This window comes from Nicotiana tabacum, chromosome 11, assembly GCF_000715075.1.
Source record: "Nicotiana tabacum cultivar K326 chromosome 11, ASM71507v2, whole genome shotgun sequence".
NCBI classification, from domain to species: Eukaryota; Viridiplantae; Streptophyta; class Magnoliopsida; order Solanales; family Solanaceae; genus Nicotiana; species Nicotiana tabacum.
This window is the reverse complement of record NC_134090.1, coordinates 135,068,144-135,140,232: the sequence shown is the minus strand read 5'-3', so window position 1 is coordinate 135,140,232 and position 72,089 is coordinate 135,068,144. Positions and strand designations below refer to the sequence as shown.

The 72,089-nt window shown below is 38.2% G+C and overlaps 3 protein-coding genes and 1 long non-coding RNA gene across 4 annotated transcripts in view; 3 read left to right on the top strand and 1 right to left on the bottom strand.

The window, feature by feature from the left end:
* The first annotated feature begins 35,617 nt into the window (after window positions 1–35,617).
* On the top strand, window positions 35,618–36,951 carry LOC107771760 (mitogen-activated protein kinase kinase kinase 18-like). The gene has a single exon (XM_016591207.2). It carries the CDS (start codon window positions 35,790–35,792, stop codon window positions 36,945–36,947), a length of 1,158 nt encoding a protein of 385 aa, XP_016446693.1. The 5' UTR covers window positions 35,618–35,789; the 3' UTR covers window positions 36,948–36,951.
* A 16,184-nt stretch (window positions 36,952–53,135) lies between these two features.
* Window positions 53,136–56,782, top strand: LOC142166565 (mitogen-activated protein kinase kinase kinase 17-like). The gene is given in 3 exon segments (XM_075225935.1): window positions 53,136–53,645; window positions 53,647–53,782; window positions 56,025–56,782. Coding segments are annotated over 3 exon segments (978 nt in total). The 5' UTR covers window positions 53,136–53,495; the 3' UTR covers window positions 56,717–56,782.
* Window positions 56,783–57,406: 624 nt separating this feature from the next.
* On the top strand, window positions 57,407–59,803 carry LOC107771759 (uncharacterized). Its single transcript, XM_016591206.1, has 4 exons — window positions 57,407–57,475; window positions 58,289–58,653; window positions 59,149–59,560; window positions 59,603–59,803. The coding sequence occupies exons 1-4, from the start codon at window positions 57,407–57,409 to the stop codon at window positions 59,801–59,803; spliced, it is 1,047 nt and encodes a 348-aa protein (XP_016446692.1).
* Window positions 59,804–70,897: 11,094 nt separating this feature from the next.
* The window catches only part of LOC142166564 (uncharacterized), a 1,732-nt gene continuing 540 nt past the window's right edge, over window positions 70,898–72,089 (bottom strand). Inside the window, exons 2-3 of the long non-coding RNA XR_012696977.1 lie at window positions 72,021–72,077; window positions 70,898–71,172 (exon numbers count right to left, since the gene is read on the bottom strand). This is a non-coding gene — a long non-coding RNA (uncharacterized LOC142166564). The remainder of the gene's footprint in view (window positions 71,173–72,020; window positions 72,078–72,089) is intronic.

Sequence of the window (72,089 nt, the reverse complement as noted above, 5' to 3'; positions counted from 1 at the left end):
ATCTATCACTGATAGATATAAAAACAAAGGCCTACCAGGTTCAGGTGGGACCAGTACAGGGGGTTTTGACAGATAATCTTTGATCCAAGGCTTTTTGGCAATCGTCCGTCCACTTGATAGCGGCATCCTTTTTTAGCAACTTAAAGATGGGCTCGTCTGTGGTTGTAAGATGAGAAATGAACCTACTGATGTAGTTTAACCTCCCGAGTAAACTTATGACTTCCTTTTTATTCTTCGGAGGTGGCAAATCTCGAATGGATTTTATCTTATATGGATCCAGTTCAATGCCTCTTCGGCTGACTATAAAACCGAGGAGTTTCCCAGATGGAACCCCAAATGCACACTTGGCTGGATTAAGCTTAAGGTCATACCTTCGAAGCCGTTCGAAGAACTTTTTCAAATCGCACATGTGGTCAGCCTGTGTCTTTGATTTTATGATGACATCATCGACATATACTTCAATCTCTTTATGCATCATGCCGTGAAAAATGGTGGTCATGGCCCTCATGTAAATTGCCCCTGCATTCTTTAAACCGAATGGAATGACCCTGTAACAATAAGTACCCCCTGGAGTGGTAAAAGCGGTTTTTTCTGCATCATCTTCATCCATTAGAATTTTGTGGTACCCAGCATAGCAATCCACGAATGATTGTATCTCATGCTTTGCGCAATTATCTACAAGAATGTGGATATTTGGCAAAGGAAAAGTTCAGGTCCCTGTAGTCAACACAGACTCTGGTGTTTCCATCCTTCTTTGGCACAGGCACAACATTCGCCACCCAGGTGGTGTATCGGATAGCTCTGATCACATTGGCATTCAGTTGCTTCATTATTTCCTCTTTGATTTTGTCACTCATATTTGTTTTAAATTTTCGTTGCTTTTGTTGGACTGGTGGAAAATTAGGATACGTAGGAAGCTCATGAACCACTAGATCGACACTTAAACCCGGCATATCATCGTAAGACCAAGCAAACACATCTCTGTATTCAAATAAAAGTTAAATCAAGGCATCTCTGGTTTTCTGTTCGGTGCGAATGCTTATCTTCATTTCTCTAATTTCTTCAAGGCTTCCGATATTAATTGGCTCCGTTTCATTGAGGTTGGGCTTAGGCTTGTTTTCAAATTGTCCCAACTCTCTTTTTATTTCCTCAACAACCTCATCTTCATCATATTCCACCTCTTGATGCATTATTTCGATATTAGACAGCTTTTTAAGATCTGGGCGTGAATTCCTCATGCATGTCATGTTATTAAAGCCGGCATTAACAAAATTGAAATGGAAATAAAATGACAGGAATTAGGAAAAGGGAAAGATACAAAACTTAATACGAAATTGAACTGCATTTCATTGAATTCGAAAGGATAGAAGGGTTAACATTAAAATAAAACAATCACACTGAGATGTTTGAATTACAACCCTGAAAGTAACCCAAAAATATAAAAACGAAGCTGCAAAAGAAAACTACCAAGACTCCTTCCTTATGGGGAGAGGAGTTGCTTCCCAGTTGGTGAGCATAGTGTCTAGGTCAATTAGTTGCATATCGGCACGACTAGTGCCTTCACCGGCCTGGATCATATTCACTTCAGAAAACATCTGGCCTAGGCCATGACAAATTTCATCAATGTTTGCATGCGCCGAGGAATTTTGAACCTCTTGTAGTCGTGGCTTGACAAAAGTGTAGAAAATGTGAGGGATAGGTTGTTGCAAGACCCATCCATGCATTTTGTGGTGCTTGGATTTGTTTTTGTCTGCTTGTGTTGGCCTGAAGCCTAAACCAAAAGTACCCCAGTTATTGAACGGAGAAATAGGCTCTGACATTCCTTGCAATGATGCCCCCAAGCCTTTCCCTGGCTCATAACCTTGTCTCATCATAACTGCAGCCACCATTATAGATGTGGTGGAAAGACGAGGATGCATAATGGGCTTTCCTTCCTCAACATGGTCCACAGAAACCACTTCGAAACCTTGATAGACAATGGACTCGCACCCTTCCATGGCCTCAATGCACGGGATTAACGGGTGTTTATAAATGGATGACTCGTCTTCTCCGTGAACAATAATCTCTTGCCTATTGTGTTCGAACTTGACCATCTGATGCAATGTGGATGGTACAGCTCGAGCCATATGGATCCATGGCCTTCCAAGAAGAAAGTTATAAGAAGTGTCCATGTCCACTACTTGGAAGACAATTTCAAAGTCAACCGGCCCAATCGTCATAGTGAGGTTGATCTCCCCAATGGTATCTCTCGCTGAACCATCAAAAGCCCGGATGCGAACATTGCTGGGTCGGATTCTGTCTGTGTTGATCTTCATGCCTTGCAAAGTAGAGAGGGAGCATACATCTACACTCGAGCCTCCATCAACCATGACTCGTTTTACATAATGCCCCTCACATTTTACGACCAGGTGCAAAGCCCTATTGTGCCCGGCTCCTTCCTCGGGAAGTTCATCATCAGTAAAGGAGATTCTGTTTACTTCGAAAAATCTATTGGCCATCTTCTCCAACTCATTCACTGTGGTCTTCTCTGAGACATGTGCCTTGTTTAAGGTCTTTATTAGTACACGGGCATGCTCTTTTGAGTGTAGGAGCAGAGATAGTAGAGAGATTTGGGCAGGAGTCTTTCTTAGCTGTTCAATGATTGAGTAGTCATAAACTTTCATCTTTTTCAAAAACTCTTCTGCCTCTTCTTCCGTGACAGATTTCTTTAGTGGCAATTGTCCCTCTCTGATTTTCTTGGCGTTCCTCAACTCCTCTGGAGAGTAACACCTCCCTGATCGAGTCAAACCTCCAGTTTCCCCCACTTCTTCTATGATTTCCTTGCCTTTGTACGTCATCACAGTTTTGTTGTAGTTCCAAGGAATGGTTTTTGTATTTGTCATAGGGGGTTTCACGGCAGGTCTGATTATGATCGGCTCTGTTATACTGTTTGTACTGCCCTGTTTCTGCCTTGTCATGGGGTGGCCTCCAAGGACATACAACCTTGGGCTTGGAACATTTGAGCGAACTTCTAATCTCGTGACCTTGGGAACAAATAACGATACATTTTCTGAACTCAGGGCACCTTTCACAAACAATAGCACATCTTGGATCGGACTTACATCCCATTTGGTTCCCTCTTGAATTGTTCCCATGGTCATCTATGCCCGAATAAACGCTTGCATTCCAGATCTTGTCCAATCATTCCTACAAAATGAACATCGTTGTGTGCTTGCAATGGGTTGTTTGTAACATTGGGAGGTTCTTCGCCATTTGGTACCACAATCAACTTTTCAGTGATGAGTCTTTCTATAGCTCTTTTTAGAGTCCAACAGTCATCCGTGTTATGTCTCGGGGCACCTGAATGATATTCACATCTAGCATTTTCTTGAAATCCATGTGAATCGGGATGCATATAGTGGGGAGCGATGGGTCCAATAATGTTGAGGGTAGCTGGATTGCCCCTACTGAACTTGCACATAATGGTGTGATGCCTCTCTTTGAAACTCCCTAGATCCCGAAGCCATCATGGACCCTTCATCTCTCTTCTTTCTATTTTCCAAACCTCCCGACCCAGTTTGGATAGCTTGGGTGGTGGCTTTGATAGCAGCTTGACTTACAATTCTACCGGTCTTGAGGCCATTTTTTACCATCTCCCCTATTTTGATTGCTTCTGCAAAAGTTCTACCCATCGCGTACATCATGTTCTGAAAGTAATCAGGCTCTTGAGCTTCCAGAAAAACAGTGATCAACTCGTGGTTATCCATGGGTGGCTTAATTCTGAAAGTAATCAGGCTCTTGATTGCTTCCGCTGGTGACTCGTACTGAGGAGTCTGATTGTAGGGAGCTGAGGCCCTAAAAGCCATATTTGGGGAGTAGTATTGGCCATCATAAACCTGAGGTAGTGGCTCGTTGTTGGGTCTCGTCACAGGTGGTGGCGGTGGTATTGTATATACCGGTGCGCCAGACACAACTAGAGGGGTGTTCCTAAACGGTGCGACTGGAGGTCGCATATTAAAAGTATCGGGGACAGCATGAAGGCTGTAGTTTGGCACATACCCTGGTGGTAGAATGGGATCGCTCGTTGCATGGAGCGGTGTCTGAGTAGCCTGGGGTATGGTGGATGTTCCCTCTGAAGGACCCTGGGGTGGAGGTTGACCGGAAACCCAAGCTTGATATACATTTGACAGTTGTTGTCTCAATTTTCTTATTTCTTCCGACTCTTGCTCAACTGATTGACCCTGCGGATTGTCACTGACCAACTCGATTTCATTGTTGTTATCCATTACTACTGGTCCCTTAGATCTTGTGAAGTAATGATGTGTTTCCAGATTTACCACAAACCAACCACCTTAAACTTACTCTCTATAAGGGACAACAAACGTGCTAGGGTTAGACATTTTATAGATATGAATTACACATAACATGCCATGCTCCTAAAATCATCACCGTTTCTAAAATACATTTTGGAAGGCTTCATGTTTCATTCCGGCTTATCAAGTTGCTTCTTATTGGCGCCTTCGCCCCCTTTTTTTTTTAATCAAGTTACACTCCCCCCATTTTGATCCCAGCTTAGATTCATTGAAAAATATTTTGATCGAACCTTTTGTGGGTTGCCTACATATCATGTCGCCGCATGAATCAGATCATTGCGTAGTTCAGGGACATGACCTTTTTTATTTTTATTTTTTTTACAAAACAAACATCTTTTGGGTTCATTTTCGAATTTTTCTAAACAAAATCTTTTTCATATATATATATTTTATTTTTTATACAATATTATTTTTTATACAAGACTCAAGAAGAAGCAATTGCATAAAGATAAACAAGACCAGACTTGACTCAAACAGACTTTTTAGGATAAAAGGCAAAACAACGAGACTCAAAACACCAAAAGACTCTTACAGGATCAAGAATAACAAAGGACTGATAACTAAAAAAAGGACTTTGATCTTTGCAGTAGAAATCCACCAGCATCGCTGTAATCAAGGCGCTTTTTCCTGCGGCAGACCCCCAACATTGCGGTATATTCTTTCCAGGTCTGCAGATATATGACGAGCAACGTTCAATGATACTTCTGCAAACCACTCAGGCATCATTCCCTGACAACTCCTGCATGCTCTTGAGGTATATATGGCTACCTCGAGGATCTTTCCCTTAATGTATTCCTGAGCCACATGCAACTCTTGATTTTGCTGACCATGGGTCTCAGCTAGATCCAGCGCATCCTGCTCATGGTCCAAGGCCATATCTTTCTGGCGCCGAACTTCTAGCAACTCTACTTCTAACTGATTGATCACCTTTTGGTAGTCGTGCCTTTCTATTACAAACTCCGCGATCTGGCTCTCCTTGCATGACTCTACTTTCCCTATCTGATCCCTCAGACCTTGGATTAATGGAGCAAAACCTCTACGCTCTTGATCACGGACTACCCTGAACTGGGCTTCTTTCTCTTCTTGTTGCTGAGCGGTTGTGACTATGTTCTTCTTTCGAATTTGGGCTTTGAGTGCTCGTTTCTCTCGTGCCCATTGAGCCTTTTCCCGCTCAAAATCAACCTGTTGTACGTCCATGGCTGTCTCCAGAATGCCCTTATCTTCTTGTAAAATGTCAATACGAGATTGGAACTCTTGTGCCGCTTCCCTTCTGGTTTCTCTAACTCTGACCTCGATGTCCTTCTTCCAATCAACTGTGTGTCGTATGGATCTTTCTGTCCTTTGCTCGGGGATAGCCTGGTTGTGAAACCACTCAAGGTATGCGAGGATTACCTCCCCACGTTCACGATCAGCTACCATCTCATCTAAATCAGAAAATCGACCACCAAACCAAACCTTTTGTGCATATGATTCCCTTGGAGATTCCTCTCCCTTAAATTCCCACACGAACTGGCGCATGTCCTCAATCGGGGGCCTCTTTTTCTCTCTCCCTAACTGGCACATGACGCGTAGAGGCCCGTAGGGTTGGAAACCTCTGAAACCCATGAGTATGAAGAACGGGCGATACGTCGACATATGCATGACCCTAGCAGAAGGGAACCAATAATAGTTCCAAGTGATTCTATCAGCATTCAATGAACCAAGTAATTTCTGCCAGGCCCTCACTCCCTCTGGAAGATTACAACTTGCGATCCTGTCTGGGTGGCATCCAATGTAATTCAACCAGTTTTCATTGAAATTTATTACTATTGGATGATGATAAAGGTGCTCTATGAACCACATCTACAGCAAAATGTTGCATCCCTCGAAGTAATCTTCACCCTCTTGGCAGCGGGTCAATGCTCGAAAAATATCTCCCAAAATCATGGGAAGAATGGTATGATCCTCGCTACTTTGCCAATATGAGACCACCGCAACCAATCGAAGTCTGATGCACCTACCACGCTCTGGAAAGACCATGATCCCTAGAAATGATATCATGAACGCGAAGATTTTCAACCCTCTCCAAGCGTCATAACTCAACTGGTTGACGAATTCTATGCCCGAGAAATTTTCGAACCTTTTCTCGTCCCCAAACCTTTTATAGAGATATTCCAACGAAACCCAACCTTCGTTTAAGCAAACCATTGGAATCCGACGGAGGCATAATTTCTTTAAAAAGTTGTTCCCACCAACATTTCTCGGAGCAGCAAGCTTTTTCCCACGAAGGTCTCTCCCCAATCCAGTGAGCCCACCTAATTCTTCCAATGTGGGCGTCATTTCACAATCTTTGAACCTGAAGACATTGTTCGTGGGGTCCCAAAAACCCACTAGAGCCTCGATTAAATCTCTGCTAGGCTTAATTCCCATGATGTTTGTGAGGAACTTGAGGTGCTTAAATACTTGATTTTGTTCCCATGTATAGCCCACCAATTACAGAGACTACTCGGGGTCTTATCTCTGATCAAGAATATAGGAGGTGTCTCGTCCCATACCCTTTTTTGACTGCTTCTTTGTGGAGAACTCATGATGATCCTAAGAGTAAAATAAAAAGGGTTAGGACTTACCTAAACTATATGCAAATTATGATCATTCATTATTATTTTTTTATTTTTTTTGGCCAATTTAGGACTCGATCTATTTTTTTTAATTACAATATATATTTTGAAATTACCGGACACAAAAGTTGAGATGATAAAAGCAGAAAAATGGTTATTATTACAAAACAGCCCTTTAATACTTCCATAGAAGGCATAAAGGATGTCTCGGCAAAAAACAGCCATACACAGGAACAAAATGATAAAAATAGACAAAATAAAAAATAAAAAATAACTATTTTTACGAAAATAACCCTTTGCTACTCCTATAGGGGTTAAAAAGCTGTCTCAGCAAATATAACCAGACAAAGCTAGATAAAAATTGCTACTTTTTGCAAAAACAGTCTTTCGGTACTTCTGGAAAGGTTTAAAGTTGCTTCGACAAAAATGGCCAGTCATAAAGGAAAATGGTAAAAGGTGAACAAATATGGATAAAGTAACTACTTTTACAAAAATGGCCTTTCAGCACTTCCCAGGAAGATTTTAAGGCTGTCTTGGCAAAACAGCTGGAGCATGAGGGCAAGACAGTAAAAGGTGACAAAAATAGGGTTTTTTTTTTGAAACATGTGGGCTGAACTCGATGGAGGTTGCCTACGTATCTCACATCCGGTGAGAATCAAACCCGCGTAGTTCGGTGAAACTGGGTACTTTTCTCTTTTGATTTTTATTGAAAATTATTCTTTACACCTCGCGCCAAACTACTATATTTTCTTTTTTTTAAAAAAGGTTATTTGCGCTAAACTATGAGAAAGACTCCTTTTTTTCTTTTTTGTTTTTTTAATGATTCCGCTGCGCCAATTTTCTAAAGCCGGTCGACAATGCAAGTAAGCCTTCCAATGATGTATCAAGTAGCACATATGTGAACATGATGGTCTCAAATAGGATACCTGTCTCATACGGACCCGGCTCTTGTGCCGAGTTTTGCTAAGTCAAATGCATGTGATGCACATAGAGCGAACCTACTAGGGAAATCTGGTATGAGGTTTGTTCTTCTAGGTTTAAATCCTGGTGGAGAAGGTATCTAGACTGGCTTACTCGAGCGGACAACTCGAGCCGAGGAGGGTCAGTGTACCGGTAGCATTGCTTTCCGGCTTAACTGGTGGTGCTCCCCGCCTAAAACATGTGTGACTAAAATTCTTCACCGGGTGACAAGCACCTCGGCTATCTCAAAGAAAGCGGGTTATGTCAAGCAAATGCCCAATTTTTAATTTCAAGAAGACTCAGAGGGGGTGCGTGAGAAGCCGGTTTATATGTACAGTTCAACAATATCAAAGCAGTAAAAAGCGAACAGGCAGCACATTAGGCATAGATAAATCACAATATATACAAAATTAATAAAGCCAAATAAAAAGTCAACATGTATAAGCTCGAATTCTTAAAAGGTCCCCAGCAGAGTCGTCAGAGCTGTCACACCCCTTTTCTACCCCTCTAAAAGATAATGTGTGTTATGGATTGTGGGTTAAAGAGTTTTGTCCAATTAAGTGACAAATTTAAAATAGGGATTATTTTGTTATTCAGAGTCGCCACTTGGAATTGATTTTTGGGTGTTCCAAGTCACCTTTTATTTGATCCCTATTCAAAGGAAGGTTTGGCTCATTGATCTGCGAAAACAAAGTCCGGGTAAGGAATTCTATTAACCGGGGAGAAGGTGTAAGGCATTCCCCGAGTCCCGTGGTTCTAGCACGGTCGCTTTATTGACTATATTTGGCTTATACTATTTTTTGGATAACTTGTGTTTTATTGGTTCTCATCTTTTACCTATGTCCGCTTTATTGCTTGATTAAAATTATGAAAAAAAAGTTATCTTGAAATAAGTTACGCGTTCTAATACTTATTTTGTTACATATCACAATTATGCCACGGAGACCATACACATAGCCATGATATTTAATTATTTAAAGCGCACCTAAATAAACTAGTGCACTTGAAGTATTTTCCTAAACTAATTTAAGATTATTGTAAGGCCAAAAGTTATGGAATTGTTTGTGGAAAAAGTGTATGATTTTAGATAATTGAATAAATAAATTATCATATACCAATACCCTACATCCCAACAATTGAAGCCTAAACTTATTAGTGTCCAAATCTTCTAAACTTTTAGCAAGTTTAAATACTATATTTTCAGAAACATGATTAAACATATAACATTTAAGGATTGATTTACATTATTATTTATAAAGTTTAAAGATAAATAAATAAAAAAACATAAAATACTATAAAAAGAGAGAGAGGGAAGAATAAACCTTTTAATGCAAGATTTCCAATTAAATGAGTCTCCAAGAATATGTACAATAACTCAGACGAACGCCGAACAAGCATAAGCAAAGATGATCATCAAAGCCGGTGAACAGAGCTCCAACGGAATCCTCGACCTCGACTGTTAACACCACTCTTTGGCGTGTAAAAGGGGATGTTTTGAAGTATTTTTTGTTGGGTTTTGGGGTGTTGAATTGCTGGAAATTTTCGAAAGAAAGAGGAAGAAAGAATAACACGAGTAGAAATTGTCATAGCATAGAAGAAGAAAAAAAATTTGTTTCTCTCAATTCTCCCCTCTCTTTTCTCTCCTTTTTTTTTCCTTTTCTTCTCAGATTTTCTCTTCTATTTATAGCGAAATTTTCGAAATTTTTCAGATTTTTTTTAAAAATATTTCATTATTTTTTAAATAAAAGAAATCTCACTTACAATTTGCTTTTCTTTTTTATAAAAAGAAATCCCACCTTTATTTACTTTTATTTTTTAAATTCCAACTTTAATTACTTTTATCTTATTTAAAATCTCACTTTTTTTTTTTTACTTTTAAAAGAGGATTCCACTTATTTTACTTTTCTTAAAAAAATAATCCACTTTCTTTTGCTTTTCTTATAAAAATTCTACTTTCTTTTACTTTATTTTTTTAAATTTTCAGCTACCTTTATATTTATTTTTTAATTCTAACTTTCTTTACTTTTTATTTTTTCAAAATTTTCACAAAACTTTACTTTTAATTTTCCACTTTCTTTTACTTTTTAAAAGAGAATTCCACCCACTTTTACTTTTATTTTTTTTATTCCATACTTCCCTTTTTCTTATTTTTTATATCTCACAAAAAAAAATTAATATTTTTTCGGATTTTTTTTATTATTATTTATAAATAAAAATAAAAAATAAAATAATAGTAATAGTAATAATTCACCTTTTAAAATTTTGTATTTTTACCCTATAATAAAAAGTGTAACAAAGCTAAAAATTGTAGGTTAAAACCCCTAAAATATTTACATAGAAGAAGTGACAAAAAATTAAATATTGTCAAAAATTAGGTGCTCACAGTTTCAACATTAGTTTTAGAAGTTGGAAGTTCGTTAGGTCATTAGGCTTGAATCGATGTGGGATTCATCATTTTGGTGTTCTTTGATGTGATTTGAGGCTTTGAGCGAGTTCGAATTGTATTTTTGGATTGGTTAGTGTGTTTGGACGGGGTTCCGGGACCTCGGGCGTATTTCGAATGGGCTACGGGGCCATTTCCTCTTGTCTTGGACTGCTGTTTTGTTGGTGTCTGATGTTGTTCATCGCGATAGCAAAGATTCCTTCACATTCGCGTAAGGTAATTTTGAGGCTGGCACGATTTTTTCTTCATGATTGAGAATATGATCTTGGGATTTCAGTTCTTTCCGGTCGCGAAAAGACCTTCGCATTCGCATAGTGGGAGAGACTGGTAGGGACCAGGCATTTTAGCCTTCGCATTCGTGAGATCAAGGCCGCATTCGTGTAGGCACAGTGAGTCAAGTCATCACGTTCGCGTCTGATCATCCACGTCTACGTAGCACATTTTGGTAGCTAATGAGTTCTGTTCTTTGAGATCGCATGGGAATTTCCGCAATCACGATATATAAATACCTGGGCAGAATATAAAAGTACTCTATTTCGAGAGTTATCTTATTTTATCAATTTTTTAGTTTGAGAGCTCAGATTTGGGAGATTTTGGAAGGGATTTTCACGTTTTGGATTGGAGTAAGTATTCTTGACTCGGAGTTGCTTATATTTCATGATTCCATATTTATTTTTATTGTTAAATTATTGATTTGAATTGGAAAAATTAGGAATTTTCGTAAAAACATTCTAAAAAATAAAATGATGATTTCAAGGCTGATTTGAGGTTAGAATTGGATTATTTTTGTATGGTCAGACTCTGACTGGGTGTTCGAATTTTGTGAATTTTGTCGAGTTTCGAGGTACAGGCCCGGGGTTGACAATTTGGATTTACTTTTTAATTTTCTCTAAATATCAAACCTTTATTATCCGAAATTATTTTCTATGGCTTTTATTTATGATATTAAGTTATTTTGGCTAGATTCGAGTCGTCGGTAGATTGTTTCGCACGGGAAGGTTTTTTAGAGTATTATATTAACTTTTTGAGGTAAGTATCTTGCCGAACTTTGTGTGTGAGAAACTACCCCTTGGGAATTGAGTTGGTTGTATTATTTGAATTATCTTATAGAATGTACGCAAGATGAGTGCGTACTCGAGGTTATATGTGGTATTTGACTGGTTAGACTCCTAAGCTTCTTTCATGAAATAACTGAAGTTGCCATATAATGTTATATACTCTATGTTAAGTTTACTCTTACATGTTTTATTGAAGTTGTTAGCACATGCTCTGGCTTTTATTTATCAAAATTACTCTTATATGCTTATTTAAGTAGTTACCACTTTTGTTGTCTTGTTTCCTTTTTTATTATTGAATGATTCATATTTGAATTTGCTATTACATGATATCCCTTAGTTATCGAGCTACTCTCATGCATTTAGACGTATTTTCTATTTTATGTCATATATTTCATTGTTAGCTTATGTTATACACTAGAATTTGAAGTTGCTATTTCATGGAAAGACCCACATTATTCAATTTATTCTTAATCAATTAATTAAAGTTGAAGTTATTATTAACCTGTTTTAGTTGAAGTTATTGTTTTGTTATCATTTAATAGAGTATCTTTCATTGTTGAATTATTTTCCCGTTTCCTTTTGTTGCTACTGAGATTCTTGCACACAATTTGGTTGAGCCGTGCGATATGTATTATGGTGATATTTGGCATTGTTGTTTTTGAAAGGTTGTGGCATGTGGGAACCTATGGTATGAGTTTGTACGTCATGTTATTATGATGTTAGCACATATGGTTTCTAGGGGTGGGCGTTCGGGCAATTCAGATTGAAGAAATAAAAATTCAAATCCAATCCAAATAAGTTCGGATTTGATCGAATGTTTTAAGTTCGGTTTCAGATTAATCAGTTTGATATTACGGGTCGTCGGTTTTGAGCGTATAAGTTGAGATGTTTCTATTTTTTACAATAATGAATATCCAAATGAAGTACTCATGTTAAATTTACTGAAAAGTTCCTCATTCTTGCCGCAATTATCCAAATAACGTATTCAAGTAATGAAATTATTATTAAAAAAATACAAGAAAGACATTAATACGGCGGATAAGAAGTAGCAGTAGTAAAATCATGTCCAAATAGAAAGTATTTTGACAGTAACTTAGTGATTAATATTGAATATATGAGATAATATCAAATGGGTAGGGTATTGAACTTATTACTATTGGCATATGGATAATGGACTAAATATAAAGTATAAAAAATTTGGATTTTTGGATATTCAAAAATCCAAAGTACCAAATCCAATATCCAATCCGAAATCCAAAAAATTTAAAAATTAAATCCAGAATCCAATCCATAATCCGAAAATCTAAACAAAAATCCAAAAAATTCGAATTTCAACTTGGATTTTGGATTTGCCCAAATCATGCCCACCCCTAATAGTTTTGTTGTGTGGATTGATTGTTGCTATGCGGAGCTTAAGGGTGGCATTTTACTGTTGTTAATTGTGCAGAGTGATACAGGTAGATATTGATATATTGTCAAGGCGGGGTGACATGGGTGGCTATTGCGTTGTAGTCTGGGCGGAGTTATACGGGTGGTTATTGTGTTATTTTTCTGGTGGAGTGATTCGGGTGGCTATTATGTTAAATATCTGGGCAGAGTGATACGGTGGAGAGATAAGGCTGGCTATGTGAAGGATGAATTAGTCGGCCTGGGGGACATAATGTTGATGATATTCGTGTGATGATGAGATTTTCCTTGTATGAGTCGCGCACCTTACGTGACTTATTGTGTTGTTTCCAATGAGCTAATCTATGTATTTGATATTACTTGTTGACTTTGATTGTAATAGCACACTTGCACATGCATACACCGTAGCATGCCACTTATACCAGTTCAGGAGTATGAAACTTGACATTTCATTGATCTCGCACATGTATTCTTGTATATATGCTTTCATTGTGATGTTGAGCTTGTGACCATGCCAGGAGGATTGTGATAATGAGCCCATGACCACGCCGGGCGGATTGTGATTGTGACCATGCCATGAAACCTGTGCTAGAACCACTTGATTTAATAAGTTGTTATTTGTTTTCCTTATTTGGTTTCAATGGTACTTTCACGGTGTTCGTATTGCATTACTGTTTATGAGATGAGGTATCTTAGAGAAATTCTTTGTGAAACTTGTGATAGAACGACTTGATAATTTTGTTGTCATTTGTTTTCCTTATTTGGTTTCACTAATACTTTAACGGTGTTCTAGTTACTTTACTGTTTATATCACATGTTTATTCCTTGTTGCCATTTACTGATTCTTGCTTTCATTATTAGCTTTATACTTATATACTGCACATGTTATTATGACTAGTACGTGTCTTGACTTGCACCTCGTCACTACTCCACTGAGGTTAGTCTTGATACATACTGAGTACTCACCGTGGTGTACTTTTAATATACTTCTGCACATTTTAGTGCAAATCCAAGTGTTGGAGATGACGGACGCATGCAGAGTTAGCTTCTTGATCGCGAGGCCTTGGATTCCTTTTCCTTTTGATTGTACTATTAATTTTTTATACGAATAGTATTGTATTTTGTTTTTGAGATATGTCTATATATTCAACTAGATTTCGTGACTCTGTACTACCTAGTCTTGGGAGGATTGTTGTGATTATTGTCGCATATACTTGTATCACCTTTATTTTGGTATTTATATTAAACTATGCTTTAAAACATCATGTTTAACAGGTTTAAATATTGTAAGTAATCGACTTACGTAGTCTTAGAGACTAGGTACCATCACGACGCCTAAGGCGGGATTTTGGGTCATGACAAGTTGGTATCAGAGATCTAGGTTCATAGATTCTATGAGTTATGAGAAAGTTTAGTAGAGTCTTACGGATCGGTACGAATACATCTATACTTATCTTCGAGAGGCTATGAAACTATTAGGAAAAAAATTCCACTTCTTACATTCCTATTATACAGATTTATTTATTTTAAAGATCGAGCCTTTGTATCTTTATTCTCTCATAAATTGGGAGGACAGCACTACCGGATCAGCCGAGCAGATACTTGCGCCCCCTGCTAAAGCCGTGAGAGACTAGGGCTGAGGTAGAGGCCGAAGAGGGGCACATGTCGCAACTAGAGCACCTACCAGAGCAGTAGCTGAGGAGCCACCAGTAGCTCCGGCAGGGGTACAGGGACCGGAGGCACATGTTGCTACCCCTAGACTTTACGAGACTTTAGTGCAGATGCTGAGCATGTTTGGTACATTGGCTTAAGTAGGATTGATCCTCGTTGCACCAGCTATTTCACAGACTATTGGAGGATCTTAGACTCCAATCGCCCTTACTCCAGTGCAGCGGGCTCATGTTGGTCAGGTTCCGGTTGTTATGTTGGCACAACCTGTTATATCGGTTCATCCTGAGGTCAGGAAGGGGGCATTAGAGAAGGAGCAGAAGAGGCTTGAAAGATTCAAAAAGTATGACCCTCCTACTTATAGTGGCGCAATTACTGAGCACGTGTAAGGTTTTCTGGATAAGTGTCACCGTACTCTCGGCACCATGGGCATTGTGGAGGTGAGCGGAGTAGCCTTTACTACATTTCAGCTATTAGAGGTGGCATATAGGTGGTGACATTCTTATAAGGAGAATAGGGCATTTAATGCAGCCCCACTCACCTGGGCCTAGTTTTTATATATGTTTTGAGGGAGTTTGTTCCGCATACCCTCCGAGATGCGTAGTGCACAGAGTTTGAGCAGCTGCGTTAGGGCACTATGATGGTGTCGGAGTATGCCATCAAGTTGAGTGATTTATCTCATCATACGCCTATTTTGGTTTCTACAGTTAAAGAGCAAGTCTGAAGATTTGTCGAGGGGCTCAATTATGGTCTTAGGCTCAGTATGGCTCGGGAGTTGGAGACTAATACTTCATTTCAGCAGGTTGTGGAGATTTCCAGGAAGTTAAAGCGTATTCAGGGTGAGGAGAGGGAGGCTAAGGAGTTCGAGGTTCTGGAAGATTCAGTGGATTCTACTCTTCATCTTTGACCTATCATGGCGAAGGCTTAGTCTGTCGGCTAGTCCAGTCTGCACTTCTGACTACTCATGGTGTTCTAGCTAGTTAGGGACGTCAGGGTACTTATATGGGGCAGTAATCTTTTAGTACACCTCCTGTACAGGGTTTCTACAGCGGTTATCCAGTCACCCAGCATAGACTCATTACCAGCAGCCACGCCCGCAGAGGGGTTGTTATAAGTGTGGAGATACTAGGCACATCATGATTGACTGTCCCAGACCCGGGAGAGGTGGATTTCATTAGGGCACTCAGGCTATGGGCCCTATTTTAGTTGCAATTCCACCTGCACAGCCAGCTAGAGGAAGAGGACCAATGGATGGAGGGCAACCTAGAGGGGAGGCCAAGCCCGTTGATATGCTCTTCCTCATAGGGCCGAGGCTGCTACACCAGATGATGTCATTACATGTACGAATTTTGGTTTGTCATAGAGATGCATAGTTTTATTTTATATCGGTATGAGTTCTCCTATCTTGCTTCATATATGGGTGTGGTTTTGTAATGACTAGGCCAGTCATTTCATGTGTTACCGCTCTGTTTTTCCCATTTCTGCTACTTATTGTCTTGTTCAGCAGTATTATGTGTTATCGGGTTGGTTGGCTCGGTTTGGAAAGGTTTTGGTAAGGTTTGAGATACTTAGTCTCTTTTGAGTAAGCTTGAGTTGGAAAAGTCAACCGGATGTTACTTATGTGAAAAAGGGCTCGGATGTGAATTCCGATAGTTTGGATAGCTTGGGGAGATTATTTGGGACTTAGGAGTTTGATAGGAACGTGTTTTAAAGGTTCGTAGTAGATTTAGGCTTGAATTGGCAAAGTTGGAATTTTGGCGTTTTCGGTTGATAGGTGAGATTTTGATATAGGTGTCAAAATGGAATTCCGAGAGTTGTAGTAGGTCTGTCGTGTCTTTTGAGATGTGTGTGAAAAATTTCAAGTCATTCGGATGTGGTTTGATAGACTTTTTGATAAAAAGCGGAATTCGGAAGATTTTTGGAACCTTAGGCTTGAATCCGATGTGATTTGGTTGATTCGATGTTGCTTGAGGTGTTTTGAAGATTGGTATAAGTTTGGATGGTGGTATATGACTTGTTGGTGCTTTTGGTTGAGGTCTCGGGGGCCTCGGGGTGATTTTAGATGGTTGATGAAAACTTTTGAGTTGGGTTTTGGCAACTAAAAATTTCCTATTGCTGCCATAACCGCACCTGCGGCTAGGGAACCGTAGGTGCGGGCTCGCAGAAGCGGAGATGGAGCTGCAGATGCGGCCAAGAGGTAAGTCAGCTGGAACCGCAGAAGCGGTCACTGGAGCGCACCTGCAATAGCGCATGTGCGGGCGTGTTATCGCAGATACGGAATTGGGCCTTTAAGTGAAAACCGCAGATGTGATAGGTTGGACCATAGAAGCGGTACCGCAGAAGCGGAAATAGGACCGCAGGTGCAGAATCCCTGTGTCAGAAAGTATATAAACCCTCCTTCGCGATTTTCAGCCTTTCTTCACCATTTTTAAATCGATTTTGGAGCTTTTTGGGGGATTTTGGAGAAGGAATCAGAGGGAACTTCATTGAGGTAAGATTTTTTATCATAAAACTCGTTCTTATGGTGTTATTTCATTGATTAGGCTTGAAATTTATGGAAATTTGTGGGTAAACATTGAAGAAACTAGGGTTGAGATTGGAGACCTTTGAGTAACGGTTTGAGGGGTCATTTGTAGTTGGATTTTAGTACTTTTGATATGGTTGAACTCGTGGAAAGATAAGAAGTTTATTAATGTAATTTTTATCGGATTCTGAGACGTGGGCCCGGGGTCGGGTTTTGGTTAATTTCGGGATTTGTGTTGTAATTTAATTACTTTCGAGTGGGCTTTGTTCCCTTAGTATATTTTAATGGTTATGTACTGATTTTGGTTAGATTTGGAGCATCCAGAGGCCGATTCGAGAGGCAAAGGCATCGCAGGCTAGAGTTTGGACCGGATAGAGGTGAGTAATGATTGTAAATGTTGTCCTGAGGGTATGAAACCCCGGATTTCACATCGTTGTGCCATTTTGAGGTGACGCACATGCTAGATGATGAGCGTGGGGTCGTGCACCGTTGGGGATTGTGACTTAGTCCATCCCGTATGACTGTTTAACCGCGTAATTGATTAAAAACTGTTTGTTATCATCATGTTTTGGGCTGAATGCATATTTGGACCTCGTGCTAACTGTTTTGGACCCTTAGGGGATCTTTACTACTAATCCTCATTGTTTTAACTTTGTATTTGTACTCAGTCATGTTATATTCTACTATTTTCATAACTCAGCCATGTTTACTCTGTTTTGACATCTTAAATGATATTTTGAGCTGAGCATCATATTTTACTGTTCCCGAGTGGCTTTTAGAGATTTCTGACAGAGTAGGGCTGAGGGCCTATGTTGTGAGGTTAATATGGGATCAGGCTGCGCGTCCCAGAGATATTCTGCTGAATCAGGATTATAAGGCCGAGGGCCTGAGTTGTACGCCACAAAGTGGCTTGATATGAGGCCGAGAGCTTGTTTGATTATGCCACGAGATGGTTTGTTATTGCGCTTGGGCTATAAGGGGCCCCTCCCGGAGTCTGTACATCCCCAGTGAGAGCGGGTACCAGTGTGAGATGTGATATAGCCCGAGGGGCTAATGTTGTTCTATGTTATTGCCTGAGGGGATGATACGAGTGATTGTGAGATAGCCCGAGGGGCTGATTTTGTTGGTATTTTGCCCGAGGGGCTGATTTTATGTGTCTATCTTTTCTCACTGCTTTTCATTCACTCGTTTAACTGCTAAAAGTTATTTAAAAGAGGTTTTATCGAACTAAAGTGTTTCTACGAGCTTTTACTGTTTTATTGCATTGTTCTGGTTTTATACTACCTCTTTGTAGCATTTTGATGTGTTTTACGTGTTTTCTTATCACTAAGCTGCCTTTAATTTTATTACTAATTGAGTTGGCGTACTCACATTACTCCCTGCACCTTGTGTGCAGATTCAGGAGCCTCGGGTCCTGCTAGCGAGGGTTGATTACTTCTAGTAGATTGTTCGGAGTTCACTAGATAGTTGCTCGATGTTCGCAGCCTAGTGCTTCTCCTTCCTACCTTTATTTTCATTTGTAATGGAATTGTGGTAGACTATGTGGTTTCTTCCTACTCTTAGACGGATGTTTAGATGCTTATGACTGGTGACACCCCGATGTCGGGCTGTGTTTATTTCTGCAGTTATTTTATTTCACTTTATTTTGGGATTTATCACTTATTAATGACTTAAATTGAATTATTATAAATATTTAAAAGGATTGGGAGTTTGTGTCGGCTTGCCTTGTTTCACGATAGGCTCCATCACGACCAAGTTCGGATTTAGGGTCGTGATAGTTTTGTGATTCTTGTACTCTACTTATGTGTTTACCCTTGTTGAGAGATTCTATATTTATAGCCCATGTCGGTCATTTTGGTTTGTTCACTATTGAGAGTAGGATGAACATTTTTGTTACTAAATATAGTAGATCTTGATATGATTTTTGGATGGTTTAGGTGCCCTACAAGTATGGGAAGTCTGTTACGTATGTGATTTTTGTTTCGTGAAATAGAGTTAGTGAAAGGTTTTCGGTTGGTGTGATGTCTATTATACTTGTGATTAAGACCTGAGGATCAGATCCCCGTGTTTTCGTATGTATTGATATGTTTGGACCGGCTTGCGTGCCTTGGTGGAGTTAAATTAGGATGAGGTCCTTGTGATTAGTTCATATATTTTATTTCTCACTTGTGGAATGGATTCGTAGTATGATGCCGATGGGGATTTGTACCTGTTGGACTTGTTCGATAATTCTCTCATGTTTTTCTATTTCCACATTCTATCATTTTCAGTTATACTGCTTGTGTTTGAATTTGCGATAAATGTGCCTAGGTGGCGTTTGATGCAGCTTGTTAGTTAGGTGAGTAATTATGAGTTTCACATGTTTCTTGTATTGTCATTAGTGTTGTGAAGGTTTGGAATAAGGTCCTAGTCGATATAAGGCTATTTATCGATAGCGAGTTTGGTAACGGATAGTTATTGTAGTCAGAGTTGTTGCTATGAGCATATGGATGATGTGTTATGCCGTGTAGTTATACCTTATGGGTGTATGCATGAGTTGTTGTAGCTAGTTAAGGTTGATAGAGTGTGTTCATGTGGGAATCGGGTCTTTGGAGAATGATTAGATGTTGAAATTTGGTTCTAAGGCATATCGGCATGGGTGGCACAAACAATCTTTAGTTGAGATAGTGTTGTTGGGCTTATATGGATTGGGCGATATGGGATCACCCGAGATTATGTGTAGGTTGAGTTCATTTAGTAATTTGATGACTTCGGAAAGGTTCTTGGCACGTTCGAGGAAGAGCGTTTGTTTAAGAGAGGGAGAAAGTAATGACACATCCAGTCATTTTGAGATTCAGCATTCCGCTTGATGGTTTAAGGTCTCGAGTAGCTTTGTATTGTGTATTATAACTTGCGTGTATGGTCGGTTTTGATTTTCGTGTGTTTTGGAGTTAATATGGAAGGAGGATTCTCATTTTAGAAACATAAGTGGTAAGAGTTGGCCGGAGTTTGACTTTTGTGTAGAAGATTTTGGAATGGTATTTTGATGATTCCAATAGTTTCATATGATGATTTTGGATTTAGGCATATGTTCGAATTTTGATTTGGAGGTCCGTTGGTTGATTTGATGCATTTTGGCGAAAGTTGGAGAGTTAAAGGTTTGGAAGGTTGAGAGGTTTGATCAGGAGTTTATTTTGTTGATATCGGGTTTGGATCGTGATTCTGGTAGTTGGTATAGTTCCATTGTATCATTTGGGACTTACATGCAAAATTTGAGCTCATTCGGAATTGGTTTGATATGTTTTAGCATTAGTTTTAGAAGTTGAAAGTTTATTAGTTCGATAGGCTTGAATCGATGTGCGATTCGTTGTTTTGGTATTGTTTGATGTGATTTGAAGCTTCGAGCAAGTTTGTATTGTGTTTTGGGATTGGTTAGTGAATTTGGACGGGGTCCCGGGGACCTTGGGTATGTTTCGGATGGGCTACGGGTCATTTTCGCGCATCTTGGACTTGCTATTTTGTTGGTGCCTGATGTTGTTCATCGCGATCGCGAACATTCTTTCGCGTTCACGTAAGGTAATTTCGAGGAAGGCATAATTTGTTCTTCGCATTCGCGAATATGTGGCCATGTTCACGGAGCTTGGAAAGTCAGTTCTTCACGGTCACGAAAAGACCTTCGAATTCGCGTAGTGGAAGAAACCGACTGGGCACCAGACATTTTAGCCTTCGCATTCGCGAGATCAAGGCCGCGTTCACGTAGGCACAGTGAGTCAAGTCATTGTTTTTGTGTATGGGCTTCCGTGTTCGCATAGCACATTTTGGTAGCTGATGAGTTTTGTACATCATGATTGCGAGGGAATTTCCGCGATTGTGATATATAAATACCTGGGCAGAATATAAAAATACTATACTTCAAGGGTTATGTTATTTTATCACTTTTTGAGTAAGAGATCTCGGATTTGGGCAACTTTGGAAGGGATTTTAACGTTTTGGATTGAAGTGTTCTTGGCTCGAATTTGGTTATATTTCATGATTTCATCTTTGTTTTTATCATTGCATTAGTGATTTGAATTGGAGAAATTGAGGATTTTTGTAAAAAATTTCTAAAATGTAAAGCGATGATTTGAAGGCCGATTTGAGGTCAAAATTGGATAATTTTAGTATGGTTGGACTCATATCCAAATGGGTATTCAGATTTTATAAGTTTTGTCGGGTTCCGAGGTGCGGACTCGGAGTTCACTTTTTGGGTTGACTGTTTGGTTTTCATTCAAGATGGAAGCTTTAGTATTTGATATTATTTCTTATGGCTTTTATTCATGATATTAAGTTATCTTGGCCAGATTCGAGCTGTCCGAAGGTTGTTTCGTACGGGAAGGTCTTTTTAAGTATTGATTTAGCTTCATTGAGGAAAGTATCTTGCCTAAATTTGTGTGGGGGAAACTACCCCTTAGGAATTGGGTTGATTGTATTATTTAAATTATGTGAAAGACGTGTACACAAGGTGACGAGTGCGTACTCGGGCTTATATGTGGTATTTGATCGGTTAGACTTCTAGGCTTCTTTTATGCAATAATGAAGTTGTCATAACATGTTATATCCTCCATGTTAAGTTTACTTTTACATGCTTTATTTGAAGTTGTTAGAACATGCTCTATCTTTTATTTGTCAAGTTTACTCTTATATGCTTATTTGAAGTTGTTACCTCTTTTATTGTTGAATGATTCATATTTGACGTTGTTATTACATGATATCTCTTCGTTTTTGAGTTATTCTTGTTCATTTAAACGTAGTTTCTATTTCATGTCATATCTTTCATTGGTAGCTTAGGTTATACACTAGAATTTGAAGTTGTCATTTCATGGAAAGACCCTTATTATTGATTCTATTCTTAAACAATTAAGTGAAGTTAAAGTTATTGACTGCCATTCTATTTTAGTTGAAGTTGTTGTTTAATAGATATCTTTCATTGTTGAGTTATTTCCCGTTTCATTTTGTTGCTATTGAGATTCTTGTACTCATTGTAGTTGAGTCGTGGGCTATGTGTTGTGGTGATATTGGTCTTGTTGTTTTGGAAAGATTGTGGCATGTGGGCACCTATGGTACGAGTTGATACATCGTGTTATTGTGATGTTAGCATATGTGATTTTGTTGTATGGAGTGATTGTTTCAATGCAGAGCATAAGGGTAGCATCTCACTATTGTTAATTGTGCAGAGTGATACGGGTGGCTATTGACATATTTTCTCGACGGAGTAATACATGTGGCTATTGTATTGTTGTTTGGGCGGAGTGATATGGGTGGTTATTATGTTATTATTTGGGCGGAGTGATACGGGTAGATATTGTGTTAAATGTCTGGTCGGAGCTACATGGGTGGCTATTATGATATTGTTAATATAGAGAGATAAGGGTAGATTATTCAGGGATGATATATGCCGGCCTGGGGCATATTGTTGATGATATTCGTGTAATGGCGTGATTTTCCTTGTGTGTATTGTGCACCTTACATGACTTGTTGTGTTGTTTCTAATGAGCAACTCGATGTCTTTGATATTACTTATTGACTTGGATTGTAATAGCACACTTTCAAATGCATACGTTGTGGCATGCCACTTATACCAGTTTAGGAGTATGAAAATTGATATTTGTTGATCTCGCACATGTATTCTTGTATATCTGCTTTCATGGTGATATTGCGCCTATGACCACGCTGAGCGGATTGTGATATTGAGCATGTGACCATGCCGAGCGAATTGTGATAGTGAGCATGTGACTATGCCGAGTATATTGAGGTATTGGCACGTGAGTCATCCATGCGGTTGTGATTTATAATGCAGGCACGAGATGCCACGAGCATATGATTGGTGATTTGAGACTTGTAACTTGTGGTTATGACATGAGGTATCTCGGAGAAATTTTGTTGTGAAACTTGTGTTAGAACGGCTTGATCATTTGGTTTTTATTTTTCTTATTTGGTTTCACTAGTACTTTAACGGTATTCTGATTACTTTTTTTAAGCAAATATACCACTAGGCAGGTTGCTTAGTGGTTAATATATATATATATATATATATATATATATATATATATATATATATATATATATATATATATATATATATATATAACAATACAAAAATAAGGGTCCAAAAATTTAAAATTCTAACACCAAAACTAAAAGATGAGAAGCTACTACTAGCTAATAAGTTTATGCTAGCTATTATGAAGACTAGATGAGATAGGTTCCAATGTATGATGTTGTATGTATCCACAAGCCAAGGGAAAAACCTCAATGTAGCACCGCTAACGCTCTCACCAGGCGCCAAGTTTTGCATTCCATAGGACAAGGCAAGTGTGAATCTCCAGTCTACAACACCAACTTCAGAAGTTGTCCAAGTATCCAACATAGCAACACTTCTGAATTCCTCCTTGTATATGAAAATGTAGCAGCTAACTGACCTAAACATTGCATGAAAATCGTGTATAACACAGTAGATATCCTTATGAAGTAGCTTGAGCAGTACAACACCAATGCAACTCAACAAAGCCAAGATAGTACACCGAGGAGGTATGGAGAACAACATAGTACTATTGCCTTCATTTACCAGATCATACATTGTTACACCATCTCCAGATTGAGCATGTAACCATGCTAATGCCATTTCACAATGGTATAACAATATATAGCCACTGCCACAAGCAGATCCAAACTAGATTTCTAATAATGTACTAATTTTTGCACCCACAAAGTAGAATGTAACAGCAACTTAGTAAGCCACCCTTGAAGGCATAAACCATAAGACAGACCAAGCTTGCGCTAGCAATTTCTTGTAACCATTTGAACTTACTTGTGTTGAAGTATAATTCCTGCTTAGCTTACATGTTTCATGTTTCTTTAGGATACCACCAAAATGAGAATGTAGCCATGCTAATACCATTGGCATGTCACCTATTAACACACAAAAAATCCAGCAACAAATGGATAAGCAGGTTGTGATCTTTTATAAAGAGACATTAATCCGGAGCTTTTCTTTTTGCAATAAGGTTAGGAGTATGAGAGTTTTCAAGGTTGATTAACCTCATTCCTACACTTGGCAGTTCAGAGAATGAATCATATTGAATTGTACCTATAAAAGAAAATACAAGGTTAGTTAAATAATCAGCCATTGTATTGCCCTCCCTCAAGACATGCTGAAATAGCATATTAAAGTTCTCCTCCATTTCCTTGATCCTCTTAACTTCAGCCCCAATGCACCATGGAGGATCCTATTCTCCTTCAATAATCTTCTTCATACCCAGGGAATCTGTCTCCAAAATGAGAGAATGTAGGTCATGAGTAACACAATAAGATAGACCTTCTTCTATTGTGTTTGCCTCAGCCACAATATTAGTTGTTTTCTTCAATTATTGTTCCTTTGCATACACCAAATCACCTTCTCCATTTCTCACATAAAAGCTGATAGAACTGGGACCTTGATTGCCTCTTGATGCCCATTAGTATTGCACTTATGCCAGCCAGTATAAGGCAATTGCCATGTTACTCTTTTAGTTACAATCACTGGCCTATATGCCTCAAAGAACCTTATCATGTCTGGCCAAATATATAGAATGTGATTAAGTATGCCAACTATATTTAACATTTGCCAAGAAATATAGTGCCTTGTTGATCTCATGTATTACCTTATTCATTAACATTGACCCTCCATTCCTATTTGTCTTTCTCATCTTCCACAGCTCCCAAGTTACAACTGTTGGCAGTGCCTGGAATAATGGCTTTAGTTTTGGACAGCATGAAGCATTCCACCACGCCTTAATAACCTGATGTACTTGTATCAGTTGAATATTGATCCCTGCATCAATCATAAATGTCTTCCAAACCCTAATAGCAGTTGTACCCATCAAGAACAAATGCCCAAAGGTTTCCTCTCGTATATGTTGACAACACCAACGTCTAGAAACACATATGTAACCTTGACTTCTCCATAAGTCATCAATAGCCAGTTTTTTCCTCCATAGCCTCCAAATAAAGAATGAAATCTTGAATGGCAACCCCTTAATCCACATATGCTTTTATTTTGGATACTTTATGTCTCACTATGTGCTAAGCACTACTCACAGGATATAGTTGGTTTCCACAAAGGTTTATCCCAGTAACTAGAGTTGCCTTCAAACTGCTTTTGTATAATATGTTCATCTATGTCTTCAGGGAGAGTCTGGTCAATCATCTCCTTATTCCATCTATTTTCTTGCCTCAATTATGCTACTTTTTCCAGTTCCTCATTGATAAGAAATTCAGGTGGCACCAAGCGGTATAGTGCCCCTATACCTTTCCAGTTTTCATGCCATACATTTGTTGTACCACTCTTCATCTCCTACAATATCTCATGTTCTATATCTTCTCTTGTATTCAACATCTGCCTCCACACATGAGACCTTGCCCTAAACTATACTAATGTAGGAATCGCTTTCTTACAGTACTTGTTCCATATGAAGTTAGACAATAGTGATTTGGTTGTTCTGAATCTCCACCAAATCTTAGCAAACAAAGCTCTAGAAACATCATGAAGAGATCTGAACCCTAATCCACCCTCTTCCTTAGGCAGATATAATCTTTGCTAGGATGCCTAATGCCTTCCTCTTTTGTACTCCAAAAAAACCTTCAAAACATTTTGTGCAAGTTCTCAATAACATTATTTGGGGGATCAAGCACTGATAACATATGTAGTGTCATGATTTACAACACACTAGTGATGAGTGTTGCTTTACCTCCAAATGATAAAAACTTCCCTTTCCAAGAGTGTAGTTTAGCTTTCACCTTCTTTATGAGATTATTATAGTAATTTTTCCTTCTTCTAGTGTATAACATAGGGCACCCTAAGTAGGTAAAATGAAACTCCCCTCTAGCAAAACCTGTGGCATCTCCTACTGCCTGAAATAATGCATTGGAAACATTAGCATGCATATAGAATGAACTATTAGCTTTGTTGATCAACTGTCCAGAAATCCTCTCATAACTCCCCAATACTTTCATCACCTTCTTCAAAGATTCTGGTTGAGCTAAGGCAAAGATGATAGTGTCATCGGCATAAGCCAAATGATTCAAAGGTTGAAACCACTAAGGCATACCAAATCCTATGAAGGCTTTGTCCTCAAACAGCTCGTTCAAGGATCTAGATAGCACTTCTGCTAATAATATGAATAATGCAGGAGATAATGGATCACCTTTCTTCACCCCTCTTGTAGATTTGAAGAATCCTGAAGCTTGACCATTCACCACACTGAATTCTAATTATTTGATATCAAGTTCCACACCATGTTGATGAACTATCCATCAAACCCTATCTTCCTTAAAACATGTAGCAAATACTTCCAAGAGGCCCTATCATAGTCCTTAGCCATGTCTAGCTTAATCACCATATTAGCTGGCTTAGCTCTAAGTCTTATATATTTGACTATCTCCTGTCTAAGAAGGATGTTTTTAAAGATACTCCTACCCTTCACAAATCCAAATTGATTAGGAGATACTAAGGTAAGCAAGAGCTTCTCCAGTTTATCATGTTGCACCATGGATATCGCCCTGTTGATGAATTTTCTCAAACTTATCAGAAAATGTTTGCACCATAGGTTTCTTAGGCAACAACACTAAATCGGTGTGTGTAATGGACTTAGGCTGTGTAGCACATCCATAAAAATATAGTACAATGTTGCGTATATCAAAGCCAATAATCTCCTAGCAGTCTTGATCAAATTTTCTAGTAAATCCATCTGGACCACTGGCACTATCTCAACTCAACTCAAAAACTACACCTTTGACCTCTTCTAGTGTTGGATATCTAAACAACTCCATATTCTGCTCTACAGTCACCATGGAAGGAACATTGTCAAGCAAAGCAAAATTTGTAGGATCACCTTCTTTTGTAAATTGATTTTGAAAGTCCGCAGCACCATTAGCCAATTGAACTTGATCATTAATCCAGTTCCTATCTCCATTTTGAATCCTCTTCAATTGCAGCTTCTTCTTTTTGCAGTTCACATAATTATGAAAGAATCTAGTATTTCTATTACCCTCAGCAAACCAAGTCATCCCAGCTTTTTTCTTCCAATACTGCTCCTCAATACTCAAATACTTCTTCAATTTTGCATGGGCCTGTTGAAGCACTATTCTATTAGCTATTCTTGGTTCCTCCTCAAACAATATCTCCTTTACCTTTACAATGTCCTCTATGATTGCCAACTACTTGAAGATGTCACCAAATGTGACTTTACTCCATTTGGATAACGCGGCCTTCAAATTATTTAACTTGTGCTTGAACATAAGAAAAGGATCACTAATGAAGTCTGCTTGCCAATTCTGCTTCACCATCTCTTTAAAAGTCTCATGTTTTTTCCAAAAGTTGAGAAACCTAAATGGTTTCACATAGTTTGCAGATTGTTCTCCACAACTCATGAACAATGGGGCATGACCTAATCCATTTCTTATCAAATGTTCAATCTCAATAGTAGGAAAAAGATTCTGAAAAGGAAGATTTATCAATATCCTATCCAGTCTCTTAAAGATATATTCAGCATTAGATCTTTCATTCCACCAAGTGAATGAACTCCCTTTGTAACCTAGATCAAACAACCCACTTGAATTGATACAAAAGGCAAAGTCTTCATATTCAGGGGTACACTGGAAGACCACCAATCTTTTCATCTTCATAAAGTACCACATTAAAGTCTCCACCTACCATCCAAGTAATCTCCATGTCACTTGCCAAATAGTACTAATTATCCCACAATTTCAATCTATCAAAGGCTAAACATTTTGCATATACAAAAGTCATCATAACATATTGGACAATGACATGATGAAACACCTTAACACTAACCTGTTGTGCAATGTCCATGATCAATTCCCATTCCACATTAGCGTCAAAAAATAACCAGATCTTCTCATTAATATTTGACATAATAGATTCCTATTTAACCTTCTTTTTTACCTTTGTATGTGTCTTTGATAGAAATGGTTCTATCAATACGACCCTGCACCTACTCCAATTGGTTTCCTCGTGTGCTGCATTGTATTACTCTGTAAATTGCCAACCCTAATTTCATGTACCCTAAGGTTTACTGTAGCAATATATTCAACTATGCCTATGTGATTTCCTTGTGAGTTGCATGTTTGATCTTGTATTCTTGTACTCATATTTGCTTGTACATTGTCCTACAAAGCCTATACCTCATCACTCCATAAAGTATTAGTTTCCTTGATAGCTCTAGTTGGTTGTATTTTCCCTTGGTGACTTCTCTACAGTTTGAGAAGATATCTTCTTGCTTGAATGGTTAAGTGTAACATTGGGTGCTTCCTTTTTAGTGCTAAATCTTCTTTGAACCCAGTCAATTGTTCTATCTTTATTAACTACTTCTACAGTCCCAGTACCATGAGGATTAAGGCTTTGCTCTCTTGTTCCAGGTTCTTTCCTCCCCTCAACCCTAATCCCTATAGCACTGGGATTAGCCATTACAAGAGTCCCAACTTTCCTTGGATTTGAGCTGGAATTTTCAACATTGCTTAGCTGCTCCTTCTCTTGGACCTTTCTGGATTCATCCTCAGCCAGCCTATTGATTTTCTCATTGCTATTCCCCTCTCCCTTTCCATCAGTGATCAACAAAGTAGGTTGCTCAACTTCTTCAACTCCCAATGCGTCAAACTTGTTACTTGTGGTCACCACCTCACCATTATTCTTTCCCTTCAATTTGCCATTCTCCTACTCCTTTGCATTCTCAATAATATGACTTCGCTTGTCTCTTTGGTATTTGTTTTACCTTATTTGCATCCATTTCTGCCTAGATTGATTAGGAATAAGCTTCCCAAGGACCTTTCCACTAGACAATACCTTAGTCGTATTAGCAGTTGTTCCCAAAACTTCTTTTCCATTGACATTAAACAGCCTCCTCTAACTTCTTGTGAAGCTCAGGATAAGTGATCCAGCGCTCATGTTCGTTATGCCCTTTTTTTTTTACAATTTTTGCAATACTTAGGCATGTAATCATATTTAGTTTTAATCCACTTCGATTCCTCCAGGCTAGTTTCATCTTCTTCTTCTATAATCTTAATTCTTTATGGTAGATTAGCTAATAAGCTCACCTAAATTTTTACCTTAGCATAGCTTGGTCTTGAGCTATTTTTTGTAGCCATATCAATATGTAAGGGCTTACCCATAGCTCTAGCTAACGAGAAAACAAACTCCTTACCAAAAAAATTAGGAGGCAGATCATGAAATGAGATCCAAGCGATAGCTATGAGTGTTTCCTCTTCCGGCTTTCACCAAGGACTCCACTTAGTAAATCTCATCTGTCACATATCTCATTGAGCCTTCAAGTAGAATGCAGGTTTGGATATCAAGTGAATGTAGTCCTCCATCAAATACAACTTAATAAGGACATGTGCATCTTCAATTAAATCAATCGAGCATGAACCTTTTAATTCACATTGAATTGGAATCACATTACGCAGTTCTTGAATAACAGGCTTCCCATACAAAAATTTTCCTAGAACTGCTAATTGTAGTCCTTGTTGTACTATAGATTACTTAACTTCAGTCTTATTCCACTTGATAATTGGTTTTCTATCTAGATATTCTATCGGTTTGATAGGAACGTGGGCTAGGGTTTGCATAGGAGCATTTAATGCTTTAGGTTGTGGAAGTTGCGCATAATGTTGCAAAGAATTATGGCTTGTAGTGGTTAGGAATGACTGTAATGGAGTGTTTGACGACTGACCAACCTCGGGAGGAGGCTGGTCAGTGGTCGGAGCATCCATGGAAGCTATTCTTAGGCGTCAAGTTTAGGGTTTTTCATGAGAGAGAAGTGAGTGTTTTTTTTTTTGCCAAAACATGTCTACTCCTCGTGTTCTGATTACTTTACTGTTTATATCGCATGTTTATTCTTTGTTGCCATTTACTAATTCTTGCTTTCATTATTAGCTTTATACTTATATATTGCACAGGTTATCATGACTATTATATGCCTTGACTTGTACCTCGTCACTACTCCATCGAGGTTAGCTTTGATACTTACTGAGTACCGATCGTGGTGTACTCATACTACACTTTTGCATATTTTTGTACAGATCCAGATATTGGAGATATCATACGCAGGCAGAGATAGTTTCTTAATTGCGTGGATTCAAGGTAGGGTTTCTTGGTCGCCACAGTCCCTTAGAGTCATTTCACTTTTGATTAACTTTTAATTCATTATCCGAACAGTGTTGTATTTTATTTTTAAGATATTTCTATGTATTCATCTAGAGTTCGTGACTCTATACTACCTAGTCTTGGGAGGATTGTTGTGATTATTGTTGCATAGGCTTGTATCACATTTATTTCAGTAGCTATATTAAACTCTATTTTAAAATACCATATTTAACTGGTTTACCTGTTGTAAGTAATCGGCTTACCTAGTCTTAGAGACTAGGTGCCATCACGGCGCCTACGGTGGAATTTTGGGTCGTGACACTTGTTTAGGGGAAGAACTTTTCGGGACAAGTGTTAATGTGCCACTTGTGTTTGTCTCTTTGTGAGGTTGTTCTTCGATATTTTGTACTCTCTTTCATGTAGTAGATTGCCCATCTCCGCCTTGAATATAGGTCATATTGATAGAACCATGTTATATATTTATATCTCTTTTGGTATATTTCTCTTCTATTATCTAATTTATCGTCGTTTAAGTGTTGTTATACTAGCTACCACATGACATCTGGTTTTTTTTCTATCCTAACACTAATTACCCAGCCCAAAAAGGATCATAATTTCGCAGAATTTTATACTCTAGGATTTCTGGCCTTAAGCCTTGTTCCCTAAAAGGGGATTCGCGTTATCGATTATTATTGATATAAAAAAGCCTATGTTTTAGCATTTGGCATATGGTTGGTGGCCTAATGTTATTCTCTCTCTTCTAATGATTCAACCATCATCCTAAAAATAAGCTTTATTAAAATTGTTTTTCTTAAAAATAGTAAAAAATATTTAAAACATTCTATCTCTTCTCTCATAGCAACCATCATCCCAAAATTTAGGTTACATTTCCTTTAATAATATCCGAAAAATTTCCCAAAATTTTCTAATTATTTTATCTGTATATCCAAATATATATGACACAGTAATAATTATATTATTTGTATATGACATGTATAATATAATAATAATGTGTATATCAAAATTATATTTTTCTTCATTGTATAACACATTTCAGATTGTAAACTCAAGTTTCAAGACGACTCTATCTGTGTATCCCCCGTTGTATCTCGTGTATATTCCCATGTACATCAGTGGAATCTTATGAATATCATGTGTATTTGTGTATATCTATAAAACTTTGTGTTATACACACGATATACAATATGATATACACAGACGTCCATAAAAACATATATGTTATATACACGATATACAATATGATATACACAGGCGTCGATAAAACCTGTATGCAATATATGCTGATGTACACGATATACAAAGTGATATACACAAGTTGCAGTTAGATTTTTAGGTTTGATTTGTACCTGAAACAAGTCTAATTCACGTCTAATCTTGTTCAAATTTTATATCTAGCCTCGTCTAGGTGTTTTCAATCAATTTCAATCACACCCACTTGTTCAATCCAACCAAAAAAAGAGAAGAAAAATAAAGTTAAACTCTATTGTTTTCTATTTTCTTTCTTAGTTTTTGCTTCTAATTTTCTCTGGTGTGAGGCCAACCTTATCTTTTTATACCACTGATTTTTGTGCATAATTTGCAATAAATTTCGCTAAACCATGAGAAAGAGAAAAAGACATAGAAGCAGAAATACAAGGAGAGAAAGGGAGAGGAAAATGAAAAGATACGTAGAGATGGGTTATAGAGAGAGAATAAATAGGACGTATGTTTTTTGAGATTTGGCTATATAATGTCAATTTTTTGGGGCTGCCTTTTCCAACATAATTTAAGGCTAATAATTTGCCAATTCCTCTTATATGTTGTTTTCCGGTGTCAATTTTCCTATATATAAACATTTTTATGTCAAACAGTTTCCAAATAGGTTAATTTAAGTTGGAGTTAGTTGAAGATCCTACCTTAATCTGTTAATCATTACTCCCAAACTTAGAGCCACACTTTTGGTCAAATACATAAACAATCCCTTAAAGTTGTGACCAATTTCTACTTAGACACTTCAACTAAGATATTTACTTCTTAGACACTTTAATCTTATGTCCCAATTAAATACAGGTTACTAATATCGCACATTGTGTGTTTTACACATCTTTTAAGCACATAAATGACTGCGTGGTTCCAGATTCGTTCGTGAGTTCTTCCACACAATATAATACAACTCTCCCCATTTTTCACTTTCTTCAATTTGGATCCTTCTCATTCTTTATTCAACTACGACACAAGTAATAAACATTACTAGTAAACAAAAGATAACTAAGAACTGATATTTCAAATAATATTCATGAATATCATTGAAAATTTTATCACCATGTGAATATGTCTATTTTTAATTTCTTGAACTTGAAGAATTTTCAAATTGGAGGTTCTCTAATCAATTTTCAAAAGTAGCAGCGGCAAATGAGTCAAAATCTTTCTTCTTAAGTCAGGGAGAGAATTCTTGCTTAAACAATTTCTTTGGAGACTTTGGTGATTTTGAAGAATCAATGTATTTTGCTTTAAAGTGAAACTGTAGTGATATGGTTTCAAAGGGCTTAATCTTTCCATCAAAGAGCAAATGGCTTCTCAAAAATAAACTCTCTCTAATTATTCTCTTCATTTTTAACTGGGTCAATGTTGATCTTTTTCTCTTTTAGGCTTTCTTTCCAATTGGATCATTATTGATTTTTCTCTTATTGGAATTTTCCCCCAATTGAATTGTCATCTTCAACTGAATCAGTTTATGTATGGCTTGAAGTAACACTCATGTAAAGATGAGATAACTAGTGCCAAAGTTGAAGTCTCCCGGTGAAAGTTATATTTATCTGGCATAATACATAAACAGGCTCTCAAACATGGCCTCAAGTGGTAAGTATGTCCTTCAACTTAGGGTGTGCACAAGTAGACACCTCAATTTGTATAAAGTTGAATACGTAAATACAAATGCTAATGTGATGCTGATATGGCACATAAATTTTGGGGGTGTCTAGATTATCATTTTATAAGTTGGAGTGTTCAACTAAAGTGGAGACAAGTTGAGTTGCTTACTTATGCACATCCAAAGTTGGAGGACATACTTGTCGGCCGAGGTCAAGTTTGAGGTCATGTTTATGTATTATGCCAATGAACTAATAAGTGAATGACACGTGGCAAACAACATGAAACAAAAAGAAGGAAAGACTCATGCTCGACAAAATCCCCACCCCCATTCGTTTTCCTCTTTCCTTTTCTCTTGTCATCGATCTGCAGATGTATATTATTTTTCTCTATCCATTAGAAAAAGATTGGACATATACTGAGCATTTATTTGCCACATCAGGCATGTCTAAACCTCACGCTCTTTACTTTATTTGGGACTATCAAATTAGTGCTTAATTGGTACGGATTAGATGAGGTTAGGGTGTCTTAGAAAGATGTCTTAGTTAAAGTATCTCAGTAGAAATTAATAACAACTGCCTATGTATTTGCCCACGCTTTTTATACATGGCGGCAGGGCATGAAACATGGGAATCAAGAAGCAAATTAATTAAAATTGTTATATACCCCTGTGTTTACTTTTACTAGTCAAATATTGATTTTGCACTCCCTTAAAAATTATTTATTAAGAGATTATTTTACTGAATTATATTTATTAATTTTTATTAAAATCTTATCAGTGGAGCAATGTTTAGGAAATGTGGGTAATTAATGCTAAAGATAATATTGAAAGAAAATAATCAATCTCTCTTGATTTCTTAAAATAGATAAGTAAAATAAAAATTTTACTTTTAGTATATTGGACTAGTAAAACAGAATGGAAGCATTATTTTATGAAAATGTTTGTTAGATTTAGAGATTCTCTGACTTGTATCCTAACTAATATAATCCAACTAACTTCTAGTATTGCTTCTTTGTGAGAGGACCTTAGACTAAGTGATAAGGTAATCTTTTGATTTTTGGCTTTTACTTTACCACTAAAGCTTACCTAGTATGTTACCTATTATTCTTTATAGCTTATTATTTTACTACTCCTTCAAATCAAATTCAATAACTCCTATTTGGCGAAACTACTCATTAGCAAAAGAGATACAATTCACTACTGCAATTTCCCGAGTTTGAACTTCCCCATTTGCCTATTTGTTAAGTTATTGGAAGAAAAATCAATCCTGGCAGTCCATTGCAATGATAATTAATATATAGGAAATCAATGTAAACAGTTAGTAGTAATATTCACATTAGAATGAAATTCAGATACACTTGGTTTAATTTGGTACATGCATAGTTAATTAAAATTTTATATATAAAAAAAAAATGTAGTTGTTCTGAAACTGTCTAATCCTCTCTTTATTGTGTACATTCACCCTACATGTATTCAAGACTTTATACTTATCAATGGTTGAATTCAAAAAATTATATTCGAAAAAGTTATGCCCCATCTTATAGAAGGAAAGTTAGGGAAAACCAGAAAAGAAGGCAGCAGAAACTGAAAGTCAGCATTGGGTAGAAACTGATGTGTAAAATGAGAGGTATGATTTGGGTGCACTTTTGCTTAATACTTTGCCACATTGGAGGATTTCCAGTGTCTTGATTTACAAGTTACGAACCATTACTAACAGTCCTTTTGGTCACTGTCTTGGAATGGTTTAAATCTCAAGGTTTCCAAGTATATGATTCTTGCTTTGGCACGTTGAAAAGCAATTATCATATTATATTTTCTAGAAGGTAAGTAAAGGTGATTTTGATCTTGAAATAGCATTAAGAAAGTAATTATATGACATAATCACCAATTTATCTTGTCATTCGATGCATTCATTAATGATTAATCCTCTTACAACAACAACAATAGCATACTCAGTGTATTTACACATGTGATTGTGTATGCAGATCTTACTAAGGTAAAGATGATGTTTCCGATATACCTTCGGTCCAAGAACATTAACCCTCTTCTTAATTGAAAAGAAAAAAATGATTCCAACTTGTCCATGGTGTCCTGCTTATTCTTCTTCATAGATTTTAGTTATAAAATTATTATCTTTTGATTGACTTTCTGCTTTTCTTTTATACCAAGAAGTTTAATATTGCTGACAAATTTTCATCATGTGAAGGAGTAAAATATTAGTTCATACCTCCACTTGAATTCACTGACTACCAAAAGGTGGAATATAATTGGGAAGAAATATCAATAGCAGACATTTTTGGGTGGTTAAACCCACTCTCACACCTTCCCTAACTCCCAAATTTAATCTTCAAAAGTCGTTACACCCCCAATACTAAACAAAGCATCCAACCTAATCTACTCATTCCAAGTTTCAAACTTGTTTTAAAAATATAATAATTGAAATTAAATTACATATTTTTCGCTTTCTCATTCTAAAGTTTGCCACGTGGCAGCAACCCAATTCGCCAAGTAAGTGATGTCCTCCGGCCTACTCAAAGCTGCCTAAAGGCACACAAAGCATCTGTCCACGTTAAAGGAATCGTCAAACTTTTCAAGTCTTTAAGAGAAAAAAAGGCCCACCTAAGCGTTACCAAACTAATTTGGACATTCACTGTTATATATAAACCTCTTTGTAGTGTCCAACCAGCAAGAAAAACAGAACATGTCGAAAACTTCTTTCACTTCCTAACTTACTACTTAGCAAATTCTTCTTCAAATGGACTGGATAAGAGGCGCCACCATCGGCCACGGCTCCTCTGCTGCTGTCTCGATCGCCGTGTCACGCTGCTCGGGCGAGATATTTGCTGTCAAATCGGTGGAGCTGTCACAGTCAGAGTGTTTGCAAAAGGAGCAGAAAATTTTGTCCACTTTGAGCTCCCCTTATATAGTTGGCTACAAGGGGTACGATGTAACAGGAGAGAACAACGAGGACATGCTCAATCTTATGATGGAGTACATGCCCGGCGGAACACTCACCCATGAAATAGGGAGACAGGGAGGCAGGTTGAATGAGCAGTTGATCGGATATTTCACGAAGCAAATTATTCAAGGATTAGACTACCTACATTCGAAAGGCCTCGTGCATTGCGACATTAAGGGACGCAACATTCTGTTATGTGAAACAGGTGCCAAAATTGCAGATTTTGGTTGTGCTAGGTCAGTCGATCAGGCTAAATGGAACGGTGGCACGCCTATGTTCATGGCACCAGAAGTAGCTCGAGGCGAAGAACAAGGGTTTGCAGCTGATATATGGGCATTAGGATGCACTATTATAGAAATGGCCACTGGTGCCTCACCCTGGACAACAGTTAGCAACCCAGCTTCATTGCTTTACCATATTGCATTTTCTGGCCAAAACCCAGAAATTCCAGAATTTTTGTCTTCAAAAACAAGGGATTTTGTAAGTAAATGCTTGACCAGAGATCCAAAACAGAGATGGTCCGCTAAACAGCTCCTCAGCCATCCGTTTCTTGAAGAATCAGATTCAAACAGCAAGGTAGATGAAGAGTTCATAACAAGTTCCCCAACAAGCATTCTTGATCAACGCATTTGGAATTCAGCGGAGGAATCAGAAACCGTCAACAATTCAACACAAACAATTAGTTCAATGGATTCTCCTCTGCAAAGGGTAACAAAATTGTGTACGCAATCAGGAAAACCAGAGTGGAGATGGGATGAGAGTTGGATCACAGTCAGAAATTGCAGTGAAAATAACAGAGGAGATGGTGGCAATTTAGTTAGTAAGATGTTGGAAATAAATTGCATAGATAGCCTTTTTTGTTGTAGTACTTCTAGGATACAACATAGAGCTGTAATTAGCAGTCTCAATTTTGACAGACATATTAGAAGTTCAGTAAATAAAATTACTCATTAATTCACTGTTTATAAATTTCTCCGTTTTTTACCTTTGTTGACATAATTTTTCTTATTTTTTTAATTTCATTTCTCGTTTGCATTTTAAAGGGTCAAACAGCATGTTAAGCATAGTAGCGTATAAATTTAATTTAAAAAAATTTTAAAAAGTCAGCGTTACTTTCTTGTTGGACGGTTGTTTGAGGGCTACAGCCAAAAGGTAAGAGTCTTGATCTATACGCTGGAAAGTGGCTATGATATAAAATATCTTGCTATCATAAATTAAATTCTTTACTCGAGGTTGAAGTGGGCGAGTGTGTATACTTATTCATATCTGATGTTTACACCAAATTAAAGCACTTTAGCATGATAAAGTACTAAATGAGATAAAATGCTCATTAGTTAAACTATAGTTAGGTAATAAAAATATGAAATACAAATGTCATATTATCATTATTTTGGTGCGCGTGCCGGTAAGTTTTTACTGAGTGAAGGAAGAGGAAGAGCTAACTATAGGTATTTTAATTAATAATTGAAGAAATTTATGCAACTCTTCGAGGGTGGAGTGTGAGAACAGGTCAGTTAAGTAATCACAAGCCTTTGAAATCACGCATTTCTTCACGTATGCTAATGCGAGAAAGAGGGAATTAATCATATTTTGACAAATACTTCTATAAGACTTAAAAAAAAGTAAGACACAATACTTTTGCCCAACTAATCAAACTAACTTAAGAAAAACATATAGAATTGAGACTTCCATATAGTAATAACTAAAAGTTTGTTGGTTTGCACTTTGCGACTAAGCTCAACCTATTGGCTATTGGTGGTGGTGTTAGTAGAGTGAACTGGTGCAATTAGTTGCAGCTTCTCTAAACCAACTTTCACTTTTTCCTTTGAATTCCATTATCCAAACTTCTTCAAACCAGTTCCTTATGTTTGAATTCAACATCTTAGTATATATATTTCCCACTAATTAGAAACACTAACCAAATATTTCTATTAAATTGATAGTACCTAGTGGGTTCACATTTGTTGGGTTTTTTTTATCTAATTTAAATAAAGAGGTGTGAATGGAAAAGGAAGGAAAAGATTTGGAAGGAAACGAAAAGTTTGTAGTAGGGGTGTACAAACCGAACCGGAAAACCGCACCAAACCAAAAAGTCATACCAAACCGATTAAAAAGCCCGATTAGGTTTGGTTTGATTTGGTTTGGTATTGAATTAAAAAACTCGAACCAAACCGACATATAAATATATACATTCAAACCTCTCTATAATAACCTCGTTTGTTCCGAAATTTTTTGGTTGCTATAGTGAAGTGCTGTTATAGAAGACATATATTATAACATAATATAATATTTCGGTTCCGAGAAAAACTCGGCTTTTATAATAAATGGCTATTATATCAGTATGTTGTTATAGAGAGGTCTGACTGTAATTTTTAAATATACTTTTAAGATTTTATATAGAATTTTCTATAAAAAAATGTCTAGAAATATTTGGGATTCTCTTGCGAGATATAATATTTAATAGTATATGAAGTGTTCCATATTTATTAACCTTAAATAATGAGTTGTATGATCACTTTCTCATCAAGTGTTACTGAAATGTGTCAATCTCTATGTTCTTCCATATTCATATCATATGTTAGGATCTATTAAATTCTATTATCTTTTTCAAATGTGAAGTGATTATTATTATTTAGGTATCTTGTTAATTTTTATGTTTAATTACCAAATTCGGTTAACTTTGAAAGTGTACATCAACGAAACATTATTGTGAGACGACTTAAAAAATAACTATTATGTGTTACTAAGAAAATTCTCACATAAGAATATTTTAACAGATAATATGTTTGTCAATTTTTTATATTTTTGCTAAACATATATTTCCTTATAAAAGATTTAACAAAGTAAGATTGAAATAATATTTAAGTAACAAAAAACCCGACAAAATCGAACCAATCCAAACTGATATAGTTGGTTTGGTTCGGTTTTTATCCGGTCTATGTACACTCTTAGTTTGTAGTATTTTTTTTATTAATGCACTTTGTCCCTCATCGGAAAATGGAAAGAAAACCTTTGTGCTTATATAGAGAAACGCATCTTCTAACTCATAAAGAGTTGAGAAGAAATGATGTCTCGCATTGTCGTCCTTGCTCGGCTTGACTGATAATTTTTTGGACCAAATTTATTTTTCGTTTTTCGGTTATTTATTTTCTTTTTTGATATTTTTTTGCGGAATATTTTAATTCAAATTTCGCGGTGATAATTTTTCCAAGGATCATATTCGTGCCTAATAGAAATTTAATTTCTAGCGAACAAACACCTTCTCAATACGAACAAGTATCTTGACACTTATTGCTATAAAAAAGAGGAATAACCTCATTTTTCACCATCCAAAATCTGAAAAACTCTCCCCTAGCTCTTCTGTATTTCTGCATTGTTTTTCAAAGCAAAATGTAAGCATAAGTGTGGTTTACTGTCATTTGTTGAGTTCGACGAAGTTCTATAATTTTCATTGCCGGTATTACAAAATAGTTGTTCCGTTCTATCCTGTGAGGAACTAATCCAATAACCTTGGGCAACATTAAGGGGATTAAATTCTTTAAGGAAAAACAGTTTTATGTTGGGCTCGAAACTTTTTATTCTTCTGTTTCTGTTTCTGTTAGTTATTATTTTATTTTTGCATAAATTATTTTCAAACACAGATTACTAGCAACTTTTTCTTCAAATATTATCACAACTTCCAGACGCACCTCACTTCAAATAAACCAATAAAAAAAATTAGTTGTATTTACAAGTTAACATTCGATAACAAAAGAGGATTGTTAAAGTAGCAAGCATCCTTAACCTTCAGTCCTCAGGGGGTTTTAAAAAAAAGGAGGTATGTTATGAATCTAGTCCAGCCCAATATAGATAACACACAAATTAATATTAGGTCGAGAAGAAGAAATTGGGCCAGGCCTTCACACAGGTTACTCTGGTATCCAGGTTGAGGCACTTTTATTAGTTAAATAGTGCACAGTAACAATATCAGTAGGCTATCGTGAATTATGTGCAAAGGCATTTCTGGTATCTTCCCAATTCTGTATCAATCCTTCTCATCCCTTTCTTCTTAGCTTTGTTGCAATCTTCCCTACTCTAGTTAGTGTTTGCTTTGTAATTCCGGTTTAATGTTCAATATAATCGATCAATTCTATTGAAAGAGAGTCGTCTACTTTTTTTTTTTTTGATTTGCACCGGGTGTCCGAGTCTCTTCGAGACCCGATTATTCCCGGGGGTGCACAGGCCCTCGGAAAGGAATTTTTCGCAAGTACACCACGGTTAATTCAGGTTTTACCCAGTCCGATGGCCCTCAAAAATTATTTGCACCAACTTGAGACCTTGAAAAGGGAGGGAGCAAACCCCAATTGACACCAGGCCAACAACCCTTGAGGGTTAAGAGAGTCGTCTACTCTTATTTTGTTACATTGGTGCTTTCATCCAGAGTTTTCTAATTGAGGACCAAAAGTTACTCAAGGCTTTCGTCGATGACTCAATTTGTGATTCACTACAAGAAATGAAGGATTCGCTTTCTAAGGATTTCGTTGATATTCGTTCGATGTTTATGGAGTTGGTGGGGAAAAAGGCTACGACGTCCATTCCACCCCGAGGTCCAGTGGAAATAGGGCGGTTCTGCGGTGGAAATCCGGAGTCTTGGATTTTACAGGCGGAGAGGTATTTTGAGTTTTACTCCATCACTGACGATGTTAAGCTCTCTTTAGCATCATCTTACTTGGATGGCGAAGCTTTAGCTTGGTTCCAGTGGCTTTATCGGAACAAGCTATTTGTCGACTGGAAGCATTTTACGGAGAAATTGAAGCTGCATTATCACAAATGGATCCCCCCCGCTTCGATAGGGTGTTCGGCTGATCTCCCATTTTGTTCTAATTGTGATGAAACTTTAGAAATACCAAGGACCCAGGGAAGTCCTCTTACTACTATGAGTCATGTTTCCAACTTCTTTGAATTTCAATCCACATTTAAACATAGAAACTCACAGGCCAAACATATATTCGATGAAATGTCTACTAGAGTCTTTTCCAAAGCAGTGGAGGAAAATTCTCCTGTTACAGCAGTGACCCAAAGCACAAATGCAAACACGCGTGTCTCTTACTTTGCAGTTGATTTGGGATAATGATCACTCACCTACGATGTTCGACAAAATGTTACATAGCGGTTGAGCCAAAGAATTCCCTGAGGGGAAACCATATGCTCCAATCAACATGCCCGATGAAGAAGCTATGGGTTTTGAAAGCAACAAAGTCCAACTGTTTGATGAAAGTCCTCAAAACGATAGGCCAGATAGGTGCGTGACTAAATTTTCTCTTGATTGTGGTGCTAGTACACGACAAACTGAATATAAGACATTTGAACACACATATGTTGCTGAATTTTTCATGGAACCGGAGACTATTTCGGAACTATGCGCCGATAAATATTTTATGGAGAATGTGGATGGCATTCCAGCAAATGAAATTCTTCCTGATGAAATGACGCATGAGGATGAGCATGGAAAATCTAATGTGGAATTCAATTATCACCATAAATTGAGCCGGTTTCCATTTGATCTTGGTTCTAATTTTCTTGACATCACCATGCCCGTAACTGCAATTGTTCTTTGTGTATGGGATCCAGGAATTAGTCCCGAGTTCATGGCTCTAACAGATTCGATAGAAAACATGAAGGCACATGCACCTTTTGAAGAAGTTAGGAAAAGGAGTTGCTTGTTTGCAAAGTTGTATGAATGGGAGCATGGAGGTAGAGTTGAAATGAGTGTTGAATGTAGTTGTAATTTTAGAAATTCATGTGCATCATACAAGCTACTGGGTGAGTCGATAGGACATTCATTTCTGTATTCTTCTGATGGTGTTCTAACTCACCTTGAGGCGCAATACATGATTACTCAGTTGAGGTATTTTAGAATTGGTATGTTGTGGTGTCCCTGTGAGATTGTGTATCTAGTTTTTATGTTGCATTGGTTACTAATGGATCTCATTCATTATGAAGAAGACGTCACTCACTAAAGCCTCATATACAAGATTTTAATGATGCTTTTCTGCCATGTTAGAGTTCCTAATTCTACAGTTCTAAAGTTGCATCAACCTAGTAAAGTCTTGGCTATGATGGCTGATAAAGAAGGATGAAAGAGCATAGTGCAAGCAAATTTCTTAAAGGTTGATAAAGGACTGAATTATGTCAACTTAATGGAAGAGTCTAAGCGCGAACATGACAATGCGCAATATGTCATCATTGTAGATATGCTTGGTCGATCAAGTCAATTAGTTCATGCTGGAAACTATATATATGAAGTAGTAGAATTCATGGATATGCACATGCTGGAAACTATATATATGAAGTAGTAGAATTCATGGATATGGACTTACTGGATGGTGGGCTTAATATGAAGCCATTTAGAGGGTTTGCCGAGCTGGGATTCCACACCGTCATATATTTTTTGCAACGTTATTCATCTTCCATACAGACTTGGTTGTTTATGTCAAATTTGCTAATCTTCCCTTTGATCCTGGTATACATGATATCGCTATCAACCTGAATATGTTTGCAAATAGTGTTGTTTTTTCGATTTATGAACCAATAGCTACACTATAGGGTGATTGGGTTTATAGTGAGGGGAAGTCAGCATCATGTTCTGTTTTTTTTCTTGCAATGTATAAGGGCACAGGACTATTTAAGTAGGTTGTTGTGAGCAGTGGCGGATCCACATGCTGATTTTGGGTGCTCAAGCACCCATTATCTTTGACAAGATTTAGTAAATTTCTATAGCTAATTATAAAAATATTTAGATAAATATTGGGTGAGCACCCAGAACTAAACTTTATTTTCCTTTTCTTTCCGAATTTTTATCAGTGAGCACCCACGACTTTAAAATCCTGGATCCGCCACTGGTTGTGAGCGAATTCTTTGACCTTTACTCCTACGATCCAGGACCCTATGTTCAGCTACCTACGGCCTACTGTCATGTATGTAGGAATGAAACTGCTGTTAATGTTTTGCTTTTCTTACATAGTAGTGGTGCTGGCTGTACCTATAATTTTGAGTTACTATCTCGATCCAAACTGCTATGTGCACCTGTTGTGACTATTGTTGACGCTTCGGAAGCTGCTAGTTGGAATGATGTGTATATTGCAATTGGTTTTCTGGTTCCTTTTGCTAGTAGGGGAGTTTACTTGGTGGCAGACCAGAAATTTCAGCATATTTTCTACTTATTCAAGCCCATTACGTGCAGACCAAGGGAAGAGATCATATGCAATTCTCATGTCACTTTGGATTCCTTGTTCAATATTGCCACTATAAGGCAAGTATTGCTATGTTTCCTTCAAGGGAGTGACCAGGAAGACAAAGATGGCACATTCATAAAACAACTTCTGCGCCTATTTTTCATACCAACATCTTCCAGGGGAAGAATGCCCACATGTGCGTGGCAGTTGCTGCAATAATAAAATACAGAGAAGTCCTTCAAATACTCTCCATCGCTAAGATGCTTGAATTATTCCAAATGAAATATGCACGTTATCTTGTGGTGGAAGTGGTCTTAAGGGTATTTGATTGGTTTGGATGGATCACTGCTACTGCATATTATGCAAGTACTATTTTTGACTTTGTTGATATCTCCAGAAGGATTGCATCAATTCCTATGGTGGTTTTAGAAGTCCGGATGAAAGTCTTGGGATTTCTTTTGAGGGATAAATCAAGATGTTCTTTGCTGTTTGAAATCCAAACATATGTCAATTGTCTTTCCTCATTAGTGTTGATGTGCTCGAACCTTGAGGACAAGGTTCTTATTGAGGAGGAGGGTATTGTCATGAATCTAGTCCAGCCCAATATAGATACCACACAAATTGATATTAGGCTGAGAAGAAGCAATTGGGCCAGGCCTTCACACAGGTTACTCTGGGATTCAGGTTGAGGCACTTTTATTAGTTAAATAGTGCATAGTAACACTATCAGTAGGCTATCGTGAATTATGTGTAAAGGCATTTCTGGTATCTTCCCATCCTCAATTCTATATCAGTCTTTCTCATCCCTTTCTTCTTAGCTTTGTTGCAATCTTCCCTACTCTAATTAGTGTTTGCTTTATAATTTCAGTTTAATGTTCAATATAATCGATCAGTTCTATTGAAAGAGAGTTGTCTACTCTTATTTTGTTACAAGGTAAATAAATAAATAGAACTCCACGTTCCATTTCTCTCCCCCCACGCCCACGCCACTTCCACCCACTGCAGAATAATGTATTCCATGTTCCTAAGTGAACTAGAAAACGAGAGAAAATATTCGCACGTGCCTTGCTTGTGGCCAAAGTTTGGTAACCTATTGTGGTTCATCGTTCTCGCTTTTGTTTAAGTCAAACACAAAACTGATGTCTTCAAAATATTAAAAAAACAATAAAAGATTAGAAGTCAATTTCAATTGTTTATTTTTCAGATGGTTATAGGTTTATGGTATTTAATAAATGATTATTTAATAAAGTAAGCAAAAGCATCTGAAACAAATAGGCTCTTATATATTACTTTGGACCATAATAACTTTGAAACACTCGACTACTCAGACTATTAGATATATCTTCAAAGCTGTTATGAAATATAACTCAAAGTAACAATATGGAACAAGGAAATAAAAGCAATTTAGTAAAACATGAACAAAAAATAGAGATAGAGAGAAGGAAGAGATTTTCTTTTTTAATTGTGTGTATTTCCCTATCTATTACAAGGCCTTTATATAGGCATAAAAAGTGAAGAAAATATGTCACGGAATATGTCATTGAACATACAAAATATGTCATTGAATATATCATTAAGCATTTGAGATGAAGATCATGGAAGAAGAGTAGACATCCACCATAATGTGATATTTATCATAACACTCCCCCTTGGATGTCCATAGATAATGTGTCTCGTTAAAACCTTACTAGGAAAAAAACCTATGGGAAAAAATCCTAGTGAAGGAAAAAGAGTATACATGTTTAAAAATAGCCTTTTGGTTGCCTCGTTACAAATCTTGCAAGGAAAAACCCAGTGGGCCAAAACCTTGTAAGGAAAAAAGAGTACAACGCGTATTAACTCCCCCTGATGAGAGCATCAATTCACATCCTTGATCATTCACATCCCAATCTTGTATACTAGTTTCTTGAAGGTTGACGCCGGTAGAGATTTGGTGAACAAATCAGCCATATTATCACTTGAATGAATCTGTTGCACATTGATATCACCATTCTTTTGAGGATCATGTGTGAAAATAACTTTGGTGAAATGTGTTTTGTCTTATCTCCTTTTATGAATCATCCCTTCAATTGGGCTATACATGCTGCATTGTCTTCATACAAAATTATGGGTAGTTTGTCACACTTCAAACCATATTTGTCTCGGATAAGATATATTATAGACCTCAACCAAATACATTCTCGGCTTGCTTCATGAATAGCAATTATCTCAGCATGATTAGAAGAAGTAGCCACGATTGATTGCTTAGTTGATCGCCAAGATATGATAGTGCCTCCACATGTAAACACATAGCATGTTTGAGATCAAGCCTTGTGTGTGTCAGATAAATACTCTACATCGGTATAACCAACAAGATCGGGATTGCAGTCATTGCCATAAAATAAGCCCACATCGGTAATCCCCCTTAGCTAACGTAATATGTGCTTGATTTCATTCCAATGTCTCCTTGAGCGGAGAAATATCTTGCTAAGACATTAACTGAAAAAGTTATGCCACGCCTTGTAATGTTAGCAAGATACATTAGTGCATCAATTGCACTAAGATATGGTACTTCAGGACCAAGAAGTTCTTCATTATTTTCATGAGGTCGGAATGGATCTTTATTTATATCGAGTGATCTCACAACCATCGGGGTACTAAATGGATGTGCTTTATCTATATAGAATTGCTTTAAAATATTTTCAGTGTATACTGATTGATGGACAAAATTTCATCTTTTATATACTCAATTTGTAGACCAAGACAAAATTTTGTCTTTCCAAGATCTTTCATTTCAAATTCTTTCTTTAAACAGTTTACTGCTTTAGAAAGCTCTCCGGGAGTTCTAATGATATTTGAATCATCAACTTACATGGCGATTATAACAAATTCAAATCCATATCCTTTTATAAAGACACAAGGACAAATTGAATTATTCTTTTACCCTTCTTTCAACAAGTACTCTCTCGGGCGATTATACCACATGCGCCCTGGTTGTTTCAATCCGTATAAGGATTTTGAAGCTTTATTTAATAAATTTCTTGGAAACATTTATATGTTTCAGAACAATTTTAATCCTTCAATGATTTCCATTATACACATATCAAGTTTTTATGTATTGCCATATTAAAACCTGAAATGATTATATCCACCATAAGAGAACATGTCTCCATATAATTAATGTGAGGATAATTACTAATTTTCTTGTGTCACAAGTCGTCTTTATGTCTATCGACTTGAACCTTTTGCATAAGAACTCATTTATACCTCCATTGGCTTTATACTTTCAGGTATTGGGACTATCCGCCCAACTTCACATTTTTTCAAGTGAAGTCAATTTTCATTGGGTATTTTTTATTTGGCCAATCATTTATCTGTCCAAATTTCATGACAGATTTGAGCTCAAGATCCTCGTCAATATTAATAATATTGAGCGCTACACTATGTTAACAATATCGTCGATGATCACTTTATGTCGGTTCCATTATTACGTAATAAATACATAACTTATTGAGATCTCTTTATCTCATTATTTTCAGGTACCTGAGCCTCTCACATGAGGTCTTACGAAGTGTTATGTCGTGGTGCTTTTCTAGAGCACTTGCCTCCTTATTATGACCATCTTGAACATTTGTCCCTCTCCTTCTTCAAGAAGTTTTATCTTTGGAATCGATTGGTGTGTTACGCTTCATGCGTGCCATAGACTCTGTCTCTCATAGACCTTATTCTATTTGGAGCATTAACAGCTGAAATATGACATTTAGCTTTGTGTCAGCAAATGCGTCTGGCAATAATTTGTAAATGAATTATCACTTGAACTTCAAGTTCATATTTTCTTGTACGAGGATTTATATGTATTCATAATAATTCATTTCACGTATCACTTTCTCAGCTGCCCATTTTCTCCCCCTAATGTTGGAATCACCAACATATTTTCCAACCTTCTTTGGGAAACCATCACTGTGTATTATGGTGGCATAATTAAATCATATAGCACATCCATATTTCTATATAGAAATTATTTGGTTCCTGACCCTGAACCGATTGTGATAAGGAGAAATTTTCATAACTTGGCTAGATGCGTACAAGTGTTGTTGTATATTAAATAATACATCTCATACCAAATTTTGTTTTTTTGGGAGTTTTGTTCTCATAACCAATAATTTAGCTATAATTGGAGGCATACAATTTCTGCTAAACCAACTTGGATTTAAACCAGTATTATCAAGATAAATCATCATAATTTATATTCTGGAACTGTGCTCTAATAATTTGAGCAACCAATCTTGCAAAAGTCAAACTGCAAGTTGATAGCAAATGCACATGTGACCATAGAATAGATGCATCTATTAAAAATCATATAATAGTAAACGGTCCACATGGCAGGTGACTAGGCCCATATATTTATCACCTTTTATTCATTCTAGAAATCAAGGGATTCAATCCCAACCTTAACTGGTATATCATGAGAATAAGCAGCACAAGAGAATTCTTGAAGAATCTTCTATTCTTCAATATATGTCAATGTAATTCTTAATTAATTTTTCGCATCATAATTGAACCGGGATGGTCAACCGGTCATGCCAACTAGTATTTATTTTAGTAAACCTCTAGTTCACTTGTGGCATATGATTCCAGCATCATGCTTATATTTGTGTAGTACAAATAGAAAGAAAATCGGGTAATCTTTTATATTTACCCGGTATGATTATAGAAATATGAAGATATTCAATCGTCCTTTCATTTATAGTCTCAATATGCCAATCACTTTGACTACATTTGAAATTCAAAAAGTTTCTTTTGAGACTTTACAATATCAATGTCATGAATAATTTTATTCATCCAAATAGTAACAAATTAGTTTTTCCGGAGCTCTTAATAACTTTTGTACTATAAGATCTTTTATCATACCATTCATATGGTAAATGTCTCGTTCACGGAGAAACTTATATCATAATAAATTGTCATGGTTAGAATTATCATAAGCAAAATCATTTCTTGCTTTAATTTTACCTTCAATAACTTTTATAAGGCATGACAAAATAATATTTGGCGTATCACATGTACGCGACTAATGACATATTCATGTAACCACACAATAATATTTATTCTCTTTAAAACCTCCCTTAGAGGTGAGTTGTGTGGTATTCATATAATCATGAATTGCATGTCTTTATTCATTGCTTTTATCACATATTGTCACATTCAACTTTAGGAATGGGTTTGCATTCTCAATGCTTATCACAAGTCACATTCTATTCAAGGAATGGATCATAATCCATGACGTGCTTTATTATTTTCATACAAATTTGATGGTAAACATTGCCTTCACATTTTGAAGGACTATTTTGAGAACCCTTATTGTTTTCCTTTTATAATCATAGTGATGATTATTATTATTTTGATCTTTGGAAAGTCCATGTTTGTTGTTCAATCACTTGTCTTCATTTAAACTTATTATGCACTGCTACCACATTCACTTCAAGAATGGAGCAAATCAAGTGGGATAATCTTCATGCCTTTAATGAAAAATATATATTATTTTTCTTTAGTCATCATTATATCATCAATATGGTATAGTGGGACTCAAACCCAATGTCTTACCAATATAAAGACATGTTAGGCCATAATAAATTGGGACTCAAACCCAACTCTTATCATTATGGAGCATCCCGATGTCTTACCCTCAATCAATGACATAATAGGCTAAACAATATTGAGATTCATTCTCAAGCCTTAATTTCAATCACATGCCAAGAAAGTTATACACAACTAATTTGCAACTTAGCAAATCAAATTTGCTTTCTTAAATAAGTGTACAAATCTCAAATCAGCGTAAAGCTTTATTAATTATTTGTAGCATCTATATGAAATACAACCGTTTGTAGTCAGAATATTTCTTCTAAATTCTATTAAAGTTTAAATGGATTATAAAATCATTGTCATAATATTTATTGAGTCTCTCTAAAAAATATTGTTGTTTTCGGGGTATACCCTACCTATTGGATTTGATTTAACGCCATGACTTTCCTTCACTCAATTCAACCAAACAATTAGTGAATAAATTTATCAAAAGTGCATCATATAGGTAACAACACATATATAGTACTAATACATAAATTCAGCATTTATATTACCTGAAAAGTGACATTATAGGTAACAACTTACCAGTTGTAGCTTGTGCATCATTCATATAAAATACTTGAAAATGGTAAGTCAGTAGCAAGCATCAAGTAGGTCATGGATACTCAAAAATACCTCTTCTAGTAGTCATACTAATCGTTGTTTGCTTTCAAATGATACGACCATAAATTATGAATACTTTCTCAATAGCTGGTTTGTTTTCCAAATTTCAAAGAAGTAATTAATTAACCTAGATAAATATGTGAAGTATTTCTTGTTTTCTTTAAGATGATTTATGTTTCTAATCAGTAAGACCAATTTTTTTTTTTATGCAAGTGCAAAAACCCAAAAGGAAAAAATATTCATCCAAGTAAAAAAATATTAAAAGCGGCAGGACAGATTGAAGATAGTTAGCACATAAATAAGCATAAGACAACTTATATAACATATCCTTGGTTACCATGACATGCATCATATCAATAATTAACTGTTACTATGATTTTCACATAGAGAATCCGAAAATTTCATTCCATTCATGTGATATAAAAGATGTAATATGGATATGTGCTTATGCAATACATGTGTAGTACGAAGTTGTGTGCATACGAGATATTAGAGGAATGACAAGTATAAGATAATCATACCTTCTTACGTTTCATTACTTACCATATGTAGTTTCTCTTTACATCTAACCAAGAGATGATATGTATGACTTCTAATTGCAATCTTTCCGGATGTAGAAAAATTTTTGTAGATATATATACAATTGGTTGGAGACTCGTGCTGATAACGTGTTATGAAATATAACTCAAAGTAACAATATGGAACAAGGAAATAAAAGCAATTTAGTAAAACATGAACAAAAAATAGAGATAGAGAGAAGGAAGAGATTTTCTTCTTTAATTGTGTGTATTTCCCTATCTATTACAAGGCCTTTATATAGGCATAAAAAGTGAAGAAAATATGTCACGGAATATGTCATTGAACATACAAAATATGTCATTGAATATGTCATTAAGCATTTGAGATGAAGATCATGGAAGAAGAGTAGACATCCACCATAATGTGATATTATCATAACAAAAGCCAAATTATATTAGTCCTGTGATCAATTTTTATTACTCCAATACTTTTAGTTGTACTTTCACTTGAGACACCCAAATTATCAACAAAATTTTAATCTAATGATATTATTATATTGGACAGTGCATGATTTCGAATTGTCAACGGATAGAATAGGAATCTTTTTGAATTGTTCTTTGTAAAGGAAATGTTAGTTGTCTAAACATATAATACTCTACTAGTACAACTGCTAGTGCCACTTATGATGGATATATAGGCCAAATTCTTAATCTTTTTGACTAAATTAAGAAAATAAAACGTGATGTTCAATTAGGAATAATGATTTCGGGGGAGGACACATTGCACATTTTTAAATAACATTTCGTGATTTCTTCTCTTATTAAAGTGGAAAAGGTAAGAAAAGACTTACTTTTGATTATTGATAAAATTAAAGTAGTTATATTGATAAGGGATCCACATAAAACATTTAAGTTATTTGTAAAAGAAAACGAAAAAGCTTGTTTAAGGCTATTAAGTGATGTGGGGAAAAAAGAGGCTATTAAGCGCTCAAATATAGGCGTAACTCACATAAATACCAGGTTAGATGTGTGTGTTTATGAAACACCGTTCTAATAATCAATGGTGTTTAGTTCGTCATTTAATAAACGAAAAAGGGCTAAAACTGCCCCTAGATTATTCCATTTGGAAAAAAAATGACCTCCATCCACTTAATGAGCCAAAAATACCTTCACCATTATCTTAGTGGCTCAATTACGTTCTTATTACTAACGGACTTATCTAAAAGAAATAGAAAAATTTAATGAATATCCATGTGTTATCATGCCATTTACCTTTACTAAATTAAAAAGAAAAAGTTACCATAACATGGGTTTTGATTGACCCATCCCGATTTTAAACCCTGTTAATCCAAACCCGATTTTAAAAGATAATATAACTTCTTCTTCATTTTTTAGATTCTGCAAATGGAAGAATTTGTGCCACCACAACAACAAGAAAAGGAACAATTTAAGCAAGAAAATGTTGAGTTTAGGAATGAAATGAAATGGGCATGAGAATAAAATTCGGGATCTTGACTTAGGAAGTAATTCATTAAATGAAATCAAATGGGTATAAAATGGGTATGAGAAAAAAATTCATTATCTCCTCCTCTTGTTCAATTTCAAGGAGATCGGAGAAGAAAGGGGAGTTGGCAATGGGGCATGTCCTTTTTTCGGGCGAGTCTGAAGAAACCATAGATCAATGGGACGGTGACATGTAGATATTAATAAAAATATTTTTCAAATAAGTCTGTTAGTTAATAAGGGCATAAGCGAGCCACTAAAATAACGGTAGGGGCATTATTTGCTCAATAGATGGACGGAGAATATTTTTGTACCAAATCGAATAGTTTAAGGCCAATTTTGACCCTTTTCTATTTAATAAATTAAATTATTCAATTGATCGTTGAGACAAACCTAAATGGCTATCTATGTAAAACTCTTTGGCATGACTTTAGGTGGGAGAGCCTACCTTAATCTTTAGCTAACTTACAAGCCACGCCTTCATATATTGGTGGCATGGAAACGATGGAGTAAAATTAACTAAACTCGTTTACTTTAATATAAGTAATGTTTGTTAATTTAGTGATGCTGTATCTTGCCCCCAACTAACTCTTAATACTGCAACGTCTTGAGAAGACTTAAGGCTAATTAATTAGGAAATCTTTTTAATTGTTGGTTTTTTCTTTGAAACGAAACCCCACATATTGCATTATTTAAGTAATTCACTTAACACAGTCAACTTCTTTCTTTTCACTGAATTTAACTTTTCGTTCACACCCTTTGGCATTTATAACTTTCTGTCCGTTTTCCTCTTCCTTGAAATGAAATCCAACTGTTCTTGCTGGAACAATTCATTAACTAGAACAATACAATTCAAACTATAATATCACGAGTTTAAAGTCAATAATCCAGTTTGTTATCTAATTAGATTTATTTTTATTAGATCTATTACTTGAAAAAGATAAAGAATCACATCCAATTGAAAGATAGTTTATTAATACACTTGACAATTCAATATCTTTTGAAAATTCATTATTCTGGTTAATGTTAAATTTTATTAGAAGTGCAACTGACTACCTGGCTGTCCACTGCAAACACAATTAATAGGTACGAATCAATGCAAAGGGTTATTTATATTCTGGTGAAATTTGGATACACTTGGTTTAGTACATGCATTTAGCGTAAAGTTAGGTAAATTCCATTGTTAAAATTTGGAAAAGAGAAGAAATGCAATATTACTGAAACTGTCTAACCCCATCATTACTGCATACACATACCCTATATGTATTCAAGATTTAGTAATTAGCAGTGGTTGAAATGAGAGAACACTTTGCCAGATTGGAGGAATTTGTACCTTGATTTAGAAGTTACGGACCACTACTAACAGCCCCTTTTGTCACTATTGAAATGGTTTAAACCTCAAGTTTTTCCAAAGACATTCTTTGGCATGATGAAAAGAAATTCCAACATTGGTTCTAGAAGGTCATTTAAGGTATTCATGGATCTTGAATTAGCGTATTAATTGTTAAGAAAGTAATCAAGTAATATAATTGTTATGTCATAATCTGCCGTTGATTAATCCCCTCCACTGAATTTGAATGCCTTCATCTCCACTTCACTAAATTGACCAACTAAATCTTTACTTAATTGATTTTGGGTCTAAATAGCCTCAAGATGAAACATCTTACATTATAACACTTGAAGCTTAATTCTCTCTCTTTTTGCTTGTGTAATTCAAGGTCTTTAGTCATTGCAAGTCAAGGGCTCCTTCTTCTTCTCAAAGCATAATTGATAGTAAAACCTAATTACTCATTTCACTTCCTCATTACAACAGTTGCCACGTGGCAGCAATCTAATAAGCCAAGTCATTGCTGTACTCCGGCGTACCTAAAGTTGTCTAAAGGCCACAAGCCACTTTTCCAAGTATTTAAGAGGGAAAAAAGGGCCCCCTTGGCTTACCAAACTAATTTGGACATTCACCATTATATAAAACCTCTTTGTAACTGAACATGTCCTAAACTTGTTACACTTCCTAACTAGCTCCTACCAAATTCTTCTCCAAAATGGACTGGACCAGAGGCCACACTATAGGCCGCGGGTCTACAGCTGCCGTCTCGGTCGCCATGTCGCGCTGCTCCGGCGAGATTTTTGCTGTCAAATCCACTGAGTTATCCCGGTCCGAATTCTTGCAAAAGGAGCAGAAAATTTTGTCAAACTTTGAACTCCCCTTATATAGTTGGCTACAAGGGGTACGATGTAACCAGAGAGAACAACAAGGACATGTTCAATCTTATGATGGAGTACATGCCCGATGGAACACTCACCAACCAAATTAGGGAACAGGGAACGAGCAGAACAACAACAACAACAACAACAACAACAACCCAGTATAATCCCACAAGTGGGGTCTGGGGAGGGTAATATGTACGCAGACCTTACCCCTACCCCGAAGGGTAGAGAGGCTGTTTCCAGGAGACCATCGGCTCAAAAAAGCAACATGAGCCGATATATTAGTACCATAAAAATGCATAATAAAATAACAGAAATATAAGAGATATGAAATACAGAATACGAAATACGAAATAGATGGCTGGTATAGTAAAACTAGCAGGTAAAGCCCTGCATCAATAGACGACCAATGACATTCTTAGTCTAACTCCTAACTCGCTAGTCTCACTCTATTGTGCTGTAGAAATATTCACAACTTTTCCCTAACCTACAACCTTAATGCTCGACCTCCATAATTCCCTGTCAAGGGCCATGTCCTCAGTAATCCTAAGTCGCGCCATGTCCTGTCTGATCACCTCTCCCCAATACTTCTTAGGTCGCCCTCTACCTCTCCGCGTGCCCACCACAGCCAGTCGCTCACACCTCCTCACCGGTGCATCAGTGCTCCTCCTCTGAATGTGCCTGAACCATCTGAGTCTTACTTCCCGCATCTTGTCCTCCATGGGGGCCACGCCCACCTTCTCTCGAATATCTTCATTCCTAATCTTATCCATCCTTGTATGCCCGCACATCCACCTCAACATCCTCATCTCTGCTACTTTCATCTTCTGGATGTGTGAGTTCTTTACCGGCCAACATTCAGTTCCATATAACATGGCAGGCCTAACCACTGCTCTATAAAACTTACCTTTTAGTAACGGTGGCACTTTCTTGTCACACAAGACTCCCGACGCTAACCTCCACTTCATCCACCCCACCCTTATACGGTGTGTGACATCCTCGTCAATCTCCCCGGTCCCCTGGATAAACGATCCAAGGTACTTGAAACTACCCCTCTTGGGAATGACTTGAGAGTCAAGCCTCACTTCAACTCCCGCTTCTGTCGGCTCAACTCCAAATTTGCACTCGAGGTATTCCGTCTTCGTCCTACTCAACTTGAAACCTTTAGACTCAAGAGCATGTCTCCAAATCTCTAGCCTCTCGTTGACGCCGCCTCGTGTCTCGTCAATTAGAATAATGTCATCAGCAAATAGCATGCACCATGGCACCTCCCCTTGAATATGATGAGTCAGTGCATCCATCACCAGGGCAAATAGGAATGGGCTGAGCGCAGACCCTTGGTGCAACCCCGTAATAACTGGAAAGTGTTCAGAGTCGCCTCCTACTGTCCTAACCCGAGTCTTAGCTCCAGCATACATGTCTTTAATCACCCTAATATAGTCAACCGGGACCCCTTTATCCTCTAAGCAGCTCCATAAGACCTCCCTAGGAACCCTATCGTACGCTTTCTCCAGATCAATAAACACCATGTGGAGATCCTTCTTCCTATCCCTGTACTGTTCCACCATCCTCCTAATAAGGTGGATAGCTTCTGTGGTAGATCACCCCGGCATGAACCCGAACTGGTTGTCTGAAATAGACACCGTCCGTCGCACTCTCATTTCTACCACTCTCTCCCAAACTTTCATGGTATGACTTAGTAATTTGATGCCCCTATAGTTGTTACAGCTCTGGACATCACCTTTGTTCTTATACAACGGGACCATTGTACTCCACCTCTACTCTTCAGGCATCCTATTAGTCTTGAATATAACACTAAACAATGCAGTAAGCCATTCCAAGCCTGCTCTACCCACACACCTCCACAGTTCAACCGGAATTTCGTCTGGCCCGGTAGCTCTGCCCCCTCTCATCTTACGCATTGCCTCCATGACTTCGTCGATCTCAATGTCCCTACAATTACTTAATTCATGGTGACTGTCGGCATTCCTCAATTCCCCAAGTATAATATCCTGATCCCCTTCTTCGCTTAGAAGTTTATGAAAGTAGGTCTGCCACCTCCTCTTAATCTGGTCATCTCCCATCAAAACTTTGTCGTCATCATCTTTTATGCACCTCACTTGGTCCAGATCCCGAGTTGTCTTCTCTCTCGCCTTAGCGAGTCGAAATAACTTCTTCTCCCCACCTTTGTTCTTTAGTTCCTCATACAGATAAGCAAAAGTTGTCGTCTTAGCCTCCGTCACTGCCATCTTCGCCTCCTTCCTAGCTACCTTATACCTTTGACTGTTCTCTCTCTTCTCCTCCTCGTCAGTGCTGCCTACTAACCGCAGGTAAGCCGCCTTCTTTGCTTCCACTTTACCTAGGAACAGGGAACGAGCAGATGATCAGATATTACACGAAGCAAATTGTTCAGGGACTAGACTACCTACATTCGAAAGGGATCTTGCATCGTGACATTAAGGGACACAACATTCTGTTATGTGAAACCGGTGCCAAAATTGCAGATTTTGGTTGTGCTAGGTCAATCGATCAGGTTAAGTGGAACGGGGGCACGCCTATGTTCATGGCACCAGAAGTAGCACGAGGAGAAGAACAAGGATTTGCAGCTGATATATGGGCATTAGGATGCACTATTATAGAAATGGCCACTGGTGCCTCACCATGGACTGATTCTACCAACCCAGCTTCATTGCTTTACCATATTGCATTTTCTGGCCAAAAACCAGAAATTCCTGGATTTTTGTCTTCACAAGCAAGGGATTTTGTAAGTAAATGCTTGAGAAGAGATCCAAAACAGAGATGGTCTGCTAAACAGCTATTCAAGCATCCATTTTTTGAAGAGTCCAATTCATATGACAAAATAAATGAAGAGTTCATCACAAGTTCCCCAACAAGCATTCTTGATCAAGGCATTTGGAGTTCAGCGGAGGAATCAGAAACCGTCGACGATTCAAGACAAACAATTAGCTCAATGGATTCTCCTCTGCAAAGGCTAAGAGAGCTAGAAATGCAATCAGGAAAACCAGATTGGTTACAGTTAGAAATTACAGTGTAGATAACGAAGGTGATGATGGTAAGGTAGTTTCTGGCATGACAGCTTTGTCAACGAGGCATGAAATGGAGCTGGAAAGCTGTTATTGCCAAGATAACATTTTTTATTGCAGTGTTTGTAGTATACAGCAGAGAGCTGTAATTAGCAGTTTCAGTTTTGACACACATAAATGAATTACAGCAAATAAAATTCAGTGTTCATAAATCTCTCTCCTCTGTGTTTTACCTCAAACGACTTACCTTTCTTATTGTGGAGTATTTTTCATTTCTTATTTGCATATAAGTCATAAGTGTTTAGTACATAGAAACAAAATTCAACAGCCTAAGATAATTTCTGAATACATTATATGCCTACATTATATATTATAGCCACAAGAGTGGTAAAATCAAAGCATGGGACATGCTTCATAAATTCCACGGAGAATGATGACCTGTCATGTCCCGTCTATTGCAAAACGTTTTAACCATTTAAACAGGTTTTAGAGAAACTTTAAGTTAGTTGGAAGCCGAAATGAGTGAAAAAAATAATCAATAACAGATGTTAATGAAATTAATATTTTTTTTTCCCAACACTTCCATGGTCATGCCAATGAGGGAAAAGGCCTTAATTGAAAAAAAATGACAAAAATCCAACCAAACGAGATTTCCCTTGCCTAATCTTTTTCAGGTACCATTGTAAAGTCATAATATAAACATGTCACAATTGACATATGATGGTCCTGAAGATGAGATTATTGGAAGCAGGATTCACTTCTGCCAGAAGGTATACAACTACACATGATGCTTTTGTTGGGCTAATGCTTTCTCAACCTCTCCACCTACTCATCAGACAAGTAAAATAAAAATGAAACAACTCCAATGGATGCGACAGAAGCAGTTAATTTGCGTGAATTAAGTAATAAGGTGAAGGTCCTTGTGGGAACATCCGATAAAATTGAAACAATACAAAAAAGAGCAATGGTACCCTTCAAAGCTGAAGTCATATAGGCCCTTATAACCTTAGCTTATCTTCCATCAAAGCCTTCTAAAATTGGATCATTTGTGCAGAAAACAGATATAAACTTAAAGTTTAAAGGCCCTTCAGTAAGGCCTGTTATTATTTGGACTTCCAGTGGTATTTGCCCCAAGTGACGAATAAATGTGATGCTTGTTTCTTTAAGCTGGCCAAATTCAGTAGTGTGCATATGAATGTGGTAAGAAGCAAAATGGAGGACTGCTTAATTGAGTTTTATGTCATGGGGAAATAAAAAATGACTCCATACAAAGGAAGCAACATAATATTCTTAAATCTTCGTTCAATTCGGTAACATGAAAAAAAAGGTAAGATATTAAGAGTCGCGTGCACAGTTAGGTTAATTGGTTAAGTGCACGTGTGAGTTGAATGTATATATGTATTATTACTGAATGAGAACAACATAATTTATTTCCATTTTACTTCTTCATCCTCTCTTCTCTCTTCTCTGCTATCTTCTATAATGTACGATGACCTCCAATGGAGGTTCCTTATCTTGACATGGTATCAGAGCAACGATTAGGGAATTGATACTGCTTACTTCTTCACTTAGCTGATTCACAGTTACAAGTTCTAGGAATATCCGCCATGGGAGATACCTTGACACCTCAAATCGATCATCGTCATCCCCTTTACCTTCAGCCGTCTGATACACCTGGAGCACTTTTGATAGATATCAAGCTCACATGTCCAGAAAATTTCGGATTGTGGAGTAGGTCGATGCGTTTCGCTTTATTGGGAAAAAACAAGTTAAGTTTCGTAGAAGGAACGTGTGTGAAGAGCTTGTACAAAGGAGAATTAGCAGATTTGTGGGAGCAATGTAATGTTGCGGTACTTTTATGGATTGGAAGGAGTGTTTCACAGGAATTATTACCGAGCATAGTCTATGCATCAGATGCTTCAAAGGTATGGACTGAGTTCAAGGAAAGGTTTGGCAAATCGAATTTGACTAGATTCTATCATCTTTGGACTCAAATTGGAACCCTAACTCAAGGTACGAATTCTGTTACTACTTATTTCACTAGAATGAAAGATCTTTTGGATGAACAGGACACCTTGATACCCGGTCGTGTATGTAATTGTAAAGAATCAGAACCTTTTTTTTGAAATATTCTATCAGCAGTGCCTAGTGCAGTTTCTAGTTGGATGAAATGAGACTTATGCACATGTTCGTAGTCAAATTCTATTAAAAACCCATGTACTAACAGTAAATCAAGCATATGCCCTCGTAATACAGGAAGAGAGTCAATGAGCTCTTGGTGTAATGGACCTAAACAAGGAACCATTAACTATGTTAGCTGGAAGAGGACAAATGATGAAAGGAAAGAAACCTAGTTTGATTTGTGAACATTGTGGATATAAGGGACATCAAAAGGAAAATTGTGAGATATTCACCTGAATTCAATGCAAGGTACTGGTTTCAGAACCTATGTGAACAACACAACAGTTGAGGGAACTAATTCTGTTGAAGGTCATTTCTTTACAGAAGTGGAGTATAAGCAGTTGGTGAGTTTGTTAAACAAATCAGCATCATCTGGTGATTGCAAAGCCAATATGGCAGGTATTGTTTCCCTGCTATCCAAAACTTGTGGTATTGAATGGATTATAAATTCAGGGGCATCTCATCATATTACTTCCTATAAAGCTGAACTAATTGACATTAGGAAATTAGGGAATCAAGAAGGTAGAAAAGTGCAGGTGCCAAATGGTAACAAGTCACAGATAACTGATATAGGAGATGCAACAATTTTAGGAGGTCAGAGGATCAGAAATGTCTTACATGTGCCAGATTTCAAGTTTAATCTACTTTCAGTAGCCAAGCTGACCAAGGACCTTGTTTGTACTGTAAAATTCTTTCCTGATTTCTGTCTTCTTTAGGGTCTTTACAGTGGCAAGGTGATGGGGATTGGTAGAGAATTTGATGGCCTCTACATTCTCCAAGAACATACAAAATCAGTAGTAGGAGCAGCAATAATAAGGGGGAAACATGACACAAAATTGTGGCATTCAAGATTAGGACATCCTTCCATGAAGGCAATGCAACACATACCTACCTTGAGAAATCTAGAAGATGAGTAATGTCCAATGGAAAAATAACATAGATCAATCTTTCCTGTTAGTAGTAGTAAATCAGACTGTATTTTTCAGCTTGGACATGTAGATGTTTGGGGTCCCTATAAGAGGCCTACACATGATAAGAAGCATTACTTTGTCACAATTGTTGATGACTTTAGTAGGTACACTTGGATTTGCCTAATACAGTTTAAGTGTAAGGTATTGGTTGTATTGGCAAATTTCTTCTAATTATAAAAAATCAGTTTGGTATGATAGTTAAGGTGTTGAGATCAGACAATGGCACATAGTTTTTTTAATTCTAAATGTAATAATTTACTTTCTGGTCTTGGAGTGATTGATGAAAGTAGTTGTCCATATACGCCACACCAAAATAGATATGTAGAGAGAAAACATAGGCATATTCTGGAAGTTGCAAGGGCTCTAAAACTTCAAAGTGTTGTCCCAATTAGATTCTGGGATGAATGCATTAGAACTGCAGTCTATTTGATTAACAAACTTCCTACTGCAGTACTAAATGGCAAATCACCCTATGAAATGCTACATGGGAAGATGCCTAAAATAGAGCACCTAAGAGTGTTTGGATGTTTGTGTTATGCTAGTGCCTTACCAAGGGAAGATAAGTTTGCTGCAAGAGCAAAGAAGACAGTATTCATGGGCTACTCAGAAACCCAAAGGGGATATATGTTGTATGATTTGGAGTCACAACTCTTTTTTGTAAGCAGAGAAGTGTCTTTTGGAGAGGATATTGTGAGAAGGCACGGGAGAAAATATGATATATTGATATTGTGTGTTCAATACAATACAAGAGGTCCTTATTTATAGCTATATTATACAAGGACATACTACTCCTATTCCAATATGGGACAAGACTACATTATGTACATATCTAACACTCCCCCTCAAGCCAGTGCATACACATCATATGTACCGAGCTTGTTACACATGTAACTAATACGAGAACCAGTAAGAAACTTAGTGAAAATATCTGCTAGTTGATCATTCGACTTTACAAACTTTGTAACAATATCTCCTGAAAGTATTTTTTTCTCTGACAAAGTGACAGTCGATCTCAATGTGTTTAGTCCTCTCATGGAATACCGGATTTGACACAATATGAAGAGCAACTTGGTTATCACACACTAGTTCCATCCTATTGATTTCTCCGAACTTTAACTCCTTGAGCAACTGGTTGACCCAAACTAACTCACACGTTGCCATAGCCATAGCCCGATATTCTGCTTCGGCGCTAGATCGAGCAATTACATTTTGTTTCTTGCTCTTCCACGAGACCAAATTACCCCTACTAGAACACAATATCCAGATGTAGATCGTCTATTAGAAAGTGATCCTGCCCAATCAGCATTTGTATACCCAACAATCTGCTCGTGGCCTCGATCCTCGAATAGTAATCCTTTTCCTGGAGCTGACTTTATATACTGAATAATACGAACAACTACATCCCAGTGACTATCACAGGGAGAATCCATAAACTGACTTACAACACTCATCATAAAAGAAATGTCAGGTCTAGTCACTGTGAGGTAATTCAATTTTCCAACCAACCTCCTATATCTTGTAGGGTCTCTAAGAGGCTCCCCCTGTCCAGGTAGAATCCTAGCATTCGGATCCATAGGAGAGTCAATAGGTCTGCAACCCATCATTCCAATCTCCTCAAGAATGTCTAAAACATACTTCCGCTGTGAAATAACAATACCTTAGCTAGACTGAGCGACCTCAATACCTAGAAAATACTTCAGTCTGCCCAGATCCTTAGTTTGGAAGTGCTGAAAGAGATGTTGCTTCAGATTAGTAATACCATCCTGATCGTTGCTAGTAATAACAATATCATCAACATAAACCACTAGATAAATACACAGATTCGGAGCAGAATGCTGATAAAACACAAAGTGATCAGCCTCACTACGAGTCATGTCGAACTCCTGAATAATTGTGCTGAACTTACCAAACCAGGCTCGAGGGGATTGTTTCAAACCATATAGTGACCTGCGCAATCTGCATACACAACCACTAAACTCCCCATGAGCAACAAAACCAGGTGGTTTCTCCATATAAACTTCCTCGTCAAGATCATCATGGAGAAAAGCATTCTTAATGTCTAACTGATAAAGAGGCCAATGAAGTACATCAGCCATGGACAAAAAAAGACGAACAAATGCTATTTTAGCCACGGGAGAGAAAGTATCACTATAATCAAGCCCAAAAATCTGAGTATATCCTTTTGCAACAAGACGAGCCTTAAGCCGATCAACCTAGCCATCCGGGCAGACTTTGACTGCATAAACCCAACGACAACCAACAATAGACTTACCTACAGGAAGAGGAACAAGCTCCCAAGTGTCACTCGCATATAAAGCAGACATCTCGTCAATCATAGCATGTCGCCATCCAGGATGAGATAATGCCTCACCTGTAGACTTAGGAATAGAAACGGTGGACAAAGAAGATATAAAAGCATAATGAGGTGACGACAGACGATTATAACTTAGACCAACATAGTGGGGATTAGGATTAAGTGGGGACCGTACACCTTTGCAGAGTGCAATTGGTTGACTAAGAGGAGACAAGTCCGCAGTAGGTGCAGAATTTGATGCAGGGCGTGAATCACCTAGGCCTGATGCTAGATGTGGACGGCGATGATAAGTCAAGAATGACGGAGCTGCAGAAGGTTGAATTGGATTATGTGGAGGAATTGGACTTATAAGTGGTGGAACTGGAGCTATAGATGGTGGAACATGAGCTATAGATGGTGGAGCTGGAGATGTAGAGAAAGATGGATGGGAGATAGTGACTAAATCTCCAAAAGAAGAGACTGGTAGTACCTCAGAAATATCTAAGTGATTACCTGGACCTGTGAAGTATGATTGGATTTCAAAGAAGGTAACATCAGCAGACATAAGGTACCGCTGGAGGTCAGGAGAATAACATCGATACTCCTTTTGTGTTCTCGAGAAACCAAGAAATACTCACTTAAGAGCACGGGGAACTAACTTATATGTTCCTGGAGTAGGGTTATGGACAAAATAAGTGCTTCCAAAGACACAGGGTGGAAGAGAGAACAAAGGTAAGTGGGGAAACATAACAGAGAATGGAACTTGGTTCTGGATAGCTGAAGATGGCATACGATTAATAAGATAGCAAGATGTAAGAACTGCATCCCCCAAAAAATGCAACGGAGCATGAGATTGTATGGGTAGGGTACGAGCAGTTTCAATAAGATGTCTATTCTTTCTTTCAGCCTAGCGAGCCTCGAAATGCCTAGCGCCATGGTCGGCCCCGTGGTCTTGGCTGCGCCAAGTGACAAGCGCGCATGCGCCTCTGTCGCCCCACTGATGCCTCTCGCCAGCGCCCAGCGGCTGGCCAATGGCAACAGCGCCGCGCGCACTGACAATGTCGCGCGCGCAGATCCTGATGCCTCACCAGCGCCCAGCTGTAGGCCCATTCCCGCAGCGCCTCGCACACAGACCCTGATGCCAAGCACCAGAGCCCAGCCTCAGGCCAACACAACCAGTGTCGCGCGCGCCCACAGCAACGCACGCGCAGACCCTGAACCGCAAGCCAAAGTTGCTGCCATCGGACTTGGTTTTACATTGTAATAAACTAAGTCCTTTTCATTATAATTATAGGCTAGTTTACATCATTTTCATTTAGTGTGCTTCTACAGCTTTATTAGGACTAGTCATGTGACTTTGGTTTATTTTTTTTAAGTATTATTAGGGGGGATCAAACAATCAAACATTTTCAAGCAAGCAATTTTCTGTACTGGTGTCTCTCCCCCTCGACACCGCATCTTTTATAACCGCATTTCATTCATCAATAAAATCATCATCATCATTCAAAACCCAATTCTCTCTCAGCTTCCGCAATTGCTTGTGACATTGGTTTTCCCGCACGACATTGACAATCTAGTCTAGCGTGCAGAGGGGACCTTATTGGCGGACAGCAACCGCACTGACATCGGTTGCTTAGCCTTACGTTGCCCTTCCAAAGAACATCAGGAAGGCATTGCGTAACAGTTGGTATCAGAGCCTAGACTCGACATCGGACGAGGGAACACATTTGCCATCATCACCATTTCTGACCATGGTGAATCATGGGGAGCGCCTAGCATCCCTAGAAGAGACGGTTGACCGATTACGACCCATCGTGGATACGGTGCCTGATCAAAACAACAACCTAGTGCAAAGGTTGGATGACCTGGACCGCCGAATGCGGCAGGCGGAAAATGACATTGCAAACATCAGTCGTGACTCTGAGGATGACCGACAAACGGCAGCCATTGAAACTGCCAATATTCATGGCAAATTTGAGGACCTCCAACAGGGGCGTGCCGACGATTTAGCCCATCGGCAACAAGAGGCAGATAGACTAACTGTCATGCAGCAAACCATAGACGACTTGACAGTCAAGCTCAATATTGTCAATGATGCCCTACAGAGCCTACTTCGAGGAGGCGACAACCACATCAGGGGTGCAGCAAACCTCACCCCCATTCCACAAAAGCTTAAGATACCGGAGCCAAATCCATACGACGGATCCCGGGATGCTAAAGAAGTGGAAAATTTCATCTTTGACATCGAACAATACTTCGATGCCGTGGGCCATTTGGAAGAATCCAAAAAGGTAGCAACTGCTGCCATGTATCTTCAGGGCGATGCCAAACTTTGGTGGCGGGTCAAATACGAAGCCATCAAGGCCGGTGAAGATACTCTCCAGACATGGGATGAATTGAAGGCAACACTACGCCTGCAGTTCTTCCCCGAAAATGTGGAATACAACGCAAGGAGAAAGCTACGGGAGCTCCGCCACACCAGATCAGTGTGGGAGTACGTGTGCGAATTCTCCGCACTCATGCTAAACATACGCGACATGGGGGACAAAGACAAACTCTTCGCATTCATAGAAGGTTTGAAACCTTATGCCCGTATGGAACTACAGAGACAACGGGTAGACACCCTGCCCAAGGCCATTCAAGCTACAGAATGTCTTGGCGATTATCATTTGGGAACTCAGAATGACAGACCCCAACCGTCTGTCCGAGGGGGATTCAACGGGAACCATCCCAGCAATGGTGGCCCAAGCAAAAGTGGGGGAGATCGGAGTGCATCCAAAACTAAGACTCCTCCCTCCAGTAGCAACAGTGCTGCATCCATTTACAACAATCAGGGTAGAAAGCCTCCCTCAGAATGTCGTCATTGCGGCGGGGCACATTGGAACAATGAATGCCCAAACATAAAGGTCAATGCTCATCAGACTGTCAAGGACGAGTAAGATGCATCAGACACGTCAGCATCAGACCAAGTAGGTGCCTTCAATGCAATTGTTGGCTCTATCCCACATGCCTTAGCGAGGACCAGTGCATGTCCTCCTAAGAAAATATCAGTCCCAATCACCAAGAAAGGGAAGGAAAAGATGGACGAGAGGCCTCCTAAACAAGCGAGGACCCTAATGTTCGTCGAATTGAAAGTGAACAGCAAGCCCCTTCACGCATTGATAGACACGGGTGCTACCCACAACTACTTGGCTTCAACTAAACTTAAAGAGAGTGCCTAGGTCTTGTTGTGCAAAAGAGCAAAGGCCGCATCAAGGCTATCAACTCGCCACCCCAGGCATTGGGTGGAACAGCTACAGATGTCCCAGTGAAACTTGGCCCATACAAAGGAAGCATCGACCTGCGCATCGCAATCATAGATGACTTCGACATGATAATGAGTTTGGAGTTCATGAGGCAGACCAACACCATACCAGTACCATATGCCAACATACTCCTGATGTTGGGAGAAGACGGGGCCAAACCCTGCACCATACCATGCTTTCCCATAAAGATGACCGCTGAAAACATCTCGGCCATGCAGTTGGAGAAGGTAGTCAACAGACCTGAACCCTTGGTTCCGGTTACCCTTCGCAGCAACAATCAGCCATCATGTCATCGGCCTCAAAAGACTGGTGACGCTCCTCAGCGTGTAAAGACTTGTTAGCTATGCCACAAGGACAAGTCAGATCACTCATCACAGACGGGACCCTTGCAGCCATTACATGTCCCTCAGAGACCATGGGAAAGTATTTCCCTCAGGTTCATCATGAGATTGCCCCAAGTCGGTAATCTTGCATCCATATTGGTTGTCATAGATCAATTTTCAAACTATGCAACCTTTATAGCAGCCCCGCAGAACATCTCAGCAGAAGATATAGCTCGACTCTTCTTCTCGCACATTGTCAAACATTGGGGCCTGCCCAAAGACATTATTAGTAGGCGCGACTCACGCTTCACTAGCAACTTTTGGACCCATCTCTTCAGGTGCTTTGGGTCAACATTGATTCACAACTCATACATCCATCCATCATCGGATGGCCAGACAGACCGGTTTGATGACATGCTGGAGGAATATCTCTGCAACTTTGCAACCGGGTCACAGAAGCATTGGGTGAAGCTCTTGGATGCTGCTCAACTGTGTTTCAATTCTCAAAAGAGCCATCATACAAACAAAAGCCCTTTTGAAATTGTTACCGGACAGCAACCGCTTCTCTCGCAAACGGTGAATGCATCAACCATGCCAAAATCTCCTCGAGCTTCCAACTTCTCGAGCGAATGGGAGCGCAACATGGGGATAGTGCGGAGCTATCTCGTCAAAGCCCAAGAGCGGGCAAAAATATTCACTGAACAAAATCTTTGCTTTGCCCAACATCAAACAGGGGACAAAGTAATGTTATGCATCCCAAAGCGATACTTGTTTGCAGAGAGGACCCATGACCCTCGCCTGCAACAAAAATACATCGGGCCCCTGCCCATCGAAAAATGCATTGGGAAGTCCACATGCCAGGTGAAAACTTCATCCTGGTGGAAGATCCATCCAGTCTTCCATGTCATCCGCATGAAATCATTGCGTCGCTACAATAGCAAGCTCACAGAACAGAGGGGCATAGACCTCCCATCCAACAACCACCAGAAGAATCATCATCATCATAAGGCTCCGAGGACGGCGCCAACTCAGGTGGGGGAGAATGTCATGGGCTACTTTCCAGACACGCCCCATGACCCCTTGGTCGCGCCCCATGGCGGCCTAGCGAGCCTCGCAATGCCTAGCGCCATGGTCGGTCCCGTGGTCTTGGCTGCGCCAAGTGACAAGCGCGCATGCGCCTCTGTCGCCCCACCGATGCCTCTCGCCAGCGCCCAGCGGCTGGCCAATGACAACAGTGTCGCGTGCACTGACAATGCCGCGCGGAGATCCTGATGCCTCGCCAGCGCCCAACTGCAGGCCCATTCCAGCAGCGCCTCGCGCATAGACCCTAATGCCAAGCACCAGCGCCCAGCCTCAGGCCAACACAACAAGTATCGCGCGCGCCCACAGCACCACACGCGCAGACCCTGACCCGCAAGCCAAAGTTGCTGCCATCGGACTTGGTTCTACATTGTAATAAACTAAGTCATTTTCATTGTAATTATAGGCTAGTTTACATCATTTTCATTCAGTGTGTTTCTACAGCTTTATTAGGACTAGTCATGTGACTTTAGTTTATTTTTTTAAGTATTATTAGGGGGATCAAACAATCAAACATTTTCAAGCAAGCAATTTTCTGTACTGGTGTCTCTCCCCCTCGACACCGCATCTTTTATAATCAGCATTTCATTCATCAATAAAATCATCATCATCATTCAAAACCCAATTCTCTCTCAGCTTCCGCAATTTCTCGTGACATTGGTTTTCCCGCACGGCACTGACAATCTAGTCTAGCGTGCGGAGGGGACCTCATTGGAGGACAGCAACCGCACTGACATCGGTTGCTTAGCCTTACGTTGCCCTTCCAAAGAACATCAGGAAGGCGTTGTGTAACAGATTGTATGAGTAGGGTACGAGCAGTTTCAATAAGATGTCTATTCTTTCTTTCAGCTACCCCATTTTGTTGAGATGTGTACGGACAAGATGTTTGATGTATAATCCCATGAGATTTCATAAACTGTTGAAATGGGAAAAACAAATACTCTCGGACATTATCACTACGAAATGTGCGAATAGAAACCCCAAATTGATTTTGAATTTCAGCATGAAAGGTTTGGAAAATAGAAAACAACTCAGATTGATTTTTTATCAAAAATATTCAGGTGCACCTAGAATAGTCATCAATGAAAGTAACGAAGCAGCGAAATCCTAAGGTAGAACCGACCCAACTAGGACCCCAAACATCTGAATGGACTAAAGTAAAAGGTGACTCTTCTCGATTATCAATACGTCGAGGAAAATGAGAGCGAGTATGTTTACCGAGCTGACAAATGAGATAAACCAAGTACCATTTTTTGAAGTTTTGACAAACTAGGATGTCTCAACCGTTTATGTAATAAATCTGGTGAATCAGTAACAGGACAAGTTGTTGAAGGAATACAATATGTGAGTCCATGTGATTTAGCAAGGATAAGGTAATAAAGTCCATTTGATTCACGCATGGTACCAATGATCCGCCCTGTATCGTGTTCCTGTATAAAAACATGGTCATCAAGAAATAAAACGGCATATTTAAGTAGTCAGAATGAAATAAAAACAGTAGGGGTAGGATCGAAATTACCAACGACCCAACTGTTCTGAAGAAACTTTTTCAAAAAATGGCCGGAAGTCCACTTCTGAAATCACTGTTCACGCCGGAAAAATATAAAAGTGGTCGAAATTTGGTGTAACCTGGATGGGTAGACTCGGAATTGCAAGGGGAACAATCTGTCCTGAAGAATCGTCGCCAAAAAATGGTCGCAAGGTGGCCCATGCAATGTCAGAACTTCGCTGGAAAATTTTCTTCCGACTGCTACACTACCGCCGGATATTTTCATTGGGGTTTGGTCGCTGGACAGTGACTACTCTTGTGGTAGTGTTGGATTTTGCACAACACTAACCGAGACAAAGCAGACGCAAAACAACTTTGAAAAGTCGCCGGAAAAAAAAGGTTCCGGTGACTGATTTCACTTCCCGGAATCGCTGGAATTTATGCACAGCGATAAATCTCTCACGATAGCTCTGATACCATGTGAGAAGGCACGGGAGAAAATATGATATATTGATATTGTGTGTTCAATACAATACAAGAGGTCCTTATTTATAGCTATACTATACAAGGACATACTACTCATATTCCAATGTGGGACAAGACTACATTATGTACATATCTAACAGATATATTTCCTTACAAAGAAAAATGGCATGAAGATATTTGGGAAGATGACCTATTCTTGGCAGATCCTATAGCATATAAGGATGTGCCATCAGCCAATTCAAAAGAGAATTTTCGGCATAACCCATCTATTGAGCAGCAGGTAACTGTTGATCAGGAGATAATCATTGATACCAATTCAGAAGCAACACATTTAGAGGCAGATGATATCAACTTAGAGCTAGAGCCTGCAAGGCCAACTGAGTAGAATTCCAACACAAATGGTGTCAACTCAGAGCCTGAATTCTCAGATGAACAGACTCAACATGAAACCTTCACAGATGTCCAAACTGTAGGGAAACAACCTGATGGTTCAGAAATAGATAGCAGCAGACCTAGTAGAGTGGCAGCCTCCTACATGGCTGGATTATGTCACTGGGAAGAAATCTTCAGCATTTTGCAAATATCCTTCACCAACTATGTGGCATACAGTCACCTTTCTCCTACCTACTAGACATATGCTGGACTTGTTACAACCTCTACTGAACCAAGAAGCTTCAAAGAAGCAGCTTAAGATGAGAAGTGGGTGGAAGCAATGAAGTAGGAAATCAGTGCATTGGAAGACAACCATACTTGGGAGGTTGTTGATCTCCCAGTGGGCAAACAAACAGTAGGCTCTAAGTGGGTGTATAAGATTAAGTGCAAAGCCAATAGAGATTTAGATAAATACAAGGCCAGGTTGGTGGCAAAGGGATACACACAACAAGAGGGCTTGGACTATCATGAAACATTCTCCTCAGTTGCCAAAATGGTAACTGTGAGGATAGTGATAGCACTCGCAACCTTAAAAGATTGGGAATCCACAAATGGATGTCAATAATGCCTTTCTACAAGGAGATTTATTTGAAGAAGTATACATGGATCTCCTACGGGATTTTCACAGACATGGGGAGTACAAGGTGTGTAAACTTCTCAAATCACTATATGGCTTGAAGCAGGCTTCACGACAATGGAACACCAAACTTACTGATGCCTTGACAGGTGCAGGCTACAATCAGAGTTCCTATGAACACATGGCTGGTAATGATATTGTCATTGTCCTAGTATACGTAGATGACATCCTCATCACATGTAGCAATGAGGAATTAATTGAGGAAGCTAAAGCCACACTTCATAACAAGTTCAAGGTGAAGGATTTGGGACAGTTGAGATATTTCTTAGGGATTGAGGTGTTAAGATCACAATCTGGCATCTTACTCAACCAAAGGAAATATGCTTTAGAGTTACTAGCTGACATTGGCGTTGGTGGATCCAAACCTGCTACTACACCATTAGAGATGAATCTCAAACTCACCACTGTTGAGTATGATACTCATGTGGGAAGGTCTGATGATGAACAATTGAAGGATATTGTTAGTTATTAGAAGCTAGTGGGAAAATTGCTCTATTTGACTATTATCAGATCAGACATAAGTTTTGCAGGCCGATCACCGGTGGCATAAGATCTTTCTCTACTTGTCTAACTCAAGCCAGATAGCAGCAATCACTCGAAATAGTCATATGCAGAACACATGCAAGTCCAGATTGAAAGATAAGGAAGGCAAGTCAAAGCGGGACTACTGAGCCAGTTCATGCAACAACCCAAACTATCACATTGGAATGCAGCCTTGAGGTTGATCAGATATATAAAAGGGTCACCTGGACAGGGAATACTCTTGAAAAGAGGTTCAGAAATAGGAGAATTGGAAGCTTTTTGTGACTCAGATTGGGCTGCTTGTCCAAACACAAGGAGGTCAGTCACAAGATATGTCACACCCCAACCTTGTGAGGTGTGGCTGGCACCCGATGCCCGAAGGCCCGAGCGAACCAACCATGAGATATGATCCGAAATATAATAACCTGCAGGTAGAAGAGCCCAACACGATATATATATATAAACTAGGCCAACAAGGCTGTAACAACAGTATAACAGCTATCCAGAAGGCCGATAGGGCGATACGAAAAATATATATATACAATGACCGCTAGTCTGCAAGCCTCTAAGAGTGTAAGACAATCTCAACAGGGTGGGACAAAGCCCCCGACATGCCCAAAACCACACATATACATCTGTAATAGTACCTATGGACTCAAAGTCAGCAACTCCGAAGAAGTGGAGTGCGAAACCCAACGCTGATCCTGGGGGTCCTACTGAGGAGGCACACCACTCTGTCTATTCGAACCTGTGGGCATGAACACAGCGCATAAAAATGCGTCAGTACGAAATATGTACTGAATATGTAGGGCGACAAGTGTAACATGAAAAATGTAATTAACAAGAGAAGAGACATAGAGATAATTTAAATTCTGAAACTAGCCTCGGTAGGAAACTAAAATTCAACATGGATATAAATGTATGCTCGTGACACCGTCGTTCACTATCGCTACTTATAATATATCACATTATATAATAATAAATCCCTCTGTGGGGCTATAATATCCATAACATACCCGGCCATAATAAAGGCTCGGTAGAATCGTACCCGGCCACGTGAAGCTCGGTAATCCCAACTGATCAGTGGTTACACAATATGTGTCATACCCGGCCGTCTATAATGCGGCTCGGTAATGAAAGTAAATACATACATATACTAGATCATAAATTATATAGGTGCAATGCGAAACCAACCTTAAAAGACGTATTCTAAGAAGAGTCGAAGTGGCCTATCATCATTCTTCCCCGACTATCATGGTTGTGGCTAAAAATATTTAATTTTCAACTACGAGCCAACAAGTACTAAGAACATGAGAGTTGTGTATTATGAGTACCTTTGAAGTAAATGTTACTTATTCAAGATTTATATGAACGTCGAAAGGAGAACGAGTAAAAGGCTCTAGTTCTTTTTAAGCAAGGAACAAGGAAATCCGAGAAATCATAGATATCCTCTAGAGTAAGCAATCTATGAGAAAAGATCAGGTCTAAGCATCTTTAAAAGTTGAAGGTGAAATAACTCGAATCCGACGAGACAATTCGATAAACGTTTATTCGAATTCTAGTCATGCCGAAAAGTATAGCGAAAGCCCTACATACCTTGTCGATGGAGTTATATACTGTTTCCAAAACCTCAAAAGCCTTAGGAATGATTTCCTACATAATACA

Bases quoted from the DNA above. Each gene is read 5' to 3' on its own strand.
- LOC107771760 (XM_016591207.2), top strand. From the start codon at position 35,790: ATGGACTGGATAAGAGGCGCCACCATCGGCCACGGCTCCTCTGCTGCT.
- LOC107771759 (XM_016591206.1), top strand. From the start codon at position 57,407: ATGTCACAATTGACATATGATGGTCCTGAAGATGAGATTATTGGAAGC. The intron at 58,654-59,148 runs GTTTGGCAAATC...TACTGGTTTCAG, and splicing joins TGGACTGAGTTCAAGGAAAG to AACCTATGTGAACAACACAA. The intron at 59,561-59,602 runs GTTTGTACTGTA...TGTCTTCTTTAG, and splicing joins CCAAGCTGACCAAGGACCTT to GGTCTTTACAGTGGCAAGGT.